The sequence below is a fragment of the Mytilus trossulus genome, chromosome 9 (genome assembly GCF_036588685.1).
Source record: "Mytilus trossulus isolate FHL-02 chromosome 9, PNRI_Mtr1.1.1.hap1, whole genome shotgun sequence".
In the NCBI taxonomy this organism is placed as follows: Eukaryota; Metazoa; Mollusca; class Bivalvia; order Mytilida; family Mytilidae; genus Mytilus; species Mytilus trossulus.
Genome location: NC_086381.1, coordinates 63,596,001 through 63,668,089, shown reverse-complemented (window position 1 = coordinate 63,668,089; position 72,089 = coordinate 63,596,001). Strand labels below are relative to the sequence as shown.

The following is a 72,089-nucleotide window of genomic DNA, read 5'->3' as shown; positions in this document are numbered from 1 at the left end:
GCTATTGAAAATCTTGACAAATTTGTAACGTATAAGTTATTCCGTGACGTACTTGTAACAAAAAAGTTTTTCCGTGACATACTTTTAACTCAGGAGTAGTTCCGTAACATTTATGCAACGTAGAATTTTTTCCGTGACATACTTGTCACGAAGAGGTTCTTCCGTGACATATTTTAAGGTTGATGTACCCTTCTGTAGCCATTTTTGTACGAACTTTTCAAACTTCAACTGTATCAAAACTACAGATATTATAAATAACAGAGATAGGCCATTTTGTACATATTCCAAGGGGAAACTTGATGCAAAGCATTATTTTTTACTGTTTCATTGCGTGTAATAGAAAAAGAGGACTTTGTGGCAAATAAATCAAAAATTTTATAGACAATCCACAGCCTTTATCCTTGTACTGTCATATTTGGCAATTTGATGACTAATAGAAATAGGATTATTGCATGCAGTGCTAGCATTGATTTCTTTAAAACAACTTTATAAATGTAGTTATTGGTTTAAACAAATATAAATATGGCCAAAATCAAGTACACCTTTTAGGGTGCACTCGAATTTAGTGACTCAGCACGAGGTGTTTTGGAATTTACAGGTTGCTTAGAAGTTTTTGTAAAATATAAACACTAGCACATCATGGAAAATCAAGTGAGTAACTTATGTTTCAAATTTTATAACAAAAATCTTTGTATTAAAGGCTGTGGATTTTCTATAAAAATCTTGATTTATTTACCACAAAGTCCTCTTTTCCTATCAAATGCAATGAAACAGTAAAAAAAATAATGCTTTGCATCAAGTTTCCCCTTGGAATATGTACTAAATGGCCTATCTCTATTATTTATTATATCTGTAGTTTTGTTACAATTGAGGTCTATAAAATTCGTACAAAAATGGCTACAGAAGGGTACATAAACCTTAACTAAGAAGTTGTTCAATTCTTATTTCTGTATTCTACAGTGATCTGATTTGTTGCGTCCTTTAATTTTCAGCTCTGTTTTTTTTTAGATTGGTCTCCCGAAAGTGTTCCATGTAGTGGGATAATTAGGCGCCGCTAACATTTTTAATCTCGCAACGTTATAAATGTGCTTGTCTCATGCCAATAGACGGTGATTCAATGAATGTCGTTTATTGCTTTTATTATAACTTTTTTTCGTAATTACTTTGTATATATGAATCTATCTATCTATCTATCTATCTATCTATCTATCTATCTATCTATCTATCTATCTATCTATCTATCTATCTATCTATCTATCTATCTATCTATCTATCTATCTATCTATCTATCTATCTATCTATCTATCTATCTATCTATCTATCTATCTATCTATCTATCTATCTATCTATCTATCTATCTATCTATCTATCTATCTATCTATCTATCTATCTATCTATCTATCTATCTATCTATCTATCTATCTATCTATCTATCTATCTATCTATCTATCTATCTATCTATCTATCTATCTATCTATCTATCTATCTATCTATCTATCTATCTATCTATCTATCTATCTATCTATCTATCTATCTATCTATCTATCTATCTATCTATCTATCTATCTATCTATCTATCTATCTATCTATCTATCTATCTATCTATCTATCTATCTATCTATCTATCTATCTATCTATCTATCTATCTATCTATCTATCTATCTATCTATCTATCTATCTATCTATCTATCTATCTATCTATCTATCTATCTATCTATCTATCTATCTATCTATCTATCTATCTATCTATCTATCTATCTATCTATCTATCTATCTATCTATCTATCTATCTATCTATCTATCTATCTATCTATCTATCTATCTATCTATCTATCTATCTATCTATCTATCTATCTAATCTATCTATCTATCTATCTATCTATCTATCTAATCTATCTATCTATCTATTTATCTATATATCTATCTATCTATCAATCAAGGCACACCTCCTGGAACCCGGAGTACGGTATATATGAAATGTTAGATATATACACTGAATATCTTCCACCAATATTTACAGTTAATCCGTAAAAATTATTTACACTGATAAAAGTTCGTTCACGACTGTACGGTAATCTGTTGTTTTTAGAAATCTACGTCAATTTGGTGTTTTATGATGAGTTAACACGCGAACAGAGGATTAAGTTTTATTTAGTGTGATAGCTCGGCTGATAAGATTAGCTTAAGATGTTTTAAGTTTATATTCACTTATCAGAGCTAGCGCTATTACCATAACTAATATTTGGTAGGATGTATCCAAAGATCCTAAAAGAACCCAATTGTAAAGAATATTAAAAGACATACTTTATTTATTTACAGACAACGTGTTCTGAATCATACATACGCTGGTCAAATTCATAATTGTATGAGAGTCTGGATTTCGGAGGGGGAGGGAGGGGTCGCTATTCATTTCTGTATTCTTTCATTTTTTATACCATTTTTCTTTAGTTTATTCCTGATACTTTTTGTTCATTATTTTCTATTCTGTATAATTAAGGACCCTGTTATTCTTTTTTCTTTTGTACGATTTTCTCTAATTTTCATATTTTTGCCCATTATTCGACATTTTATCCACACCCTCTTGTATTGCTGTATTCTTCTAAGTAACATAATGGATTTTCAACATTAACAATCTATATATCTTTCAATTGCTTTTTTTCTCGGTATGATGTTTCCCAGATGTCCAAGCCAGTATAGTGCTGACATTTTGCGACTGTTTAACATTTTCAAATATTTTTGATATAAAAGATTATGAAAATGGAAATTTTAAAATCAATCCCCAATGGGTTTTGTGTTTTTACAACCTTTTAAAAATAAAAGTCATTTGTTAAAAACGATATGTCATATTGTTATTTTGTTCAATTTCCATCAATCTTTTTCATCAACATTTATAAAACTTTAAAATATTGTAAACCAACCAATTTCAACGTGCGATTTACTTGCAAGACTCGCGATAGAAAAAAAATGCTTGTAAAATCGTTGCGAATATGTAGTACTTAGACATGTTAGATTTGTCCTTATGATTGAAGTAAGTTTATGAATCTCGAAATTAATTCGGTGCGACACTGACTGCTATGAGATAAACGCGAAAATAATCTCAATGGCAGATCCAGGGGGAAGGGGGGTCCGGGATCGGACCCCCCTTTTTTGACGATCAATGCATGGGATCTGTAGTTGGAAACCCCCTTTTTGTCCTAGATTAGGAACCCCCTTTAGAAATGGCTGGATCCGCCCCTGAAGCTGGTTTACAGTATGTAAATTTCAACATATCAAATAATGGGTTTGACTTTGAAACCGTACACGTGCATATCGGACAAATGACAAAAATGAGACAGAACATTTATTTCATGTGTACCATTTTTAGAATTTGTATTGGATACTTGCAATGCTTAGCTTCAGTTCACGCCGTTATTACAGAAACTAAGTATTGCCGATTCAGTAATACCATAATAAAATACATGACATGAAAAAATAACGAAAATAAGTATAATGCTATGGAAGAGATTACCTTCGTACTGTTGTTTTTTCCCTTTCTATCTAGTTATCTATTTATATATTTCAATTTCACATAAGACTTATCTTATTTTAGGGCTTTTTTTCGCTAAAACCGTACTATTTAGTCAAGCAGACCTTTCATGTGTACCACGTGATTAACCAAATGTGAGTTTCAAATGAGTAGATATATGGTTATTATGTAAGCAATCGTTTGTACCGAGTTAATAGTTGGCAGTTAGTTATTACAATACTCAGGTCAGGATATAGATATTCCTATGCTTTTTGGTGTTCATTTCGCTGTCGAGATGATATTTTTTACTCGTGGTCCTGATTGTCTAAATAATTGTTTATCCTATATTTATTATGCTAGAGTTTTATGCCCGGTTTTGGTGTGCGTATATCACGTAGTACATGTATATACCGTCGACTGGTCGGTAATAAATGGTGATGGAAATTGGTGATATATACTAGTCAACAAAAGAAACGATACCCGACTTTGAAATACAATTTATCAAAAAGTATTAAAAATATAAAACAAAATGAGATAAATTATTTTTAAAAGCTTTCATTTGCAATGTATGCACATGTGAAAATCAAAATCAAAATCACTCGGAAAGTTTCTTAATTCCGTGTCAACGATCATAGGGTGCAAATTAGTTTTGCGGAAATTTGAATAAAACGACACATAATTTTCAAAGTACTAAATAAAATTTCAAATTTGTTTAAAAATATTCAATATGCTAATCAAGTTATGTTCATGTTGTATATAATGGGTTGACATTTTTTTTTCTTCAAATTTTTGGAAAAAAAAAGTAATTTTTTGAATCTCAAAAAACGCAATTTTTTTTTTGTTATTTTCGTCTCAAATTAATGCTTAAGGTATAAAAATAACACACAGTAAACTTGGAACATTTCGGATTAGTTTAAAAATTGTTACCGCTTTTTGAATATCACTTTACACATACTGTCAATGGTAAATCAGTTGATAATGTATACATTTTAACGATGTCTCGTGGGGCCGAACTTTGCTTAACAAATAAACGAAGAAACTGTATGATTTTTAAAAACAAATTGATGGCAAACATTGTTTTTACCTTTAAATGAGAGGTTGGCATCATTAGTTGGAACTTCTTTTCTTAAAATTGTCTTTTTATATAACTTTTGTAAAAAAAAAATCGCGAAAAAACGTCACGAAAGCAAAAATGAAATATTTTTTTAAAACGGATCTATATTTCCATAATGATTAAGTATTACTACCTTCAATATTGGTCCAATGAACGGAGAAGTTTACTTAAGAAATAATTCTTTCATGCCATGCTCTATGCTCATTTTAACATGGGTAGGCATTATATTTGTTAATATCTTAATACCGAGCGTTAGCGAGGTATTAAATGTTTACAAATATAATGCCTACCCATGTTAAAATGAGCATAGAGCATGGCATGATAGAATTATTTCGATTCTAATAGGAATATTTTTAACTTTTGTACTTCGAAGCAGATCTATAGTAGACGCTCGAAATGTCGCCATTTTGATTTGACGAACAAAAACGTTATAGAAAAATCAACAGTTTATCAATAAAAAAAGAATAGAAACATTTAACTTACTTTTAGAATGTTTTTAATTTAATTTCCTAGCGAGCAACACGAACAAAAATGTCCATTTTGATCTCTGGCGTTGTTCAAAATTTCTTTGACGTTGCAATTTCGATTGTGACGTCAATCACGTGCAGCCCATGTTCTATTCGAATTAGAACATGGCTTTGTACCCAAAGCTAAAGAAGAACGTTACATTAGAACTTTAATTTGAAAAAAATGTCTTGTTTCGTTTCTTTTGTTGACTAGTATACAATTAACTCGATGGTTGCTGATAAAAATTGCAATGTTTGAGACCGGTGACCTTATCCGTTATATATATACAAACATTCCGTTAAAATGTATGTCACAGGAATCGAGCAGTCCGTGTACACGTAGTTATCAATTAAGATTCAACCACAAATGTGTGCAAATAGTTATATTCCGTATATTCAATATTACAAGAAATTCAAAGGGGACATCCCAAATGTATACGACAGTAAGTGCCACGTTCAACATTACCGGGAAGTATGCAGAGTTGATTGAGGTGTGCAGACTTAAACCATTTAGTTTCATTTTGTTTATTTTGTAAACTTATATTTAATTTCGTTCATGCGTGTTTATTTAGTTATTTCATTTCATTAATAAATTTATGTTGAATTTACTTTACTGGAGTTTTGTTTATACACTTCATATTTAAATTTTGATTTGTACTACATTGGCCAAATGTCAGTTCAAAGAACTTCTTCGTTACAGTACACTTCTGATGAAATTACCCATAATGCATTATATTCTGAAACTGATAGTTGTCCTTCCCGTGTCATGTAAATGCCACACAATGTTTTGACAGCTTATCATAAATAGACGATAATAGTGCATTGAATTGACATATCAACGATATAAGGATGAGGCTTAGAAACGGGAAATTACTCAGTAAACCAAATTTTACTCCTTTATATTCTAAATTGATCATTGATCTGAAATAATTCTGTAAAACCTTTTAATTTGTTTATAATTTATTCTACAGAATTTCATATTTTCTAGCAAAACATATTTGCCTCATATAATTGGACACTGTATTTACAATGTTACAATCTTTTATCGAAAGCCAAATGATTCGAATTCTAGAGCATCAACACGAATAAATTATTTCTATATTATTACATTCCTGCTCCTTTGTTCTACCAGGGGTGATCAGATCCGGATAACCCATACCCGATAACCCTTGATTTGGAAAGATTTTCAATATTTATGTCGAAAAAAATCTGGCTCAGATCACTCTAGTTTGAATTTCTTTGTCTTGCATGCTTTTATTGTTTTGTGACATTTGGGCGGAATAACCTAATCCACATTAAAACTAAGGACTTATTTATACAGGAAAGACTTCAGCTTTCAAAATTTATGTAGAAATATCCAGTGTCTATTCTGGGATTCGAACTCAAGACATTTAGCATATAAACCGACGACTAAAACCACTACACCAGGTTGACTGGATAGGAGGTCCCTCTTGATTTAACATACTTAAATAGTCTCCGGGGCTTAACAAAATACTGAGCTCCGAGGGAAATTCAAAAACGAAAGTCCCTTATCAAATGGCAAAATCAAAAGCTCGAACACATAAAACAAATAGATAACAACTGTTATATTCCTGACTTGGTACTAGCATTTTCCTTCGTTTACATCCCAGCTTCTTTGTTCTACCAGAGGTGATCTGAGCCAGTTTATCCCTACCAGATCACTCCAGCTTAAATTTCTTTAGTTTGCATGCTTTCCTTTGTTTTGAAACATCTTACGGGAATGCCTGATCCACAATTAAACTTCGAGAAATATTTATTGAGAAAAGACACTTTTATGTTTATGTTGAAAAAATTGTTGTCTATGTTGGGATTCGAACTCAAGACATTTAGTATAACAACCCACGAAACATACCCCTACAACAGAACCACTGGTTTCCAATTTTTAAGAAATTCAACATATTCAAAGAAAACAAAATATTTTCATAAGTGGGGCGAGTTCGCCTTTATTCAGTGGGATTTCAACACTTTTCGTAAATAAGGCGAGATGTCAGACTGATTGTTTAATGCGATTTTATCCTTTTTCATAAGTAAGGCGAGTTGGTAAATAAGAGTGGGGCATTTTTACAGAAACTGGCGTTTTAGTGTGGGGCGAGTTGACATGGTTTCATATTATGTTCAGGTGTCATAAAAGGTATATATTATATAGTAATATATAAAGTTAATAAAAATGGTTGTGTGGCGTTCTAAACTAGATTTTATGAATTGTAAATGGTTGTTCGTCTAATCTTAAACAGCTATCCCATTCGGACTTGGTGTGTCAGTGTAAGATCACCCTCTGGCCTCCGGTCATCGGGGTGATCTTACAATGACACACTGCGTCCTCATGTGATAAATATTACAGAAAGCTAAATTATTCGAATTCAAAATCTTTTTTGATTAAACAAGAAATGCTAGAAGAGCTTGGATGTAAAAAAGTTATACATTCCGAATTGGTGTGTAAGTGTAAGGTCACCCTCTGACCTCCGACCATCGAGATAATCTTACACTGACACACCGCGTCCTCATTGGATAACTATTACAGGATTCATCAATAGTCAATGACCGTGTTTGATCTACTTTGTACTATATCTAGTATTTTAAACTTTTTTTTATTCGAGTGTCACTGATTAATCTTTTGTGGACGAATCGTGATTCAAATTTTAATCCTTGTATTTGTGATGAGTTTAAGTTCGGTGTTCTCTGCTTTTGTCACATTTCAATTCATGTACGTGATGGTAGTTTTGTGATTAATTGAGTTATTTGCCGATTCAGAATCTAATGCATCCTGGGTAATATTTCCAAAGATGTACACCAAAACGTCCTTTTTGGTTAAAAATTTCATAAACAATAGAAATTCAACCAATGACGTAACGTTATTTTCATTTTGGGATACGAACAATTAAATAACCCATCATTATTTAGATTCTGAAACGGCCAATTCCACTAGCTTTTCTGATTCCGTGAACTTTGTCTCGTGTTGTCCTACGAGATATTCTCAAAAATAGGACGACATCACCAGTATTTTTTCAAGATTTATTTGTTTATGCATTCCATTCGCTTTAAACTTGTATATGCCATGTTCACGAGAAGGAACATGATAAACATTTCAATATACCAACACTGTAAACTAGTAACTTTGATAACCACTTGGTCGATGCCACTGCTGGTGGACGTGTCGTCCCGATGGTATCACCATTCCAGTAGTCAGCACTTCAGTATTTTACATGAATGTCAATTATATGGTAATTGTTATAAATTTCCTGTAACAAAAACTTTGAATTTTATGAAAAAACTATCACAGGAATAGAAAACCGTAGCCGTATTTGGCACAACCTTTTGGAAGTTTGGGTCCTAAATGCTCTTTAACTTTGTTCTTGTTTGGCTTTATAACTATTTTGATCAGAGCTCTCTGATGATTATTGTGTAGACGAAACGCGCGCCTGTCGTACTAAATTATTATCCTGGTAACTTCGGTAACTATTCAAGACAACAAAGACATTGAAATTGAATACTAGTTTAAATTTAATTGATATAAAAAGATATATAATGGCTAAAGGTTTTGTAAATACATTTAAATATGTACAATCAAAATGTGTAAAATAATATCCTATCTGTATGAAAAATTTAGATGGATTCATTTTGAGCTGTGAAAATCATTTAAAAGTTTACGAAAATGTTTCTTCTCTCTTTTCCAAACTACACTGCCATTGTGTTTCAAATTCCGTGCTTGTATCATAAGGTTGAGCACAAATGTTTTAAAACTTCACTAACAGAAGTTATTGATTAAGAAGATTTTTAATCTGATATTCCTTCTTAGAGTTCTGAAGAATTTCTGTTCTGATGATTTCATGTTCTTCTCTGCATCTCCATTACATCTGCTCGAACATTCTGATTACCTCCGCATCTGAATGTCTTTTTTAAAGCCTCTCTCAGTGTTTTGCTCATAATTATATAGATCAGAAAGTTTGAACCACAGCCAATGATCATAGAAAGTTTCAAAATTTCAGTGAAAAGTTTGAGATGTTCCAACGTTATATTAATGTTTCCCGAGGTAATAGTCAGTATGTAGTTCATTGGTTCACTGAACGGAGAAGATCCAAGTATAATTGAAGAATCTAGTAAGCTGTCCATTTTACAGTCCCAGGCCTTATTATATTTAGAAAAGTATGACAATAGGTTATTCCGTATTTTCTTGTACCATTGATACTTAGGTATTCGTTCTAAATGCAAATCGGCAGCAAGATCATAACCAACTTCATGGATACGGTTGACGACCTGTGAATCTAGATTTGAATCGATTATGTGGTCTCTATATAGCTGTTTCCGAAATTTATCTTTACATAGGCTTGTGACATACCAAGAGCGTCTTCTTTTGAATTTTCGTGTAATTTTTCTTTTATAACCTAGTAGATATCTATTCGTTACTGCTTCCACAATTGTCTTAACTTCTGATGGGATCCAGTTACGATTAGTACGCTTCCTAGTTTCATCGGAAACACAGTTTGAAATTGTTTGGTAATGCCTGGTGCTTGACAGAATCGTTACAACATTCGTGCTGTCCAAATTTGATCCATAGGTGCTGAATAGAGTTACGCTTACAAAAACTCTTGGGACTTCTGAGAGAAAAAAAACTGTCATCACCAACACAATTAGTATGCACGATTTCTTTTCAGCCCTGGAAGCAGCGGCATGTCCGCGAACACGTTTTCGTCGGCAAAGTGTAAATATGATAAAACATGTTGAAATTAGCATTGTTACTACTGCACCAACCAGTATAATTGCATAAAAAATTGGGTGGTATGCTAAAACATATTTTTGCAAGGTCTGGTGTGGTTCGGAGACTAAACATGTATCTTCCTGCCCACGGCTTAGGCTAACAACAAATAATCGGGGCATCGTTACGGTCAGAGTTAACAAAAAACACGTCACGCAAACAATTACAGATCTGTTTTCAGTGATCTGAGTTTTGCTCCATATCGGGCATGCCACAGCTAGGAATTTTTGTAATCCAAGGCATGTTGTTAACAGTATAGACACAAGGTGAAATATGTCTACTAGGTTTGCAAGATAGTAATGCATCACGCAGTACGGAAACTTAAGAGCAACAAGCCTTTTCATCTCTTCTGTTTTAGCTGTTGTTGAAAAATGAGGATATCGAATGTTATCTTGTTTAGAAGTAGGTTTTCCAATCTCCTCGTAATGCAAATTGAAGAAAGGTTCAAATCCATATGTACACAACGCAGTGAGTCCGTCAGCCAAAGCTAATCCTTGCATTACTATTGATGTAGGTGACCGTATCTTTTTATGAAATAAAGCAACAAAGATGATGATATTCACTGCAATGGAAAAATACGAAATTGTTGGTCCTGCCACAATATTCATCCAAAATGGAGTCCGTGTATACAGTATGAACAGCATGTTGACAACTGCTACAAACTGATTTTTCACTGAATAATATATGCATATAAAATCATATAATTGATAATGTAGATATCGATTGAATCCTTAAAAATTTGACAACTTTTTCTGGTATTAGTTTTGATTGGTTCATTCAGTCAGTTGATAATTCATGGTTGAAATGAAATGACGTTAACATGTAAACATTAATGTAAGAAAATGTCACACCATGTTCATTTAGATATAAAAGCTGTATATAATCAATCCAATCACTTGATATCGATAAATTATATGTATTATAAAGATAAATATCGTTAGTTTTGTGCTTTCCTTGAAAATATTGTCCTCGCTTTTGGGGTACATAAAGTGGGAATAGGGGGTATAAGGGGGTAAAATACAGAAGAATCTGGGGAAAAGAAGCGGAATTTGGGAAATGAACCCCTCATGAATGTTAGAGTATGCTGATGGTGTCATGTTGGTCGTGTCAAACAAAACATTAAAAATCATTTAGCATTTAACTCTGTAAGCACCTGATAACCGGTCCGGTATAAGTTCAATATTTTCCAGAAAGACAAAAATTAAAGATGACAAATCGAAGTCAGTTTTTCATATGTCCAACTGGGGTGACAGGTCTTCTTCCCGATGTTATTTTGTGAGCTAGCAGTATAATATACATTTACCAATTAATTAAGAAAAAGAATAGAGATTAAAGACTTCCGGCTACAAGTAAATATTTAAAACACGGTATTTATCATAGTGTAAAACATGCCAAAAGAAGAAAATATTGCATATAAAAGTCAACACTCAGAGACAATTAAATTCTAGGAAAAAAGAAAATTACAGTTGTTAAATTCTGTCAATGATACTTAAAGTTAACTTTCAGACAACATACATATCAATTATAAATAATTTTCGTACTAGTCAGATCTTTTCTAAAATTGTAAATTCGTCTACCACAAATATGAAATGATATACCATTTATGCTACGACGACTTATCGATTTACGATGGATCGGAATTTAATCAGATACGCCAGTTCCAAGATACGGTGTTAGTTAAATTTGTTATTTAACTTCCATTACCACGTGCAGGGTTACAGATGTGACTTCGGTCTGGTAAATAACGTCATAAGGATGTACGTAGTTGACGATCTGTTCCGTCGAAAGACATGATTGGAAAAATGGCCTATTGGATGATTAAGTTATGTAGTGACACACTCATCCGAATTTTTTATGTTAAACAAACTCAAAACAGTGGTCAAGTATGAATTCCGGAAAAGCAGTGTACATGTAGCATTCGTATATTCAATACAAGTTCAGACATATATGAATTCGCATATTTTCGGTAATTTTGGCTCAATTGTATTTATTCATCCCACCATTGTGTTATTGTACTATGGTATTTTTTGTATTCTTGTCTTTCATTTTTGCTTATGTGCTTTGTCTATATGCCATTGTGTTTTTCTTTGTTGACCTAGTTGTTTGTTTCTATAGTGATTAAGATTATAACACAGTATTGATTACTGCACCCCAACTTTTGACATTTTTATACGCCCGTCAAAATTTTGACGGGACGTATTATGGTATACAAATGTCCGGGGTCCGTCTGTCTGTCCGGCGTAAACATGTCGCACCGTTACTTGAGAACGACTTATCCAAATTTCATGAAACTTACGATAGTTGTTCCTTATGATGGTCAAATGATCTGTGTAATTTTTTATGAAAATAAGATTAAAACTTTTTGAGTAACGGCACTTTGTAACTAAAACAGGGGTGTGTTTTTTCACATGTCGCACCGTATCTCAAAAACGATTCTTGATTATGGCTTAAAACTTTAAACACTTTTTAGTTATATTAATCTTAAGATCTGTATACTTTTTGGTGATGATTCAAAATTTCATTTCTGAGTTATTGAGTATTTTGTAAAAATGGGGGAGGTTTTTTTTACATGTCGCGCCGTATATCAAAAATTATTTATGATTACTGCTTAAAACTTTACACACTTCTTTGTTATTTTAATCTAAAGATCTGTATACTTTTTGGTTTTGATTCAAAATTTTAATTTAGGGATATTTAGTTTTTTGTAAAAAAAAAAACAGGGTTGGGGGTTTCACGTGTCCCGCCGTGTCCCACCGTGTCTTAAAAACAATATATGGTTATTGCTTAAAACTTTCTCAGAAACTATTTATGATTATTGCATAAAACTTCCACACAAGACGTCGGGCGTATCATGCGCTCATGGCGCAGCTGTTTATTACATATAATGTTGTTCGTTTTGTTCACACATTGTTGTCAATATAATGGAACTTTATGCAACGACTGTCATGCAAGAGGTTAAGCTAGCTATAACACCAGGATTAATCCACCACTTCCTACATCAGGAAATGTCTGTTCCAAGTTTGGAATATGACAGTTGTTTTTCATTCGTTTGAAGTGTTTGATCTTTTGATTTTGCCATTTTATAAGAGACTTCCCGTTTATAATTTTCCTTTGAGTTGGTATTTTTTTCTCATATTTTACTCTATTGATATATATTACACCACAGACTCATCGTTCAGGCGTGTCTGCCCTTTCGAGAACAAAGTTCACGTTATTCTTCTAGACAAGAAAACACAAAACACTAATATTAGATTTAAGAGGGAAATTATCGCCCCCATGAAAATTTCGAGCTGAAAAAAAGAGTAATTTATCCATTTAGAATGTGTTTGTGTAGTTAAAAATATGAAATTAATAGTATGATAATAAAATAACTTTCAAAATGAGAATGATTTAAGCACAGAATATTATGGTAACAAATAAATATTGAACGGTTAAATATCGAAAAACAGAAGATTTATTGGATGAAAACTTTGTAGTGAGAGATGACCATGGCGACAAAAGAAGATTTCGCTTACCTTAAACATATAATGATGGGTATAAATACTTAGGTAACACATTTCTCATCTAGGCTTGACTTTGTGGAGAAAAACTTGACTGAACTAATTAGTGATGTGAAATCTGAGGTAGGGCAAGTAAAATCTGACATCAGTATCACAAAAACTGAGGTACACAACTTAGGCAAGACCACAATGAGCTTGAGAGAGGTGTAGGCCACTTGGAATTTCAGTTAAATTGTTTAGAAACAGAAAAATTGGAAGCGCTCAAAAAAGACATAGACAAAAAAAATCACTTCACTCAAAGAATGTCAAGTACTACTTCAGAAACATGAAAGGAAATACAACATCTACGAAATCGAACAAAAACAAAATGAGATAATTTGGGTAGTGATTGATAATTTATTTGTTAAAGATCTTGTCATAGAAAAATTCACAGCCGACTGTTTTCCAATTGCAAGGGAATCTGTTAGGAATTGATATTGAAACTGAAGGAAAAGGAATAACTTTGATAAGCTTGTATGGTCCAAAAAAAGATTCACCTGAATTTTATTATAGTGTGAGGGACGCAATAGAAAACTTGAACAACCAGTCCAAAACCAAAAACTTGATACTTGTTATTACCAAAATGTAAATAACCGGAAAGCCAAGGAGAAAGTTTCAGATATGAAAGAAAATTATGATTTTACAGATCCCTATAGTGAATTGTATCCTGAACTAAAAAAATTGATATGGAGAAAAAATAATTTCATTAAACAAGCAAGATTGGATTTCTTTTTAATATCATAGGGTGTACATGATGTACACATTCTTATCGATCTGATCACTCCCAAATAATGTTACATTTTAAGATGAATAACCTTATTAAAAGTAAAGGTCTGTGGAAATTTAACAATACACTTTTACATGGCATTGAATATTCAACTACTGTTAAAGAGTTTTTATGTATAAATAAAATAAAAGAACAATATAATGTGCATCCCTAGTATACAACAGAAAACTTTAGCAAAGATAAATGACTTAGAAATTCAATTTACTATAAACGATCAACTCTTTTTAGAAATTTGGTAATAGAAATTAGAGGAAAATCAATTTCATATGCTTCTTTAAGGGAGAAACAAAAAGATAAAAAAAGAAAGAAGATATTAAAAAACTAGAAGAACAAATCTTGACAAAAAAATCTTTGCTAAGATTGAAACAAGAGGCTCTCAAGAGCCTGAATCTCTCACCTTAATTTTGTGGTTAAATCTCTCATCAATGATTATTTTGGCTTTTCAATTCATTTAAATGTTCTTTGAATCGTCCTATTTTCTTCAAAAGCAAAAAAAATCATTTTCTCCTATGTTCCATTTTAGCCATAGGAGCTATGTTTCTTGACATACAAGGAAATAAAATATAAAATTTATACTAGACACTCTGAAACTCATTTAGCCTAAGTTTGGCTGAAATTGATACAGCAGTTTCAAAGGAGAAGATTTTTTAAAGTAAGTCAACATGTTGAACAAATTGTGAAAAAAGTCTTTAAAGGGCAACAACTCCTTAAGGGGTCAATTGACAATTTTGGTCAAATTGACTTATTTGTAGATCTTACTTTGCTTAACATTTTTGCTATAACAGTTTCTCTGTATCTATAATAATATTCAAGATAATAACCAAAAACTGCAAAATGTCTATATAATCATCAATTCAGGGGCATCATACCTGAAAAACCTCTAAATGCTGGAGTTTTTGAGATATAAGCCAAAAACTGCATTTTACCCTGTGTTTTATTTTTAGCCATGACGGCCATGTTTTTTTACGAAATAGAAAATAAAACACAAACTTTATTTTATATACCCTCCTGATCATTCAATTGAAGTTTGGTTGAATTTGGTTGAGTAGTTTTAGAGGAGAAGATTTTTTAAAGTTAGCAAATATGATGAAATTGTGAAAACTTGTCATTAGGGGACAATAACCCCTTAAGGGGTCAATTGACAATTTTGGTCAAATTAACTTATTTGTAGATCTTACTGTGCTGATCATTTTTGCTAATTACAGTTTATCTTTAACTATAATAATATTCAAGATAAAAACCAAAAACTGCAAAATTTCCTTAAAATTACCAATTAAGTGGCAGCAACCCAACAATGGGTTGTTTGATTCATCTGAAAATTTCAGGGCTGATAGATATTGACCTAATGAACATTATTACCCCATTTCAGATCTGCTCTAAATGCTTTCGTTTTTGAGATATAAGCCAAAAACTGCATTTGACCCCTATGTTCTATTTTAAGTAACTGCGGCCATGTTTTTTGACGGATCAAAAATCGAAGCACAAACTTTGTGCAGGATAATCTAAGGAACAATCACGTAAGTTTCATCCAAATCCATTCAGTAGTTTCAGAGGAGAAGATTTTTTAAAGTTGGCAAATATGATGAACAAACCGTATGCGTATGGTCGGACCATGTGAGTATAATACTCGTTTGGTCATTAACGGGCCGGACCATATGAGTATTTTGACCATATAGGTATATATTTTTTTAAATTACATTATAAAAGTTTCATTAATACAAAAACTTTATCTAAAAAAAAATGATGGTAACATGACAATGTATTATTTTTTATAATACAAATACTACGTGTAAAAATTAAATGTTGATGCCATAGTTAGTTTTCATCGTTAATTACATTCTTACATGTAGGCTTGGATGACATTTATTTGCCATGCGGTATCATAGGGTTTTTTTTTGCATTTGCAAGTCTTGGTTGTGCACGATCCTTTTCATTTACACCTTTTGTTTGCGAGTGAAAAGGTAGCCTTTTTGTTGCTCTGCGTACAGTGAAACCGAGGTCTTGGGTCATTCCGATATGTCTACGGTGTTTTTTTTTTTTAAAACGCTCTAGATCACAAATATCGTAACATGACTGCAATACATCATATTCACAAACCACTTAAATAAACTATGTTTAATGTTGTTCAGTTCCTAAAGAAATTGTTGGAATTTATTTTTTAAAGTCGAAATATTGCCATTCACTTGTAATAACAAATCGGTATTGACCATCGGTAAAGACCATAATTATAAAATGTGTTTATTATAGTTTTGATAAGTAAGTAAAATTAACTAGGTGAAACTTCTACTTTTTTTTTACTTATCTTTTTTATAATATAATAATACAATTACTTATGATATCGTCTTTTTGATGATCGGTCATACCATATGAAGAGTTTAGAAGTATTAAAAGTAAAATATACCATAGTGTTAATTACACCGACCATACGCGTACGGTCGGACAATACGCGTATGGTCGGACCATATGAGTATATACCCATATTGTCATGACCATACGAGTATGGTCCAAATACTCATATGGTCCGGAACACGTATATCACGTTGTATATACCGTCGACTGGTCGGTAATAAATGGTGATGGAAATTGGTTATACAAAATTAACTCGATGGTTGCTGAAAAAATTGCAATGTTTGTGACCGGTGACCTTATCCGTTAGATATATACAAACATTCCGTTAAAATGTATTTGAAAAGAATCGAGCAGGCCGTGTAAATGTTGTTATCAACTAAGATTCAACCAAAACTGTGGGCAAATAGTTATATTCCGTCCATTCAATCTTAAAAGAAATTCAAAGGGGACATCCTAAATTATACAACAGTACATGTCAAGTCCAACATTGCCGGGAAGTATGCATAGTTGATGGAGTTGTGCAGACTGACTTCATTTAGTTTCATATTGTTTATTTCGTAAACTTATATTTAGTTTTGTTTCATGTGTATTTATTTAGTTATTTCATTTCATTATTTAATTTATGTTGAATTTACATTACTGGAGTTTTGTGTATACACTTCATATCTAAATTTTGATTTGTATTACATTGGCCAAATGACAGTTCAAAGAACTTCTTCGTTACTGTACACTTCTGATGAAATTACCCATATTAATGCATTATATTCTGAAACTGATCGATGTCCTTCTCGTGTCATGTAAATGACACACAATTTTTTAACAGCTAATTATGTATAGATACTGCCTTGACTTGACATATCTATGACATAAGGATGAGGTTAAGAAACGGGAAATTACTCAGTTAACCCAATTTTACTCCTTATTCTAAATTGGTCAATGATCTGAAATAATTCTGACAAATTTTTGTAATTTGTTTAAAATTTATTCTACCCTTTTTTCCATAATGAACATATTGTCAGAATTTCATATTTTCCAGCAAAACATGTTTGTCTCATATACTTAAACACTTAATTTACAATGTTACAATCTTTTATCGAAAGCCAAATGATTCGAATTCTAGAGCATCAACACGAATATCTAATTTCTAGATTATTACATTCCTGTTCCTTTGTTCAACCTGTGATGATCAGGTCCGGAAAACCCATAGCCAATTACCTTAGCTTGAGTTTCTTAGTCTTACATGCTTTCCTTTGTTTTTCTTGACATTTTTTCGGGAATGTTTAATCCACATTAAACTTAGAATGCTTTAAAAGCGAGAGATTTGAAAAGTTTATTTAGAACAAAAATCAGGCTCAGATCACCCTAGTTTGATTTTCTTTGTCTTGCATGCTTTTATTGTTTTGTAACATTTTGGCGGTATTACCTAATCCTTAATTAAACTAAGAATTATTTATACAGGAAAAACTTTCAAAATTGATGTAGAAAAATACAGTGTCTATGCTGGGATTCGAACTCAAGACATTTAGCATATAAACCGACGACACTGAAACCCCTACACCAGGATGACTGGATAGGAGGTGACTCTTGATTTAATATACTTAAACCTTGTTTCGGGTCTCATTAAGGGTATAAAATAGATATTGGTATAAATGGTACATTAGAAGAATTGTGTGGCGTTCATGGTCAGAGCTAAATGTTATGAAGCAAAAAAATAATAATTCATAAAAATACTGAACTCCGAGGAAAATTGAAAAAGGAAAGTCCCTAATCAAATTGTAAAATCAAAAGCTCAAACACATAAAACATATAGATAACAACTATTATATTCCTTAATTACTTGGTACATTTTGTTTATATCCCAACTCTTTTGTTCTACCAGGGGTGATATGAGCCGGTTCATCCCTACCAGATCAACCCAGCTTGAACTTCTATGGTTTGCATGCTTTCCTTTGATTTGAATCATATTGGCTGGAATGCCTAATCCACAATAACAATTTTATTTATAAAGAATAGACACGTTTAAAGTGTATGTAGAAAAAACTTGTTGTCTATGCTGGGATTCGTACTCAAGTTCTTTAGCATAACAGTCCACGAAACATTCCCCTACACCAGGACGACTGGATTCCAATTTTTAAGTAATTCAAAATATTTGAAGGAAGCAAGATATTTTCATAGGTGGGGAGAGTTGCCTTTATTTAGTGAGATTTTAACACTTTTCGTATATAAGGCGAGTTTTCAAACTGATTGTTCAATGCGATTTTACGCTTTTTCATAATAGTCCAGCAGATAGGTGCAAGATATGAAGGAATTGTGCACTTTGTGTTAAAAGCACCAAATTTGACTGAAATATACTTTAATATATACTCTTCAATTTTAGATATGGAGGCAAGCTGGAAAAATTATCCACTTCCGGTAAATCCAATATGGCGGATGCATGTTCTAGATTTCATTTTTTTCATTTTCTTTCAGAAAATTTAGTTTAACCTACTAGAACCCGTTGTTAAATTCAATTAGAATCAAATCAGATGTTTTTCATTGTTATTGTATAATGTTGAATGCAGTATGTGGTCAAGTTTGGACCACTTCCGGTCCAAATTTTGTGTTAAAAAAAAGGAAAAAGCAGACTTTTAATTTAAATATTAAATCTTCAATAAGCGCTCTGTTACCACTTTTTGAAAAAGAAGCGGAATCAGTAGCTATGATGAAACACTCCTTTGATGTTGTCAATACAAGTGTTCAAGTATTGAATCCAGGACTTGCTAAACAAATCCAATGGAATTGGACAGAACAGTATGGTGAAGATCGATTTTTAATCATGTTTGGTGGACTTCATATAGAGATGGCCTTATATTTAAAACAAGCGATTGGCTTGAGTGTTCTGGACGGACAAGTGTATTTACGCAAGTCCAGGTTGCTTCTTCTGGTAAAGCAGATGCGTTTCTGAAAGCAAACCATGTTACCACAACACAACGTGCACATCAAGTGACGTCTTGTAGTTTGTTTATTCTCCAGAAGGCTGCTTACAATGAATAAGGAAAACCTAGATGAACCAAGCGGTTTTGAGGAATGGTGTATTCAAATGTCGTTTTATAAACCACATTTTCATTACTGGTATTTAACCATGAAACTTGAACTGGACGCATTAATTTTCATAAGAGCAATCAGAGGGAAATTTCAAGCTGTGCATAGATACTTTGAGTAAAATAATTCCTTGTTTTTTTTGCGCTTGGCCATATTCATTATTCTAGATGGTTACCAGTTCATGTGCGTGACATGGCTTCTCTTGTGCACACTATTCCGGACATTTACAAAGCATTTTCTGAAGGAAAGTTTGTAGTTCATAAATTAAAAAAAATGTTTCAGCAATAGCTATTGATCATACGCATGAACAAAACTATGCTGTTGTTAAACATCTTTCCGCTCAAAAACGCAGGTTCATTGAAAGTATTCCACCAACGAAATCAGCTCTTTTTCAGCACACAAAACGCTCCATCTACCAAGGTATATGTGGGGTGAATGTCTCAAATTAGAACCACAATTGCCTAGCCCAAATGCATTTGGTTGGATAAAAGACAAAAATGAAAAATGGCAACCATTTCGGAGCGATATGTCAGAGGCATCTTCGTCATGTCAAGAGTTAATTCACTGTGGATGCAAACGGGGATGTCGTGATCGATGAAAATGTAGACAGTCTACTCTCCCATGCACTGCCTTGTGTGCATGTGGTGGCGAATGTGAATTAAAAGTCTCTCAATGTGTACATTTTACAAAAAACATAGTGTTATAAGATCTTCAAATATGTTTTATTGAACAACATAGCTTTTTTTCAAAACAACATATGTATTTTGCTCAAGTATTTTTGTGATATTTTGTACCGGAAGTGAAAATTTCTGAGTGTTATATCCCTATATCGTCACAAATATGTTACTCTATGTTAATCCATGAATACACAGTAATATTACCGTTTACCAAGCAACTTTTTATTACGAATTGTGAGAAAATAAATAACCATATCAAGTTATTAAATGACTTGGTGTGTAATTGTTAGATCACCCTCTGGCATCCGGCCATCGGGGTGATCTACCAATGACACACTGCGTCCTCATGTGATAATTATTACAGAAAGCTAAACTATTCGAATTCAAAAACTTTTTTTTAATTAAACTAGAACAGCTGGGATGTAAAAGAGTTATCCAATTAGGAATTGGTGTATATGTGTAAGTGTAAGGTCACCCTAGGGCCTCCGACCATCGGGATAATCTTACACTGACACACTGCGTCCTCATTGGATAACTATTACAGGATTCATCAGTAGTCAATGACCGTGTTGGATCTACTTTGTACTATATCTAGTATTCTAATCTTTTTTTATTCGAGTGTCACTTATTAATCTTTTGTGGACGAATCGTGATCCCTATCGTACACATTTTAATCCTTGTATTTGTGATGAGTTTATGTTCGGTGTTCTCTGCTTTTGTCACATTTTCAATTCATGTACGTGATGGTAGTTTTGTGATTAATTGAGTAATTCGCCGATTCAGAATCTAATGCATCCTTGGTAATATTTCCAAAATTGTACACCAAAACGTCGTTATTGGTTAAAAATATCTTAAACAATGGAAATTCAACCAATGACGTAACGTTATTTTCATTTTGGGATATGAACAATTAAATAACCCATCATTATTTAGATTCTGAAACGGCCAATTCCACTAGCTTTTCTGATTCCGTGAACTTAACTTTGTCTCGTGTTGTTCTACGCGATATTCTCAAAAATAGGACGACATCACCAGTATTTTTTCAACATTTATTTGTTTATGCATTCCATTCGCTTTAAACTTGTATATGCCATGTTTACGAGAAAGAATATGATAAACATTTCAATATACCAACACTGTAAACTAGTAACTTCGATAACCACTTGGTCGATGCCACTGCTGGTGGACGTGTCTTCCCGATGGTATCACCATCCCAGTAGTCAGCACTTTAGTATTTTACATGAATATCAATTATATGGTAATTTTTATAAACAAAAACTTTGAATTTTATTAAAAAACTATCACAGGAATAGAAAACCGTAGCCGTATTTGGCACAACCTTTTGGAAGTTTGGGTCCTAAATGCTCTTTAACTTTGTTCTTGTTTGGCTTTTTAACTATTTTGATCAGAGTTCACTGATGATTATTGTGTAGACGAAACGCGCGCCTGTCGTACTAAATTATAATCCTGGTAACTTTGGTAACTATTCAAGACAACAAAGACATTGAAATTGAATACTAGTTTAAATTTAATTGATATAAAAAGATATATAATGGCTAAAGGTTTTGTAAATACATTTAATATGTACAATCAAGATGTGTAAAATAATATCCTATCTGTATGGCAAATTTAGATGGATTCATTTTGAGCCGTGAAAATCATTTAAAAGTTCACGAAAATGTTTCTTCTCTCTTTTCCACACTACACCGCCATTGTGTTTCAAATTCCGTGCTTGTATCATAAGGTTGAGCACAAATGTTTTAAAACTTCACTAACAGAAGTTATTGATTAAGAAGATTTTTAATCTGATATTCCTTCTTAGAGTTCTGAAGAATTTCTGTTCTGATGATTTCATGTTCTTCTCTGCATCTCCATTACATCTGCTCGAACATTCTGATTACCTCCGCATCTGAATGTCTTTTTTAAAGCCTCTCTCAGTTTTTTGCTCATAATTATATAGATCAGAAAGTTTGAACCACAGCCAATGATCATAGAAAATTTCAAAATTTCAGTGAAAAGTTTGAGATGTTCCAACGTTATATTAATGTATCCCGAGGTAATGTTCAGTATGTAGTTCATTTGTTCACTGTACGGGGAAGATCCTAGAAAAAATGAAGAAACTAGTAATTTATCTATTTTACAGTATTGTGCCTCGTCAGATTCAAAAAAGTATGTCATTAGTCCATACCTTATTCTCTTGCTCCATTGTTTCTGATGTTCATTTGCGCAATACAACTCGACAGCAAGATCATGAGCAACTTCATGGATACGGTTGACAATTTTCCTTGCACCCAGTGAACCTAAATCTACTGGGTACCAATGTGGAATTATATGGAATTTGTCTTTAAATATGTTACCGCCAAACCAAGAGGAAATTGACCATAAATTATATGCAAAACTAGAAGGAAACTCTTCCACATATCTATTCGTTCCTCTTTCCACAATTGCTTTATATTTTGATGGGATCTCTTTATAATTAGAAATACACGAACGATTTCTAGTATCACTTAATCTAAATATATTTAATCCGAAAATATCATCGGAAAGACATTCTGAATATGTTTGGTACTGCCTGGTGTTTGACATCTGCGAGGCAACATTCCAACTGTCCAAATTTGATCCATAGGTACTGAATACAGTTACCCTTACAAAAATTCTTGGGACTTCTGAGAGAAAAAAGACTGTCATCACCAACACAATTAGTATGCATGATTTCTTTTCAGCCCTTGAAGCAGCGACATGTCCGCGAACACGTTTTCGTCGGCAAAGTGTAAATATGATAAAACATGTTGAAATTAGCATTGTTACTACTGCACCAACCAGTACAATGGCATAAAAAATTGGGTGGTATGCTAAAACATATTTTTGCAAGGTCTGGTGTGGTTCGGAGACTAAACATGTATCTTCCTGCCCACGGCTTAGGCTAACAACAAATAATCGGGGCATCGTTACGGTCAGAGTTAACAAAAAACACGTCACGCAAACAATTACAGATCTGTTTTCAGTGATCTGAGTTTTGCTCCATATCGGGCATGCCACAGCTAGGAATTTTTGTAATCCAAGGCATGTTGTTAACAGTATAGACACAAGGTGAAATATGTCTACTAGGTTTGCAAGATAGTAATGCATCAAGCAGTACGGAAACTTAAGAGTAAAAAGCCATTTCATCTCTTCTATTTTAGCTGTGGGAATATGACGACTTATACGTATTGAATTACCATACTCATCGAATCTATAAAAATGACCTACTGTTGTAAAATTAGAAGTAGATCTTATGATTTCCTCGTAATGCAAATTAAAGAAAGGTTCAAATCCATATGTACACAACGCAGTGAGTCCGTCAGCCAAAGCTAATCCTTGCATAACTATTGTTGTAGGTGACCGTATATTTTTAGGGAATAAAGCAACAATGATGATGATATTCATCGCAATGGTAAAATATGAAATTGTTGGTCCTGCCACAATATTCATCCAAAATGGAGTCCGTGCGGACAGCATGAACAGCATGTTGACAACTGCTACAAACTGATTTTTCACTAAATAATATATTCATATAATTGATAATGTAGATAACAATTGAATCCTTAAAAATCAACGGCTTTTTTTCTGGTATTAGATTTGATTGGTTCATTCATTCAGTTGATAATTTATGGTTGGAATGAAATGACGTTAACATGTACATATTAATGTCAGAAAATGTCACACCATGTTCATTTATATATAAAAGCTGTATATAATCAATTCAATCACTTGATATCGATAAATTATACGTATTATAAAGATAAATATCGTTAATTTTGTGCTTTCCTTGAAAATGTTGTCCTCGCTTTTTGGATGTGAGCTATATGGGGTACACAAAGTGTGAATGGGGGATATAAGGGGGTAAAATACAGAAGAATCTGGGGAAAAGAAGCGGAATTTGGGAAATGAACCCCTCATGAATGTTAGGGTATGCTGTGGTGTCATGCCGGTCGTGTCAAACAAATCATTAAAAATCATTTATCATTTAACTCTGTAAGCACCTGATTACCGGTATAAGTTCAATATTTCACATTAAGACGAAAAAGTAAAGATGACAAATCGAAGTCAGTTTTATATGTCCAACTGGGGTGACAGGTCTTCTTCCCGATGTTATTTTGTGAGATAGCATTATGTACATTTACCAATTAATTAATAAAAAGAATAGAGCTTAAAGACTTCCGGCTACAAGTAAACCTTTAAAACACGGTATAATGGTATTTATCATAGTGTAAAACATGCCAAAAGAAGAAAATATTGCATATCAAAGTCAACACTCAGAGACAATTAAATTCTAGGAAAAAAGAAAATTACAGTTGGTAGTTGGTAAATTCTGTCAATGATACTTAAAGTTAACTTTCGGAAAACATACTTATCAATTATAAATGATTTTCGTAGTAGTCAGATCTTTTCTAAAATTGTAAAATTCGTCTACCACAAATATGAAATGATACACCATTTATGCTACGACGACTTATCAATTTACGATGGATCGGAATTTAATCAGATACGCCAGTTCCAAGGTGTTACTTAAATTTGTTATTTGACTTCCATTACCACGTGCAGGGTTACAGATGTGCCTTCTGTCTTGTAAATGACGTCATAATGGTATATGTAGTTGACGATCTGTTCCGTTGGAAGACATGATTTGAAAAATGGCCTATTGAATGATTAAATGATTAAGTAATTTAGCGACACACTCATCCGAATTTTTTATTTTAAACAAACTCAAAACAGTGGTCAAGTAGGAATTCAGAAAAAGCAGTGCACATTTGGCATTCGTGTATTCAATAAAATTTTAGACATACATTTTGTACAGGAATTCGCATATTATCGTTTATTTTTGGCTCAATTGTATTTTTCACCCTCCCCTCCCCCTAAATTGTGTTACTGTACTATGGTATATTTTGTATCCTTGTCTTTCATTTTTGATTATGTGCTTTGTCTTTATGCCATTGTGTTTTTCTTAGTTGATCTAGTGTTTTTTTATTGTGATTAAAACTATAACACAATGTCGACTACTGCACCTCAATTTTTGAAATTTTACATACCAGTATATTGTTTTTCGTTTTGTTCACACATTATTGTCAATATAATGGAACTTTATGCATGCAACGACTGTCATGCAAGAGGTTAAGCTAGCTATATAACCAGGATTAGTCCACTACTTCCCAAGTTAGGAATATGACAGTTGTTTTCCATTCGTTTGAAGTGATTCATCTTTTGTTTTTTTCCATTTGTTGAGGGACTTCCCGATTATAATTTTTCCTATGAGTTCGGTATTTGTGATATTTTACTCTTTTGATATATATATATTACACCACAGACTCTTAACTTGACCGATCCGAAGAGTAGCGGAATCACCCGAGAATTGCCGGTTAATATTGCACATGATTGTCGGATGTTCCATTCACAAGAAAGAGTGTTCAGGCGTGTCTGCCCTTTCGAGAACAAAGTTCACTTTATTCTTCTACACACAAAAACACAAAATCCTTACATTAGATTTAAGAGGGAGATTATCGCCCCTGTCATGGCGGCGACAATGAAAAATTCGAGCTGACAAAAATTGTAATTTATCCATTTAGAATGTGTTTGTGTAGTTAAAAATATGAAATTAATAGATAAGTATAATAATAAAATAACTTTCAAAATGAGAATGATTTAAGCGAGGAATATTGTGGTAGCACATGAATACTGTACGGTTAAATATCGAAAAACAGAAGATTCATTGAATGAAAACTTTGTAGTGAGAGATGACTATGGCAACAAAAGAAGATTTTGCTGACCTTAAAAATATAATGCTGGGTATAGATACTTAGGTAAAACATTTCTCATCTAGCCTTGACTTTGTGGAGAAAAACTTGATTGAACTAATTAGTGGTAGGGCAAGTAAAATCTGTCATCAAAAACTGAGGTACACAACCTAGACAAGACCACAATGAGCTTGAGAGAGGTGTAGGCCACTTGGAATTTAAGTTCAATTGTTTAGAAACAGAGAAATTGGAAGTGCTCAAAAAAGACATAGATAAAAAAAATCACTTCATTCAAAGAATGTCAAGTAGTACTTCAGAAACATGATAGGAAATACAACATCCTCATCCACGAAATCGAACAAAAACAAAATGAGATCATTTGGGTAGTGATTGATAATTTATTTGCTGAAGATCTTTGTATAGAAAAATTCAAACCCGTCAGTTTCTATACTGCAAGGGCATCTGTTAGGAATTGATACTGAAACTAAAGGAAAATAATAACTTTGTTTAGCTTAATTTTATCCTAGACGAAATAGAAAACTTCAACAACCAATCATTTATAATAACTGGAGATTATAGTTAAGTCAAAAACCAAAATCTTGATATTCATAATTCCCAAAATGTAAATAACCCGAAAGCCATAGAGAAAGTTTTAGATATAATGAAAAATTATAATTTAACAGTTCCCTATAGGAAATTGTATACTAAAACTAAAAATATTTACATGGAGAAAAAAAAATCTCAAAAAAAAAATTTAATAGCACAAGGCCTTAATCAACATGATGTACACATTCTTAACAGTTAAAGATCTAATCACTTCCATATAATGTAACATTAAAAGATGAATGACTTTATAATTGGAACAGGTCTATGGAAATTGAACAATTCACTTTTACATGGCATTGATTATTCAGTTACTGTTGAAGAGACTACATGTATGAATAAAGTAAAAGAATAATATAATGTGCATCACTATATACAACAGAGAAACATTAGAAAAGATAAATGACTTAGAAATTCAATTTACTATAAACAATCAACTCTTTTTAGAAACTTTATTAACAGATATTAAAGAACAATCAATTTCATAAGCTTCTTTAAGGGAGAAAAAAAAGATAAAAAGGAAGAATATTATTGGAAGATATTTAAAAACTAGAAGAAAAATCTTGTCAAAAAAATCTTTGCTGCAATTGAAAAAAATAAAACTGATCTAAAAGTAATCAGGAAAGAAAAAATGAGGAGGTTCTACATCAGATCCAAAATGAAATGGATAGAAAAAGGTAAAATAAAGGCAAAATAAAATATTAAAGAAGGTACGACAATTATTACAAAAGGCTATAAACCAAAACAGCTGCTTGAAATATGTTAACCTTAATTGAGAAACTCTTTATACTGTTATGATATTTAAAAAAACTAAATAATAACATTACAGAACCTTTGGAGGGTGAAATTACTTAAAGTGAATTAACAACAGCTTTGCGAAAAATGACAAATGACAAAAGCCCTGGGTCAGATGGTTTCACAAATGAATTTTTCAAGTTTTTTTGGATAGATATAGAATGTATAGGAAAATGTGTATTTAGCTTTATGATTAATGGTAACGAAAAGGGGGAATTATCTATTAATTAAAGACAAGGTATTGTAACCTGTATATCAAAGGGAGATAAACCAAGACAGTTCATGAAAAACTGGCCATCAATAAGCTTACTAAATACCACATATAAATTAGCATCAAGCTGCACAGCTGTCTGAATTTTAGTTCTACTTCAAACTATAAACAGTGATCAGACCGGTTTCATTCCTGGTAGATTGATAGGGGAAATACTCGTCTAATTTATCATATTTTATTTCATACAAAACTTAATGATTTACCAGGACTGCTCCTTTTCATAGATTTTGAAAAAGCTTTTGATTCTGTATTATTGAATTTCATTGAACACGTTTTAGATCTTTTCAAATTTGGCCCCTCTATAAAACACCGGGTAATAACCTTTTACCAAAAAATAAGTTCTGCAGTTTTTCAAAATTGTTTTTATCTGAAATCTTTTAAATTCAAAGAAGTTGTCGACAAGGGGATCCTTTATCACCTTATATATTTCTTTTTTGTGCAGAAATACTTGGAATATTAATTAGAAAAATAAAGAAATAAAGGAAATTGAAATAAATGATACCGAATATTTTATCTCTCAATATGCTGATAACATGTCAATTATTCTTGACAGTGCACCGGCATCTCTTGATGTCTCTCTCCGCCTTTTACATAAATATGCTGAAATGACTGGTCTCCATATGAACTTGGACAAGATTAAGGTTGTGTGGATAGGAAGAAAGTATATAGTCTAGACACCATGTTTGTAAAGTAGGGATTGGCATGGGGTTCTAGTAGATTTACAGTACTAGAAATAAACTTTTTGGTCAATATGCCAGAAATGGAATCTTTGAACTATTATCCTAAAATAAAAGATATTTAAAATATAATCAATATCTGGTCTAAACAAACACTTCCTCCAGTGTGAAAGATAACAATAATCAAGACACTAATTATTTCAAAATTTAATCATCTGTTTTTTTAAATTATAAGCACCATGCGATCCCACTCTTAAACAGCTTATTCTTACAATATATTCATTAATTTGGGAAAGCAAGTCTGATAAGATTTAAAGAGAAATATTATGTCTGGAATATAAATTTTGGAGGCTGGAAATGCTAGATATTAAAGAATATATTAAAGGGTTAAAACTAACAAGGGTCCGACGATTGCTAAAAAACAATACAAAACTCGAAAAGCTAATAGAAAGCACAGAAAATATTAATTTTGAAAACCTAGTATTTCTGGGTCCACCAACCAGATGTAAAAATAAACCTTTTGGAAAGAGGTTTTTAAAGCATGTACAGAAATGCAAAATAAATTTAACCCAAAAAATGAAGAAGAACTTTTTGACAGACTCACTTTGAAATAATGGAAATATTAAAATAGGTAACGCATCTGTTTCTGACTTGGCTGATAACGGTATTTTGTTGATTAATGATCTGGTAGATAATGATGGTAAATTATGTATGTTGAGCAATGCAAAAATATTTATGAAATTAAATTTAACTTTCTATTTTATAATGGGCTTATATCAGCAAAAAAAATAAATATAAAAATTCTCTTAAACATAATACCTCTATAGACAGTCTTTTTAAAATTCACGGACCAATTCTTCTAAATAATATAAGAACATTTTTTATTCAATAAAGGGTCAAAAGATATGTGTAATGTTCTATTAGAAAAAAATATTACAAAGCCTAGCTGTGAAGATAAATGGTCTCTATGATTAAACAAAAAAAATTGGAAAAAAGAGAAAAATATGTCTAATGTATTCTTTTATTCTTCTAATCAATCCAAATATGTGAATTATTCTTTATTAATAATGTATTAGCTGGATATATTATAATTTATAAAGTTATATATTACAGAAACATAATCAAGCAAGTACTAACCAAATTGATTATATACTACTAACTGTTAACGAGGCCGGGATAAGGTACCGGTATTTGATGTATCCTCTAATAAATATCAAAACTATATGATTAACTAAAAAAAAAAAAAAAGAACTTTAGGTTTGGTATCGATTAAACCAGGACATGACAGATCAAACTGCTCGGGATATTGCAAAAAAAGTAATAATTTCGTATGCCAAAATCTTTTTCAACGGAGCCAAAAACAATATACCGAGCTCTGTGAATTTAAAAAGAAAACATGGTATTATTTCCTCGCATGGACTCGGCAATGTGTTAAAAAAACATGACAATATGATTATAACGGTCAATCCCATTCTAAGGGTTGGAGATGCTTCTTTTTTACTGTTCTGCCCAGGTATACGAATACGCATCTAACTCCGACCGGACAGATATTTATGTAGATATAGTTCCACTTTAGGGACAAAATATGTGCGCCTATATATCATATCTTACAAGAATATGCAGTCAGGATGTAAATAGAACGGACAATTTCAAATTAGTCACTACTTTTTAAGCTTTTAATTTAAAAAATAATATATCGTAATGAAAGGTTTATCCTTATGGTTATTCTTAATTAAATGATTTATTGTTTCAGATCTCCATTTTTTTCTTATGTCAATTAAAGATGTGAGAACACAGTGTTATATAGATATAGGAAGATGTGGTGTGAGTGCCAATGAGACAACTCTCCATCCAAATAACAATTTAAAAATTAAACCATTATAGGTTAAAGTACGGCCTTCAACACGGAGCCTTGGCTCACACCGAACAACAAGCTATAAAGGGCCCCAAAATTACTAGTGTAAAACCATTCAAACGGGAAAACCAACGGTCTAATCTATATAAACAAAATTATACTCATTTTATATAAATGTCCTGTACCAAGTGAGGAATATGATTATTGTTATATTATAGTTCGTTTCTATGTGTGTTACATTTTAACGTTGTGTTTCTTTTGTGTCGTTTGTTTCCTCTTATATTTGAGTGTGAATTCACATTATCATAGACGTGTATTTAATGAGTTTCTCTCAGTTTTAATTTGTTACCCCGATTTAGTTTTTTGTCCATGGATTTATGAGTTTTGAACAGCGGTATACTAGCGTTGCCTTTATTCTTGTTTTTAGTTTTTATGTTATATTTGTTATTCTCATCGGATTTTGTCTAATGCTTTGTGTGTTACATGTTGTGTTTTCATTCTCTTATATTTAATGCGTTTCCCTCAGTTTTTGGTTTATGACCCGGATTTGTTTGTTTTTTTCTATCAATTATGAGTTTTGAACATCGGTATACTACTGTTGCCTTTATTTGTGATGGAGATGTCTCAACACATTTGAGAACTATTGATGTAACGTTAAAAGATGGGCATAATTTGTGAACAGAACTGGATTGTGAGTATCAGACAATTGATCTTGACACTGATGTGATTGAATAATTACTTACAGTTCACGCAACATTCTAATTGGTATTCGCTGAAAGAGCTGTATTCGATTCCTTCTGTGCGGAAACTGTGTACCCTCAAGGTCAAAGAGCCTTCGAACCTGATCATCTTCTTAACTAGAATGGCTTAAACGACCATCACAACTGCAGCCGTTCATCAACATAGTGATTAAAGTTAAACGAGTAGCTTGGATATCAAAATTCGTTAGTGTGTCATCAGAGAAATACAGTCATCCTTGCAATATTTAACAGTGGTTGTCAAAGAAGAGATCTAGATAATCAGTCAATTGATTGATTGGTGTTTAACACCTCTTTCCACACTATTCAAGGCGGTATGTTTTAATTGTTTGGGGAAGCCCGGAGAGAACCACTGATCTTCGGTAGGTTAGTGATACAATTGATAGACTACTTGGACCACTCGGCCACCGCGGCCCCTAGATGGAATCAAAGGGCGTTGAAAAACCAGGATAACAAAACGTGACGTCATAGAACTGGTATATTTATTTATGATACAGAATCCCTTAACAAATTTGACACAGCCAAAAGAAAAATGTTTGCATTTCCATTGGTGCTAATCATTTCCAATTTATAATTAGGCCTTTATACACATGTAATTGCATGTTCAACATGGCATCTAGAACCTGTTTAAGCAACATTCTTTGCTTTATGTTCATACCAGTAATCTGTGCATTGAAACACACAGATGAAAGGTAATATCAATTTATTGAATACTAAGTGTGGGGCTGCATAAGGTTTTGTATTCTTAAAACTTTATGGCTATTTTTCTCTATTTTTAAATTTTTATTTCCATTATTCTTTCGTTTTAATATACAAGTACCCAAGTTTTCTCTATTCTTCAATTTGTACCAATATTTTTCTATTTTTTGTTTTATTTATTCCCTTTATTCTCTATTCTGCAATTCCCATCATGAGCCTCATAAGGAACAAAGATATCAAGCAAATACTTTTACAAATTGATGAACAATATAAATGTAAAATACATAACTATATAGCATGTGACTTTATATGAAAACATAATTCAAAATCTGACTCTTCTTTCCAGGTAAGCAGCCAAATAATCTACATACATGAATATCCAAGGATGTGCCAGTTTTGCCAGCTATCTTGTTTTGCTGATCATAAACATGATATATTAATGGGGTAGAGCCATATCTCTTGCACGTAAAACACACCCTTGTAGATTTCGAAAAAAGAGTAGGCTAATGCCTCTACAAGGCAGCACTCGCAACGCCAAAGTGGAAAGGGATTTATATAAGTTGCAAAACTTGTTTCCCAATCCACTATAAATAAATATGCTTAAAGCAATGGGGTAGGCCTTGGTTCAGGGAGTTAACTCTATTAATCAGTAATGCATGCGTAAAAGGCAAGTTTCATTCACTGTTTTGAGCATTTACCTGAAACAGATTTGAAATAATCTATGTAACCTAGAAGCTTAGAAAATATTAATGAAAATGGCTGACACAAACATACTGATGATTTTGAGAGTTATTTCCCTTAATCTAGGTCTCTCTCCTAAAACAGTTTTCTTTGATGTTAAAAAAAACATACAGTTTTCTGCCATATTTTACTTTTATTAACCATTGTATACATATAAAAATATATAATTCTAAACTTATAATAAAAAAAATCTAATTTCAATATAAGGACAGGCTAGCATTTTTTTTTATTATTCGATCCTTTTAAATCAGTAAAAACAAGATGGCTCAAAATATTAACTGAAAATAATATGATATTACAGCAAATAATTCGAGTTTTCACAAATTACATTTAAGTTTGTCTGTATGTATGTATAGTTCCATAATTGAAAACCTTTAAATATCATTGTACAATAGCAGATAGTTGTTTTATGAATTACAAAGGCAGGACATTATCCTAATTGAATCATTTCCACTCACAGTAAAATATCATTTTGGGATTGACTTGGGATGTATGAAAAATCAATTACTATATAACAATATATTGCAAAAAAGAAGAAAATACTTTATATCAGATGTAGTTTTTAGCTGGTAAAAAAAAATCATAAACGAAAAAAACATACTAGTATCCAGATATGAAAATATTATTCAACAAGAATGTGTTCATAGTACAAGGATGCCCTACTTGCACTATCATTTTCTATGTTCAGTGGACCTTGAAATTGGGGTCATAAATCTTATTTGTCATTTAAATTAGAGAGATTATATCATAACCAACATGTGTACTAAATTTTAAGTTGATTGGACCTTGTCAAAAACTACCTAGACCAAAAACTTTAACCTGAAGCAGGACAGACTGACGAAAGGACAAACAAACACAAAGACCAGAAAACATAATGCCCTTCTACTATCGTAGATGGCATAAAGACTTTAATGGGACCTCTTATAATATAAGAATGAAATTTCTTCCTGGAGTATAAATATTTATCACAGTGTATTTCAATACCTGCCATTTTTCTCATAAAAACATAGAGCCTATTTAACAGTTAAAATAAAGTCTTTGAAGATCATGCATAATATGAAGATCTCTCCTGACAAGGCAGTAAAATATCTTCCTTTTTCAATAAATCATAGTGCTTGTGAGCACTGATTGAAAAGGTTGCTTTCATTTTCCAAATAAAACATAGAATTGTATTTCGCTGGGCAGGTTAAAAATTCGAGTTCCATTAATATACATAAGTTCATAATAGTACATTCACTATCATACTATGATAAGTATTTTGTTTGTTTTATGCAGAATTACAATTTATTAACAAATGATTTTCCTACTGGATACAAAAAGCTAATTCTAACTGACATATTGTTTTATGAAATAATAAATTAAAAAAACAATTAGATTACAGAGATTGTAATATTAATCATTAATTTTTTGGAGTTTCAGGGAAAAGACAGCTATAACTTCATATATACACAAATATTGTGATTGTCATAATCTTATCTACTATAACAAGTAAGTTTCCAAATAAAAAATGAATGAAATACTATTAAAGCAGTATTCAACCTAACACAAAGGATGGTATTAAATTTGTCTTTGATTATCTATGCATTTAGACAAAAACTAAGCAATATCCCAACATAAGGTTTGAATAAACAATAGTATTACTAAACCAACAATATATTTTATTACTTAATCAACAACTGCTAGTACTACTTTCATACTGCTCCTCATTATATCACAACTTAATACACTTTTGTTTTTATAATTCATAAAATAGAAAAACCAATAACCAACAATAAATCAAAGCTAAACAGCTTATGACATAATAATGAGAATGGAAATGGGGAGGGGGTCAAAGACAACCATCAGACCATAGAGCAGAAAACAGCCAATGGGTCTTCAATGCAGCGAGAAACTCCAGCATCGGGTGGCATCCTTCAGCCTGCCCCTAAACAAATATGCTCTTAATCTTTCTTTCCAGCCCTTTAAAATATTGTAGAAGATAATATAAATTTGACAATGGGTTTATAACATATATGTATGATCCCAAAACATGTATATGGTAAGCTGATACTGGACCTTACGAGTATACTCATACAGTCTGACCATACATTTAACAGTCCAGATTGCAAGTGTACAGTCAAAATACTCATATAGTCTGGAACATATACATCCAACTATTATAAAGGATGTGGATTAAAAAAATGATAAACTATATACATAAACAATTTTGTAAACTACTCTGATCTTTTTAACACTTTTTTTAAACTACTCTTTAAACATTTTTGTGAACTACTCTTATAACATTTTTTTTGTAAACTGCTTTTAAACATATTGTATCAAATAAATAATTCTTTTGTAAAATAAAGAACAAAGATTAAAATTCCATTTTCCTTTAACTTTCTGAAACAACAGTTACTTTGTGCGAGTGTATCTCTTACAAACAAAAATAAGAGTTAACAAACTTTCTATATTTAAATTATAAAAAGCCTACAACATTGATAAAAATCAAAATAAAATTTTTCTAAGCTCTATACTGATAAAGTAAAAAAATTGTTAAAGACTGAGTTAAATTAAGCAGAAAGCCCTATATTTAAAAAAAAAAAGGCACAAATGATTCTAACATACAATCTACATTCATGGTTCACAAATATCTATGCTAATAAAACAAAGTATAAAAATAAATCAAAGCTTTTCCCTATGAAAAAAATAACCTATAAGATAATATCAATTTTTCTTGAAAGTGGAAAATTTGATCTCTATCTTTTATATTGTCATTGTCATTTTTGTTTTTAATTTTTTTCTAATTTATAAGAGACTAGCAGGAAAATTGATGTCAACACTCAGTTCATGTAATAATAAATGCAAACTTCAAAATCATGTTTAACCCTTCTTTAACAATTCTAATCTAGTAAAGTAAACTACAACAATTGTGAATCAATATAGAAAAGACATATCACAAGTTCACAACCAATATTTTCATTTCAACAGTCTCAAGTTTTAACAAAAATTATCAAAATGTTGACATAAATTTTTATGATATGAAGGAATCCCATACATACCCTCAAATATGTCATAGTCAGAAGAAGTTTGATGTATTATATATTGCAGATATGAACTGTAACTACAGCAAAAATGTTGCAGAAATATATTAGGGACCATTGTGTTATTTTGGCACACCAATAAATAGACATAAATACATTTTTTTTATTTTTTCAAATTAAATAAAACATGAATGGAATTAAGAAAAATATTCAACAATACAACAGCCCACACCAAGCACCAAAATCCTAGGGAAAAAATGCAAAAAAATTAACTCACAAAAAAAACCAGACATGGTTCAGATAGATAACATGCTACTCTCATATAAGACTGTGGCATGTTCTTCCCAAACTCCACTTAAAAATATCACTATTACAGTAATGGGGAAAATGCGATTCAATTGATAAACTGAGGAATAGTATAAAAGTATAAAAAGTGGAACTGTTGTTATTTTACTCAATGAATAATACTCAAAAATTTAAACAGTGTGTTAATTTTTCTTTGTTGATTACAATGTATTATGAATTGTGTGGGTAAATGTGAACCAAAAAATACATAATTAGCAAACATCATAATAGCTCTGCTCTAATTTTCCCTTTAGTACAATAAATGATTCCACAAAGACACATTTTTTTCCTTTCAGGATGTTCGTTCATCTGTTTCAAAATATTGTCATAATAAATAGCATATAAATAACGGAATTTGAAAACCAAACAAAAATGGCAAGTCTGTGTCCTCTTTTTGAGATATAATCAAATGAAAATTTGGCAAGGAATAAATCTCTCTAGATTTTTCATATATTTATCATTGGCACCTTTTTTTTCAAAAAACTATGAAAAAAAATCAAGGATATTTAACATTTTCAAATATGGCTTTTTAACCTATATGTAATAAAATTATGAAAAGAAAAAAAGGTTTTGGCAGGCAAAATTTTTATTGATACACATGGATAAATCTATAGGATTCCAAGTATCTGACATTATGTCAAAAGCATTAGTAGCAAATATCCTCAATCACTGAGGGGGATAGGACCTCCGGGATCGGGTGTTTTTAAGCTTGGGATTTCATGATTGACCCTTTCCGGATCCAGAATTCTTTATTTGAATTTTCGAGACCTCGAGATATCAGGATCAGGACCTGTCCTATTCCCCCTCATCACTGAAAAATGTAATCAACAAACACAAATGAATCTATAGCTTTTAAGACATATATAAATAAACCAAAAAAATTCAGCTGCCATTTATTTTCCCTGCGGTCCCAATAGGAACCTCTTATAACAAAATTTGACCACAAACATTTGGAATGAAGAAGAAGCTCCCTTATCTAAGTTACCAATTTGTCTTCATTGTACAAATTATTGTCAAAACAGTTTAGACTAAAGTGACAAAAATAATGCAAAGTGATGTTTTGTGATTCTGTCAATTTTGAAAATCCACAGGTTACTGTTGATTCATGAATTTTTAAGGGTACAGATTTTCATGGATTGTGGAAAACTTGCATTTTCATTGAAATTCGTTAAATATTTGGTAGAGTCTGCATAAATTCCTTTAGACACTTTGTAATTCATTGATTATTTAAATTAGAGAATCCCCGGTACCCACAAAGTCCATCTAAATTGGTATCCAAAGAATATTAATGAATCCACAGTACATTGATAAAAAAATAAAGAAATTCATTATGATTGCCAATGAGACAGCTATCCACCTCAGATCAAATGAAGTGGATGTGGACCTCATTACTATAAAACAATTGGTCTGTATACATGGTATATATGTTACAGTAAATAGGTGAAATTAGGAATTACATGTAATTACTAAAATTTAGGAATTACATGTAATCCCCAATGCACTTAGTAAATACAAGTAATTCCTGAAACGGCCCAGTTATTACCAGTAATTACTAATTTTAAAATGAATTTTTACACCTATTTACTAACTGTTAAAACAATGTTGTAATATTACATGCTGATCAAAAGTTATGGTTATTTTAGCTATAGAAGATCAGTGAGTACTCTTAAAAAATGGTCAGCCTAAAATGTACCTTTTTTGTTATAAGAGCATTAGCTACGAAATATAAAATAAATTAAATATGATTGTTTTTGTTTGTTAAATCATTAATGAAAATTATATAGTGAAATTATTATTCACTTTTAGCAGTCAATCTGGTTCTATTTTACTAAAATAAGCAGAGAAACATGGTTGATGATTTTTTCCTTTGCAAGTGAATAATTGGACCTCATTGAATATGTATTCATGTGACCTTCAATTCAACCCCTAGCTGGAGATAGGTTACCAATGTATTCAGATTTAGAATTGTAAGGGTTTCGCAGAACCCAGTTTCTCGTCGTCTATAGCTGTAAGTCGCAGGCTCAACCAAAATGGGGGAAAATATCAAATCTTTTGACTAGTGCTGTAAGAACCTTCTGTCCAGATTTGGTTAAAATCGAGGATGGTTTATGAAATGTAATAAATGTTAAAAAAAACTTTAACCGCAGAGATGTAATGTTAACTGGGGGGAAACGAAGTCCATTTAGAAGGATTATACGAAAAGGGAATTAATTGTTTTACAAACTTTACTTCATAAGCTTCTGTCCACGTTTGGTAGAAATTAAGGATATTCGGAGTTAGTTATCAAAATTTGAAAAACTTTAACCAAAATGCGAATGTAATCAGTTAACTGGCATACAAGTCCATTATAAGTAAAATACGGAAAACCTTGATTTTATTTTCACAAAATGTACTTCTTGAAAATTATCTCATAGTTATAGTCAAGCTTCTGTTCACGTTTGATAGAAATCCAGGACAATGTAAGAAAGTTATCAAAATTTAAAGACCTTTATAAACCACATAGTGAATACTTGTGAATGAAGCTGACGACAGAATGGTTTGCTGTTTTTCCCTTTTGCGACAAAGGTCGCAGGCTCGACAAAAAGAAACATAAAACACGCCCTCCGGGTGCGGGAATTTCTCGCTACATTGAAGACCTGTTGGTGACCTTCTGCTGTTGTTTTTTATTTGGTCGGGTTGTTGTCTCTTTGACACATTCCCCATTTCCATTCTCAATTTTATAATGACAATATTGACAGAAAATCAAAAGGAATGGCTTATTCAATCCACAAAAGATCATTCTTATACAGATAAAAAACATAATACAATTGTGTTGCGGTTATATAAGCTGGAGTTTGGAGGTCTTGAAAAACTCATAAAAAAGAGAAACACAAAAATATGAAATGTGACTCTTAAAACCCTCAAGCTGTATACATTTGTTTGTGAAGAATGTTAGCTTTATCACAACAGTCTGACAAAAGAAGTTGTAAATATAACTATTTTGTAAAAGAAATTTGACTTATGTCATTGGGCAAGTTTATATGCAACAACAACAAACAACAACTATGTTATTTGCCAATCATGGTGTCCAAAATAAGCAGAACAATTACAATGTAATTTTTAAACATAGCGTATAATAAATTAAAAATAAGTTAAAAAGGTCATAATATGATTGATTTTGATTTAATTGATTAATATAAAATATTAAAGCAAATGAAGTAAGCAGAGTATGCCTGATGGAGATTGTTCTATAAAAAAATTTGAAATTTTTCAGTTTCAATTCACAACCACTAAAGGTGGGCCTTATATTCATTAATCCTTAATTAAGTCAGCCCTAAAATACCTACCCTTTTACTTTCTTATTTGGTATCTTGGATTATATCTTAAATTTCAAAACAAAAATATCAAGTCAGTAAATAGCTGTAAAAATGACAAAAATAATCAGTAAATACCAGTAATCACTGAACCAACTAGTAAATACATGTAATTACTAAATTGGCTAGTAATTACAGGTATTTACTGAAATGTTTAGTAATTACGTGTAATTCCTAATTTCACCTATTTACTGTAACATATACACTACAATCAAGGTGGATTTTGTTATTCTCAACCTACCCCTGCAAAATAAATGGAATGGCACGTTTGGATAATACACTATAATATAATAGCTCAACAGATTTCTTTCTTCCATCACTAACACCTCTGTGCACTTTATATAAACTAATGGCCACATCTGTCCACAATGGCACATTACAATACTGTAAATTCGGAAATTTTTCTGTGCATATATCATTGAGATTTTGTCACTGTTAACTCCAATGCGATTTAATTTTTTGCAATATTGAGAAAAATCCTGTTCAATTCATAATAAAATTTTAAAATGCGAGTTTAAATTATTGCGATTATAGCCCTGTTGCATTTTTGTAAAAATAAAACATTGCAATAATTTCTGAATTTACAGTAATAGGGAATGTTATATTAGCTCCCAAAAAAAATCTACCATCACAGACTCCTCTAGTATGTGTTATGCATAAGCTAATGGTCCATCTGTCCACAAGGAATGGCACATTACAATAATAGGACATTTTATATTAGCTCAACAAGTTTTTCTCTAACAACACAAACTCCTCTATGTGTTTTGTATAAGCTAATGGTCCAATTTGTCCACACGGTGTATTTGATGTTTTTGATAAAAGTTTCTTCAAATTTTTCAGTAAATCCTCATCTATGCTTGATGAAAAGTTGTGCTGAAACAAAAAAAACTTTTTCATTCATTGAGTCGCTATTAAACGAACTAAAGGCTAGAAGGAGCCTTTGTTCTTCATCTAAGTCTATGCCCATTCACAATAATAGAAAATCTCCAACATTGTAGACTTGAATATAATTCCTATCGAAACACTATTATAATTTTTTTTACAATATTTGACAACAATCATGAAAAAACAGGTAGAAATTGTCATCAAAGGGCATTTATTTATAAGGGCATACATAGACTTTTTCCCCAATAATGACTTAATTGTAGATTTTGTTTTGCTGATCAATTTTGTAATATAATGTTTCTATTTACCTATTGTACTTTTTACCAAAACAGACAACAATGAAAAAACTGGTAAAATTCTTCATAAAAGGGCAACAAGTTCAATAAAGTGTACACTCGCTATTTCAGGAGGATCAATTGATATATTTTTTTAAACTAGATACCCAAGTGATGATTTTGGCTGATTTATGTTTGTTCCAGGGGTTTGACTCCCCCCCCCCCCCCCCCATTTTAGTTTGACAACAAATGCTTTGTTTAGGACAAACGGTTTGACCACCTCACCCCTATACAACATGATTTGCATGTGTTCGATGGAACCCCCCTCTTCAAACTGACTGGATCTGCGTATTTATCTCTATATAAAATGTTTAAATGTTGTGATCATATCAAGGTTGCATGAGAAATCGAGTGTCAGGGGCAGATCCAGCCATTTTATAAAGGGGGGGGTTCCCAACCCAGGAAAAAGGGGGGGGTTCCAAATATATGTCCCCATTCAAATGCATTGATCGTCCCAAAAAAAAGGGGGGTTCCAACGCCCGGAACCCCCCCCCCTGGATCCGCTACGGAGTGTACATATAATGCTAAAACATAAAAGCTAAGGAAAATACCTCTTTAAATGCTGTGTAAACTGCTTTGAAAGCTGGTTGTTTGTCGTTCTGCATGACACGTCTATTGCCGTGTAAAACTGACACACCATTTAAATCTATATCTTTACATACACTCATATACATACAATGATCTGGACGGTAATTCCATTCGCATCGATAAAGATATAACTTATCTGTGAAAGAAAATAAACAAAGAGTAATCATTGATCTATTGTGAAATTCAGTAATTGATGTGTGGATTATTTTTGCATTTGCTGAGCAATACAAATTTAAGATTAGATAAATATTAATCATAGAATCATGTTAATTATTGCAATTTCAGTAAATGCTGCATACAAATAATGTGATATTGTTATAAATAATTATAACAATATCTGAAAAAAATTCTGAATGTACAGTAATTAGGATAAAAATAAATATTTCGATGAAATCAATTTCAGAGAATTTTATTTTTAGCGATATTTGATTTGATGGTTATGCCAAAGTCTACAGTACTCGGATATAGAAAGATATGTACTTTGTTGATCATTCAAATTGGTGGTATAACTTTAAATTTTATAAAAATTGTAACCAATGGAGGATAATCAATCCTCAGTATTCTCTACAGAAAAGTATTAATATTTGGTGCCATCTTGAGGTTATCATCAAATCAGTAGCCAGTGCTACAAAATTGGAATTTTTTGCCTGTTGTCATTTTTGGGGGGTTATTTGGCACCTAAGATGCAATTTTATAAAAATTAATAACCAATGAAAGGATAATCAATCCACAGTATTCTCTACAGAAAAGCATTATATTTGGTGCCATCTTGAGGTTATCATCAAACCAGTAGCCAGTGCTACAAAATTGGAATATTTTGCATGTTGTCATTTTTGAGGGGTTTATTTGGCACCTAAGATACAATGTCAATATCATATGCAACAAAAAGAAGAATGTGTCCCTAGTACACGGATAACCCACCCTTACTATCATATTCTATGTTCAGTGGACTGTGAAAATGGAATAAAAACTATACTTTGGCATTAAAGTTAGAAAGATCATATCATAGACAGCATGTGTGCTCAGTTTCAAGTTGATTGAATCTCAACTTCATCAAAAACTACCTCGACCAAAAACTTTAACCTAAAGGGGGACAGACAGACACACCAAAGGATGGACAGACAAACTAAATGACGGATGAACAGACATGCAGACCAGAAAACATAATGTCCATAAATGGGGCATAAATATTTAAGATTAACCATTATACTTATTTTTTTTATTCAAAAGGGTCAACTACTGTAACGGGCATCATTTTTGACATTTACAGAATTTCATTTCAATAAACTAAATAAATACTTGAGCAAAATTTTAACTTTTAGTAACTACACCTCCTAATAAGGTAATTGATGTTCTATTTTGAATGGAATGGAATGGAAACTTCAAATGTGTCAAAAAGACAATAACTGACCCAAATGTTTTATGAGGTGAAATCAATGTAAACTTTATTTGATTTTTATTAGTGATGATTTCATCACTTCCTGATTTTTAGGCAGATTATTTCAATTACTTTCAATTACTTTCAAATTTATAGAAGAGGGGCTCAACTGAAGAAGAGTATTCTTAAAAGCATGTTTTCACTTTTATTTTATCTTTTGTGTGCACAAAAATATTTTCATTTAGTTGTTATTGTAACAAATAACTGATCTTTGAAAAAGATAAGCAAATGACAGATGTATAGAAACAATAAACATATAATGTGTCCAAATTGATTTTAATATAGAAATGTCACAAAATTCATTAGTAAGCATATATATTATCATGATTATCAATGACAGGGATGATATTTCAAAACACACTGATGATCATTATCTTAGGAACTATAAAAAAAAAATTAAAATGCTACCAGTACACATTGGATGTCAATCAAGCTCTGCCAATTAACCAAATCTGGGAGGGCACCTCCGCCCTTTTTGGGACAGGAGTATACAGCTTAGAGATTGAGAATACACCCTTTTATATTTTTTTAATAATACAAATACATATCCTATCATATTTATTTGGACAATAAAACATACCTTAAGCTATCATGCTTACCCTATTTCATGGAGAGATTAATAAATTTGATAAATATCTCATGCATATAAGACTGTAGTTTTATCAATATTCAAAATAATATTGACATTTTATACCTTCAGATACTTAACCTAGTTATATATTTCCTCTTAACTTCTTGTAACAAATTAGAACCTAACGATATGCAATTTTAATATTTACATAAAAAGCTTCTATGCCCCCTCCCCTCCCAAATACAAATCTAAAGGAAAAGGCAATCCCTATAGCAGTGAAATTCACAGCCAATGACATTATTTAAAGACCTATAACATAAATATAAATGTCCGAGGCATTATTTTCTAAAAGAAGGAATTTCAGTCATTTGACATTTTTGAAGGTCTTGTTATAACAAGGAATCAATAAACAACATTCAATTTTAATAAAATTAATTATATTAATTGGTTTAACACTACAATAAAATAAATATAAATGTTGGAGGCATTATCTCCAATAAGTATCGGTAGTCACTAAGGAATTTCAGTCATTTTGACATTTTTTTATGTCAATCAAGCTTTGCCGAGTTACCAAAGCTTAGAGATTGAGAACTGACCATTTAATATTTTTTTAATAATACAAATACAAGGAATCAATAATCACTGAATTTTTTTTTGAAAAATAGAAAAAATCAGTATAGTTACTGATCTATAAACTGGCCTTACTAAAATAGGTTAATTAGCCTTGAATTTGTTATGATTAAAGTAACTTTAAAAGTACTAACCTTTTAGCCAGGCATAATTCTTTCATCATGTTTATGTTCCGGACCATATGAGTATTTGGACCATACGCGTAATGTCATGATGATATGGGTATATACTCATATGGTCCGACCATACGCGTATGGTCCGACCGTACGCTTATGGTCGGGGTAGTTAACACTCTGTTACAGAAATACTTTTAATACTTCTAAACTCTTCATATGGTATGACCGTTCATTAAAAGACGCTATCATATATGTAATTTTATTTTTATATTATAATAAAAAGATAAGCTAAATAAAAATAATACCATGATAGTTAATTTTACTTAATTGTCAAATCTATAGTAAACACATTTTATACCAATGGCAATATGTCGACTAAAAAAAAAATCAAAAATTTCTTTATGAACTGTTACACAAGAAGTCACTGAAAGTAACACAGTTTATTTAAGTTGTCTTGTGAATATAGTGTATTGCAGTCATTTTACGATATTTGAAATTTAAAGCTACTTTAAAAAATCAAAGCGCGAAAGCGCTGTAAAGGCAGTTAATTACAGGTTGTGTGTATTTCTAGTCCAGTTATATCATTATCTTCCATAGAACAGAGGTGGTTTGTAGAATTTAAGATTGAGAGTTCTTTTGTACCTTAGTTCACCTATACATGTATCTATAGTCTACTGTTTACAGTATATTTTCTGTGCCTCGCCATGAAATGCATTTTTAGCCATGGCCTTGTCAGTTTGCTTTAAATTTATGAGTTTGACTGTCCCTTTAGTGTCTTTCGTCCCTCTTCTTTAGACATATAAGAACTTTTCCTTTCCAATATAAATAGACTATTTTTAATTATTGATTGTATACGCATATTCTATGACTCCCATAAAAAAAATAGTTCACAAAGATTGACTAGTCTCTGTACTGTGTGTATAGCAAGAACATCAAGTAACATAATGGTAAATGTACATAGTAACATGTCAACTTTTTTGATGACCATACCTGCCAACTGTCAGTATTTGCAGAGTATTTCCCCCATCGAGCTCGAGGCTCCCAAATGGAAATTTTGTAAGAGCAATTTTGTCGACTATTTAAAGAAAACAATTAATTCAACAATGGCTATAAGCTTGTTAATGCAAGAAGAAGCCAAAAATCACATTAGAATATATTTGAAGGGAATCCATGACAATTGCCCCATTAGCAAATAGCCCCACTTTTTCACTAACTCGCCCCACTTTAAAAATCAAAGTGATGGATATCACTCATGGAAAGATTAGAACAGTAGTTTTAATTATTTCATATTAAGGTATGGTGGGGAAAATGAACATTTATAAAGACTATTGCTGAAAATTGCTTTTAGGTCTTTAGAAGGAAACTTGCTTTTTCAGCATGAGGATAAATGAGCTCAAATCAAATTATATGGTTCTCTAAATTTGCACAATTTTATTTAAACTTCAGTTTATATCTAATTGAAATTATGTTGCTGGTTCTGAACATGTTTCCAAAAAACAAAAAAATGCAAAAAATCTACTTGTAAATGTTACCAAACATCCTTGTAAGACATAAATTTAGACCAACAGCTAAAAGCTTTAAAGTGCCAACAAAAATAATCTATAAATGTTGTTTTAGGGCATTTTGTTAGTTGAAACAGAGGTTATAAAGCATTGAAAATTAAAAGTTTTAGAATGCCTTTTGATCAAATTTGCATGTATTTTTCAACACAGGGCATTTTCAATTTTATTTTTCAACATAAACTAATCAAAAAAACTAATTTTATTAAAATGTGGAATCTTTCTTGATTGCAAAAATATATATTTACTTCTAATAAAAATTCAAATGACTTAAATAGACATAATGATTGATGGAAAATAAACTAATAAACAAAGGTTTGTTATAATTAAAAGTTTATGAATTTTAAAACTGTTTCAAGCCAAATTTCTGATAAAAAAAAAGTGAACTAATCTAAATTGTTGATTAATTACAGATGATTATTGGAAATTTATCAAGTAAATTATAGGCCATACTTGAATACCTTTTATATATTCATATTTATATTCACATTTATATTCATATTTCATTTTTTAAGATCATGTTTAAATCCATTAATCATTTATCTTTCAGATATAATTTACAGAATTACTTTATGTAATGTAGATCAAAAGTAACTGGCAATTAATAAATCTATCATCCTTATAAATATCAAACAAATAATACACACATTTGTGTAATCAATTATGAGGTCAAATACTTGTGTATTAAGAATTAGATGCATATTGGAATGATCTGTATAATTATGTAAGACTGAGGTTGATAGATAATGTGGTCAATTTGATTGGCATCTTAGGAGGTGGGGCATTGTAATTAAAGGTCCACCTTGTCTCTGATTGTTTAGTGAAAATGACAGTTGTCAATCATTCAGTTGAATCAATACCCACTTACCTAATCAAAATGTTTTTAAAAAAGCTTGCACATCAACACACCTTAATGACAGACATTCTTAAATGAACTGCTCCAATAATATACCCAGTTTTTTTCAGTTTATTTGTGTATTATGTGCACATACATGAGAACTATAGGGAACTATATTTTAGTGTGAATACATTTAGTAACAGTAGCTAACCTGTCCTGTTGTTAGGGAGGGTGGTGCCTAAGTAAAGATTTAGAACAAGTTCTAATCTTTCCAAAAAACCTGCCCCAACCTGGATTACCAAATCGCCCCACTTGTGAACTGTGTTAAATCCTGTTAATATTACTCCTGCCAACTCGCCCCACCTAATAGAAAACGATAATATCTAGATAAATATATTATTAACCAGGAAGAATTTAGTAATGCCAGCTCGCCCCACTTATGTAAAAAGATGTTATCTCATTGTATATAAGTTAAATTCTGTTAATATAACTCTTGCCAACTGGTCCCACCTATTGGAAATCGGTGAAATCTAGATAAATATATTATTAACCAGGATGAATTTAGTAATGCCAACTCGCCCCGCGTATGGAAAAAGATGTTATCCCATTGAATATAAGTTCAATTCCTTATATTGCATTATGATACAATTAACAGGTTTCTTTTCAATTGTTATGCAAATAACTAAGCTTCAAAACTTACATTTATTCTTCAGTATATATCAATAATAGTAATTAAATTAATTTTCGGTTTGTTTGTATTCTGTGTAGATTAGTTTTCATTAAAGTGGTGCGAGTTTTTATTTTTAATTATATATATATTAATCTAAAAAAATACCGTTTTTTTATAAGTAGGGCGAGTTGGCAGGAGTAATATTAAACAGGGTTCTCGCTAAGGCGAGTTCATGAGTCCTGGACTCAACAAAATCTGTCTGGACTCACCATTTTCAAAACTGGTGAGTCCACAAATACATCAATATTGAAATATTTTGTATAAACTGAACACAGTTACCATGACTCACCGTGGCCAAAAATGACGAGTCCCTGGACTCGCCTTCAAAAATCCTTAGTGAGAACCCTGATTTAAAATGATTTAACCAATTTCACATGTGGGGCGAGTTGGCAGGAGTAATATTAAACATGATTTAACCAATTTCACATGTGAGGTGATTTGATAAATCAGTTTGTGGTGTTTTTTTTAAAAAGTGGGCCGATTAGCCAGTGGGGCGACTTGTCCTGCTTCCATTTGAAGGCCCCCTTGAAGGTTTTGTATGACTATATGAACCATCTTTCACGTAAAACCCCCATGTGCATTTTGAAAAGTTGGCAGACATGTTTCTTACTCCAGGCAAAATCTACCGGTATGAATGAAAAAGAAGTTTTCAATTAAGGCTCTGTGGCCATAACAGCTGTCTCATTAGCATTTTAACCACTTCCCATATTTGCAATTAAAACAATAGAAGAAAATTATTCAACGCAAAAACAAAACTTACTTGTAAATATGAAATTCTCTTTACGGTATGAGTTTTTCTCCTTGTTTGAGATTGTACAGTAGTACCTGTAACTGCTTATACCTATTTCTTATTCACTTTTGCTTGATAAACTCACTAAATATCATATACATTGTACCACATCTCCTTATTTTTATATGCATTCCAATAACATGAACAATTGTAATTCAATTCTATATACCAAAGCAAAATGAACTGCACCACTTTTATTTACTAGTATGCATCTTTTGGCAAAATACAAGACTTTGTTCTTAGATGACACAATTAATATAATATATATTTATTGATAAAAAAATAAAATTTGGTATACAACTCTTTAACGGTATAAAAAAAAGCACAGCTGTGTCATAAATTGTGAAATTTGTGCTGAAAACATAGACATTGATGGTATTTGAGTAATTCCATATGTGAAGCTCAACATTAGCTCGTCAGTTGGTGGTGGACAGTTATAGTTCCTTTCTGCAGGCTAGGATGAATGACTTTTCAGGAAAACCAATTTCACAAATCAAAACTTTCCTCTAGCATGTCTAGATTTCTCCTACAATATTCATCCAGTTTAGTTCTTTTGTTTTAATTGGACACCGTCCTGATTTTTAATTTTGCAAACCATTCAGTCTCTTGCTTGCAAATGGTGCATGAAAATAGGATGGGTATGGCAGTAGACAAGTCTCTTTAAAGTGGGTTTGTGCCCTGAAAAAAAGTTTTATAACTTAAGTTTAATTGAAACTTGTGCAACACATATACCTAAATAACTATATAACATAGAAGAGAGCATCATTCGTGTCAATGTTTTGTTCCTGTTTACATTGTCATTGATATTTTTTCAGAAAGCCTGAGGCATACAATGTAGCTCATGAATTCCTGTCATTAGACATTACATCCTAAATTAACATAATTACTGCACACTATCATTGTACAGACCAAGTCTTCAGTATATATAATTGTTGCATTCATTCACTCCTGTGTTCAGTCGTTCAAAAATTTCTAAACATCAACAAATGAACTTTAATAACAACAAGAAAACACTAGAAAAGATACGTACATACAACCCGTGTTTAAGTGTATTTGAAAGAGAAATAAATCTGGTTAAACGATGTAAAAAGGAGAAATATATCTGGTTAAACGATGTATAAAGGAGGAAAAATTGTAGATATTGCATTACGATGCGTTCTACCTAATAGCACGTGGATATGTGTTTATGTAAAGCAAAATTATATCCGGGTGAAATTTGATCCGGAGGAAAATATGTCACAGTAATTGTTGTTATTTTTTTATCCGGAGGAAAATATTTCCCTGGGAAATTTCTTCCTTTGCTGTGAAATTCTATCTGGTGGTTAACTTATTGAATAGTCATTAGAAAAAACTTATCCTTTACAAACACTATGAAATAATAAAAGTGTATTTGAATTAAACCTATTTTGTAAAAAAAAAAGAAGTATTTTAATGGGAATTATTTCACAAATAATCATTGAAAACATTTCCTGAAAAAAATCAAGTAAATATCATTCTTTTAAAAAGAAAATTATCATTAAACATAAGAAAGAAAACCAGAAATAATTTCAAAGATCGTAATTGTGAAATAATATCATGATTAAATAAGGTAAGTAAAATACATGTAAAAGTGAGTTGTTTTCAGATCTCAGTACAAATATACATTAAAACGTAAAGGTAGAAATATAGTTGCATTACTACTGTTAACAGTAATGGAAGAATTTGATTATGATAATATTTTTAACTATATAAATAGTCTGGGATAAAGATGTTGTTGTTGATTATATGGAATTCAGATAAATTATAGCATAACAATATATTGGCAGAAAAGCAATTTTAACAGCTGGATAGTATTTACCTGTGAAATAATATCTGTCTTATTAAAAACTTATGTTGTAAGTCATCTTGTTATATAAATGAATATATAAAAAATAAGATTCAAAGAAAAATTTCACTATGAAATAGATTCAGGAATATATTATATTGAATATCTTTAAAAATATAAATTGCTCATAATTACCTCCCTTTGATAAATTATGCAAATTTGTTCTACCTTTGTGAAACATTTTATAATTAAAGTCAGGTATATATTGATTGCGAGTAACTTGCATACTAGTTATTGGGAGTATATTTCACAAGGTTCTGTGAAATATGATACGGCAAATATATACCGGTACATACTATCCGCATAACACAGATAGATTTTCACTCCTCCGGAAAAATTCTACCTGTGAAATACCATGCCTGGAAAAAAATTACCGTGATAAATTATCCTCAGGATAAAATATCACAGAGGAAGAAATAAACCGTTACATTTACATATTTAGACTTGACCCAGTATGACCCGTACCTTGTAGGTCACCGCCGTCGTTTAAACACTTGACTACAGTCCTGTATAAGCTAGACAATAAAAAGCTTAAGCCTGTACTATTTGTGTGAAGTAAATGTGTTTGTTCTGTACATTTAAATTGTTTTACCTGATAGCAAGAACGTATATCTATCCGTTTCCTTCTCAATTCACTTTGTCAAATTCTTCGAGCTTCTTCAAAACATACGTATTACTGCGCCGGAAGTGAAAAAAATATGAGAAATCCTCGTAAGATAATGCTATTTTCAATTTTGTGGAATCCATTTTGTTATATTAATTATACAAAGATAAAAAAAGTTACGATTAATTATGAATTTGCATATCATTATACGGAACGTTTATGGACTATTTTTTAAGTCGGTCATTTTGGCGGTAAATCATGTACACATACACACGTAGATTGGCTGGTACCCGATTGTAATGTTACACATCAAATATATCAAATAGCTAATACCCGGAACGTAGTACCGGGAACCAGGATAATACGTAGATAACATACATAACTAATACCGAAATTGAAAACGCTTTACGGTTTCTCGTTCATAAACCGAATTCCGCTGTGAATTATAGAAGATGCAATATTAATCATGTTCAGTCGACTTTTCATTGTTATATCAAAGTCTGAACTAATTAAAGAATCTTTAGATGTCAGATAACACTTGAAATTGACCCGACCTCTTTCCACACGGAATATACAACTATTGATAGTTTGTAGTCAGGTTGACTGCTTATATTGCAAAATACACACTTATAACAAGTTCTATAAAACGAACAATACACACTGATCGTTTCTTTAGTCCCCAATGTAAATGAAAGAAACAAAAACCATATCATACCATAAAAAGAAGAGGACAAATTCGAACATTTCCGGATCTATTTCTGGCCAAAAGACCCCCAGCATGGATTGCGTATGAAAAGATGAACCTCATGACTTAAAAGTCAGGCCTTAAAGCACTGCCTTTAAAAACGTAGACATCAGAATGGCAAAAGACCTTAATATCACTGTACGCAGCTGCAAAAAGGGTAGCGTTTCACTCGCAAACAAAAGGTGTAACTGAAAAGGATCGTGCACAAATTTCTTGCAAATGTAAACCAGATGCTCCGCAGGGCGTAGCTTTATACGACCGCAGAGGTTGAACCCTGAACGGTTGGGGCAAGTATGGACACAACATTCAAGCTGGATTCAGCTCTAAATTTGGATTGTGATTTAATAGTTGACACAGCATAGGTTTCTGACACAGAATAAATGTGTTCTAATGAACTTAAAATTTTTGTTTTCTCTTAAGAGCAATTCACTATGCTGTTGAATATTAAACCTCTCAAAAAAATGTTTGAAGAAATTTTCTTTTTATTTATGAAATTTCAAATGAGAAAAATTGAACCCAATTTTTTAATCACATCCCCCTTTCCCTTATTCCAAAACTAATCTCAATTAAAATATTCTAATGGAGTTTGCAACAATAACTACTCATTTAAATACATCATAAAATATTAAGATGTAAAAAAAACTGCTTGTTATCACTGAATGGTAAAGATTATTCAAATTTATCAGATGGTAGTAAAAAGTGAATATAAATTGTATATTGTACAATACTGTGCAATTGAAAAGACTTGCTATTGCACAATACTTAATAATTTTAGATCCTGATTTGGACCAACTTGAAAACTGGGCCCATAATCAACCAGATGCTCCGCAGGGCGTAGCTTTATACGACCGCAGAGGTTGAACCCTGAACAGTTGGGGCAAGTATGGACACAACATTCAAGCTGGATTCCTCTCTAAATTTGGATTGTGATTAAATAGTTGACACAGCATAGGTTTCTGACACAGAATGAATGTATTCAAATGAACTTAAATTTTTTGTTTTCTCTTAGAGCAATTCACTATGCTGTTGAATATTAATCCTCTCAAAAAAATGTTTGAAGAAATTTTCTTTTTATTTATGAAATTTCAAATGAGAAAAATTTGAACCCAATTTTTTAATCACATCCCCCTCTCCCTTATTCCAAAACTAATTTCAATTAAAATATTCTAATGGAGTTTGCAACAATTACTACTCATTTAAATACATCATAAAATATTAAGATGTAAAAAAACTGCTTGTTATCACTGAATGGTAAAGATTATTTAAATTTATCAGTTGGTAGTAAAAAGTGAATATACATTGTATATTGTATATAAGAAAGATTTAAGTTGATTCTGGACAAAGAAAGATAACTCCAATTAAAAAAAAATCTTGCAGATATTTCTTGCTTACTTTACTGGACAAAGAAAGATAACTCTTAATTAAAAAAAAATTTGCTATTTCACAATATTGTGAAATTAGATATTTCTTGCCATTGCACAATACTGTGCAATTGAAAAGACTTGTTATTGCACAATACTTAATATAATAATTTTAGATCCTGATTTGGACCAACTTGAAAACTGGGCCCATAATCAAAAATCTAAGTACATGTTTAGATTCAGCATATCAAAGAGGCCCAAGAATTTGATTTTTGTTTAATTTTGGACCCTTTGCACTTTAATTTAGACCAATTTTAAAACTGGACCAAAAATTAAGAATCTACATACACAGTTAGATTTGGCATATCAAAGAACCCCAATTATTCAATTTTTGATGAAATCAAACAATGTTCAATTTTGGACCTCGATTTGGGCCAACTTGAAAACTGGGCCAATAATCAAAAATCTAAGTACATTTTTAGATTCAGCATATCAAAGAACCCCAAGGTTTCAATTTTTGTTAAAATCAAACTAAGTTTAATTTTGGACCCTTTGGACCTTAATGTAGACCAATTTGAAAACGGGACCAAAAATTAAAAATCTACATACACAGTTAGATTCGGCATATTAAAGAACCCCAATTATTCAATTTTCATGAAATCAAACAAAGTTTAATTTTGGACCCTTTGGGCCCCTTTTTCCTTAACTGTTGGGACCCAAACTCCCAAAATCAATACCAACCTTCCTTTTATAGTCATAAACCTTGTGTTTAAATTTCATAGATTTCTATTTACTTATACTAACGCTATGGTGCGAAAAACCAAGAAAAATGCTTATTTGGGTCCCTTTTTGGCCCCTAATTCCTAAACTGTTAGGACCGAAACTCCCAAAATCAATACCAACCTTCCTTTTGTGGTCATAAACATTGTGTTTAAATTTCATTGATTTCTATTTACTTTAACTAAAGTTATTGTACGAAAACCAAGAATAATGCTTATTTGGGCCCTTTTTTGGCCCCTAATTCCTAAACTGTTGAAACCAAAACTCCCAAAATCAATCCCAACCTTGCTTTTGTGGTCATAAACCTTGTGTCAAAATTTCATAGATTTCTATTAACTTAAACTAAAGTTATAGTGCGAAAACCAAGAAAATGCTTATTTGGGCCCTTTTTGGCCCCTAATTCCTAAAATGTTGGGACCAAAACTCCCAAAATCAATACCAGCCTTCCTTTTATGGTCATAAACCTTGTGTTAAAATTTCATAGATTTCTATTCACTTTTACTAAAGTTAGAGTGCGAAAACTAAAAGTATTCGGACGACGACGACGACGACGACGACGACGCCAACGTGATAGCAATATACGACGAAATTTTTTTCAAAATTTGCGGTCGTATAAAAATCTAAGTACATGTTTAGATTCAGCATATCAAAGAGGCCCAAGAATTTATTTTTTGTTAATATCAAACTTAGTTTAATTTTGGACCCTTTGGACCTTAATGTAGACCAATTTGAAAACATGACCAAAAGTTATGAATCTACATACACAGTTAGATTCGGCATATCAAAGAACCCCAAATATTCAATTTTGATGAAATCAAACAAAGTTTAATTTTGGACCCTTTGGGCCCCTTTTTCTTAACTGTTGGGACCAAAACTTCCAAAATCAATACCAACCTTTCTTTTGTGGTCATAAACATTGTGTTTAAATTTCATTGATTTCTATTTACTTAAACTAAAGTTATTGTGCAAAAACCAAGAATAATGCTTATTTGTGCCCTTTTTTGGCCCCTTATTCCTAAACTGTTGAAACCAAAACTCCCAAAATCAATCCCAACCTTTCTTTTGTGGTCATAAACATTGTGTTTAAATTTCATTGATTTCTATTTACTTAAACTAAAGTTATTGTGCAAAAACCAAGAATAATGCTTATTTGTGCCCTTTTTTGACCCCTAATTCCTAAACTGTTGAAACCAAAACTCCCAAAATCAATCCCAACCTTTCTTTTGTGGTCATAAACCTTGTGTCAAAATTTCATAGATTTCTATTAACTTAAACTAAAGTTATAGTGCGAAAACCAAGAAAATGCTTAATTGGGCCCTTTTTGGCCCCTAATTCCTAAAATGTTATGACCAAAACTCCCAAAATCAATACCAACCTTCCTTTTATGGTCATAAACCTTGTGTTAAAATTTCATAGATTTCTATTCACTTTTACTAAAGCTAGAGTGCGAAAAACTAAAAGTATTCGGACGACGACGATGACGACACAGACGACGACGCCAACGTGATAGCAATATACGACGAAAAATTTTTCAAAATTAGCGGTCGTATAAAAAGCTATGATGCCGTGTGGAAGTGAATGTCACCTAAGCCTACATGCAAGAATGTAGCTAGCGATGAATATTTAATTTTTACGTAGTTTTTCGATTATAAAATTAATATATTGTCATGTTATAATCATCACTGTTGTTTTTAGATAAAGTTTTTGTATTTATATTGAAACGTTTATAATGTAATTTGAAAAAAAATACCTATATGGTCCAAATACTTATATGGTCCGACCCGTTAATAACCAAACGAGTATTATACTCATATGGTCCGACCATACACATACAGTCGGACCATACGCGTATAGTCCGACCATATGAGTATACGCATATGGTCATGACCATACGCGTATGGTCCAAATACTCATATGGTCCAGAACATTTACACACTTGTTTGGTTTATAACAAATTCTAGATTTTCAAATTTATCTAGTCTCAAATAATTTCTAATTTACTGCTGTTTAAATTTTGTGTAGCAAATCAATTTAACAGGCAAAAATATTAATAGCCATATAAGGGGAAGGCTTGGATGACAAAATTATGATAAATCTTAGACAAACATGTATATTGCAGATTCATTTATTTTCGGGGGTGTAAAATTTCGCGATTTTCATTGAATAAGGTATACGAAAATTTTGGCTGTTATTATTTTGGCAGATTCAACATTTTTAACATTACCTTTGCATGTACACTTTTAAATTGGAGGAATTTATTTTGGCGATTTTGTTCTATCCGCGAAAATGAGCAAAAATTTATTCCCCGCGAAAATAAGCCGCTATACGGTATATTGTAGATTCATTTATTTTAATTGGTACTATCTTTTTTGGATTGAGAAAACTTGTAGTTCATAATATTTCATTCTGCACTTCAATTAGTACCTAATGGTTCTCACTAAGGCAGGTCAATGAATCCTGGACTCACAAAAGAACGTAAAAGAAATCAATTGATTGCTCTATTTACAATAAAATATCTTTTACAGTTAGACCATGGCCAAAACTGGTGAGTCCATTTTTAAAAAAGTCTTTAGTGAGATTTACCTCACAAACAATGATAGATCCTCAGAACGTTTTTCACACTTACCTGGATGAAAATGAAAATAAATATTGATGAGATCCTGATCTCCCCATGTTATTTTTAGTTTGTATTCTTTATAATACTTCATCAAGGAGTCTAACCATGTAGATTGCCTAATTCTAGTTAGATTCATAAGCATCACTCCAGAATTAACACCTAGAAAGAAAAAAATGCTACATAATGCATTGACAGCTGATTAAAGACCAGTGGCTAATATTACATTCATAAAAGATTATACAGTTACCAATATAACATTCATATTCAGGTTGTCCAGTGGCTAATATTACATATATAAAAGTTATCCATTTATATTGTCCAGTGGCTATCGTAACATTCATATTTAGATTGTTCAGTGGCTAAAATAAAATTCATATATATGTTAAAAAAATATTATGTTAACTACATTATAGGTATAAAGATACCATTTTTGCCTAAAAAACCGTACCCATTTTAATATAACATTCACTGAAATTCAATACCTATAGTTGTATAGAATTTAAGAAAGAATGACCTATTCTTATATACAATATTTAAAATATGGCCCATGCTTATATAAGCACTAACTCATCATCACTCATAGTTCATAAATATACCAGCTACCCATAAGTTTTATATATGAATTGACATGGATTGGTGCACATATATTTTATAATGTAAGATTCTCAATTTAGCATATTCATATATGATACTATGCAGGGCCGTAACTGCCTATGAGGCAAGGGAGGCAACTGCCTCCCCTGAATTTTCTACACCAAATTTTGTTGAAGTAATAAAATAAAATATTGACAATATTTACACGAATAAGTTGAATTTATATTATAAAAAACACAAGTTTACAATTTTAACACTGTTATCTTGATAGTTTTTTACGTGATATGTCTGTCATTTTTCGGATTTTTGGATCGAAAGTAAACCGTTTCAGCACTTGGTTTTTTTTGTGTGGCCGTCCGTCTGTTTTTCAGTATTGAGGCCCTCAGGGGGTCAGTATTCGTATGAGAACACATATGAAACTTTGCTTTCGATAATTTTGAATAAAAACTTAACTATTCACATTTGTGCTTGGGCTATTTATTTAAGCAGACTCCGGAAGTTCCTTTTGTATTGTGAATCTTTTAAGATATCAGAAATTCGTTACCGGCTGAATCAGCTGTTGGATCGTTTTTTAAGTCTCCCAATCGTACGAGAACAATATGGTCAATGCCTTAGTAGTTCGAACCCATGCTACTGTGATACTACTGTGATATCGTGACACCAAATTGCCTGCACTGCAGCCGTCCCGCTAGACCACACGACCACCTGGGCTCTCAAAAAAAGAGCTTTCGGTGGCCATATGTTACCTTTCCACGTCAGTTTTAATCTAGCGGCGTACTACAGTACATGATATATAAGGCATGAAGATGTTATTGTTACAGATCAGCTAAATTATCTATAGTAAAGGATCCTACAAATTAATGTAAGATACAGTCACAGAAAATAATTATATTCATAAGTACGTCTGAGTCAGTGACAACCCTACAACAGATGTATCCATCGGATCGCCATCAATGATGGTGATACATGGCTGTGTACATAATGTATATAGAACTCGTCTAAACATCAACCCAACAATGTTAGATCTGTAAATTTTTTATTGCAAATTTTTGGTTCTTCCCTCGCCGGGATTCGAACCCATGCTACTGTGATATCGTGACACCAAATCGCCTGCACTGCAGCCGTCCCGCTAGACCACACAACCACCTGGGCTCTCAAAAAAAGAGCTTTCGGTGGCCATATGTTACCTTTCCACGTCAGTTTTAATCTAGCGGCGTACTACAGTACATGATATATAAGGCATGAAGATGTTATTGTTACAGATCAGCTAAATTATCTATAGTAAAGGATCCTACAAATATATATAGAAAGTCCCTGGTTGTAGTCATATGATTATGTACATGTCTGTTCAGCTTTCAACAATATTGAAAGATCCTCGATAAAAAAAATATCTTGCGTTCTATAATCTTGCTTTATCCATATTAAATGTCTTTTGAACTTACCAGTTTCTAAAAAAAATATCTTTAAATACTGAAAATACAGATAATAATTGTTTGCATAAAAATTGCTCCAAGGATCAAGCAAAACTGACCTTTCTTAAAGTAAGGAAATCGAAAGAAAACGGGTAGTTTTAGCAATATCTTTTGAGAAAAAAATCCGCGATCACAATGTATTTAATGTTAAGAATTATAGGTCAAAGTACAGCATTCAAGACAGAGCCTTGGCTCACTCTGAACAGCAATCTCAGCTTGATTTTGCATAAAAGTTGCGGCCAGGTTCAACCAATACTGATGTTTCTTTTAAAAAGTAAGGAAATTGAAGGGAAACGGGTAATTTTTAGCCAATGACTGAGAGAAAAAAATCGGCGGGGGGCGCACCTAGGGGGCATCATTCGGCGGCCCCAAAACCCCTGCCTCCCCTGAATTCGAACCCTAGTTACGGCCCTGCAGTATGTAGATCATATCCCTAATCAATATACAGTTAACAAACGTAAATGCATTTTAATATAGGATGTCATAAAAAAGGAGGGTCATTCTTATATAAAATCTCGCAAAATTATGACCCATATTTTTGGCACATCCCCGTATACCCAATAATAGGAAGTTGACCCCCCGTGGGATTTGTTAATTTTCCAGGATTGAGGTCAAATTTGATTATCAGGGACAAATTGCCTTTTCATGGATGTTTGATTTTTTCATTTTGTCAAAGTCTGAAAGCAAGCCTATTAAATCATGTAAATATTTTATTTTGGCAAATTTTACTATTCATGGTTCACCTTTACCAAAATGGAATCCAACAAATACTTGTGAATCGTTAAAACTGTAAACTGTTAACTCAAAACAGTCTGAAGGAACATATCGTTATGTCAAACTAACCCAAACATAAAATCTAAAGACATTTATTTGATCCATTAAGATGGAAACATTGACCTAGATGTACTAGCATATCAATATCAGTAGATGATGAACAATTGTTGAAATCATCCATCCATTACCATTAGGGACAACATCAAAAGTTCAATATAGGATAAAAAAAACTTAATTCACATAGTTTTTTCACTGACCCCCCTCTCCCCTCTTAACCTAATTTAAGAAAAAAATTATTTACCAATAGGGATATATGTAAAAATCGATTTCAGATATACAATCTTGCAGAACTTTAACCCCCCCCCAAAAAAAAAAAAAAAACACTATTTGATTTAAGTTTTTATCCTACATCGATCTTTTGATGTCGTCCCTTAGTTAATAAAATTTACAAGCTCGTTCATGAGTTGGTTAAAACTATGGAATACCTGTTTTACAGATGATAGATATTTTCCGATTGTCATAAATACAATCATGTCCCCAGTTCCCCTAATATGACCTACTGTGGATTCATTTATTTTCGTGGGTACCAATTTTCGTGGTTTGAGGAAAGCTTACATATTTGTGGATATTTAATTTCGTGGTTTTGGCAAAGTCTACACTCATTCCTTTACAAAATTTGTATTTCGTTGAACATTTGAATTCGTTGTTCTCCTGTACCCACGAAATCCACGAAAATTGGTATCCAACGAATATTAATGAATCCACAGTATATGAAGACTTATTGAGTTTGTACTTTCATGAGTAACATGACAGGTGCCGCATATGGTGCAGGATCTGCTTACCCTTCCAGAACTTGAGGTCACACCTTATTTTTTTGAGGGATTTGTGTTGCTTAGTTTTTAGTTTTTATGTTCGTGTTGTATATACTGTTGTTTGTCTGTTTGTCTATTTCTTTTTAGCCACAGCATTGTCTGTTTATTTTCGACTTGTTGAGATAAAGAAATTTGGTTAACATAAAGTGAGCAACCTTTTTTTAATAGTTAAATTGCAATGTTTCCACTGAAAAAGGTTGTCCGCATGAAAAAATAATTACTGTTCATTCAGAAATTATTGTGTGCATTTATTAAAATTGCATTTGGAAAAATTTACAAAAATGTAAGTTTAACTGTTTTAAATTGGAAAAGCTACATTCCGGTATATGGATTTGATATCAGAATGCAAGTTCCTATATATTATAGCCATAATAAAAAAGTCACATATTTGCATTAATAAAAACTTTACCATTATTTCTGAATTTACAGTAATGATTAATGTGTTGTCATAAGAAAAAACTAAATCATCAAATTAATTACTTCTTTTCAGGGCGTTCAACATAACTTGAGGATGCCCAATATAACTTGTTTTTTATTTGTTTAAAGATCTTTGGAAAGAGACATTAATTGTGGCAATTTCCTTTAATTTTATAGGATAAATGAAATACAAACTTTATTTTGAAGTACTTACAGACGGACTAGGGGAAATAACCCATACAAATTTATTTTTGTTGGTTTATTGTTGTGCTCTATGATGAGTTAAGCCATTTCTAATTTAATTCTACAGATGTCATGCTGCTTATGCAGTTACACCACTGTCCCAAGATAAGACGAAAATAGCATTCAAAAATATGTGTAACCCAGCAATATCCTGAATGTGCCTCTCACAAGTGTAATTTAGTGGTTTTCATCAATTATGGCTGTCAGTTTCCTTGATTGAATAAATGTCCATTTAATCAGTGTTAGGATTTTATAGCTTACTACACATGCTACATGATTAAGGGTTTTGCTCATTGTTGAAGGTTGATCAGTGATTTATGGTAATTTACATCCATATCATTTTGTCTTTTTTCTTTAGTTGTTTGAATTGCAATCATGCCACTTCTCCTAATTATTTATTCAACACTAGTGAATAAGAAAAGTAAATCAAACTAGAAAAATTACTGTAGTCCAAGGAAAATTTTAACAGAAAGTCCTTTATATTATTGAATGGCAAAATCAAAAGCTTAAACTTTCCTGACTGAAAAAGGAAAAAAATTAACAAAAATACCAAACTCTATGGAAAATGATTATTAAATAGAAAATTCAAAGGCTACAAATTTTCCTGAGGAATTGAATTCTCTTGTGTGGACTTTTTAACTTCTATACCTAGTTTTCCATAGTAAGGATGTCTAGCAAATCTATTATACCAGCCAGCAGCTTTATCTTCATGTTCAGGAGCAAGGGCAGCTAACTGCGTACTGTTAAATTTACCAAAAAACATCCATATCTCCTCCAGAGGTCGTAAAAATAATATATCTGTATCAATGTATAACAAACTATCCACGTCTGTTAACAATGACTGAAAGTAAAATGATTTAAACTTATAAGTTCATGCTAGCTTGTAAACATTACTCATTTGTGTGAGGTCCAATAAAGATAAACTGATAAAACAAAAGATATAGGGTGTCCTGTGACTCTAGATAGTTTAGGTGTAATACCACCAAATCATGGCACGTCACATCTGGTTGTATACAAAAGTAGGTCGGAAAAAAAAATCCCTAAAATTTGACAGTTGTTGGTAATAAATCCTACATTTTATTGCAGTAAAATATTTCTGTGTCATAAACATATATGTCTTAGGTATTTCAAAACACCGTTATTTTTTATTTGAGATTTCTATAGAATATTTTGTAATCTTGAGATTACATGGTGACTAAACCTTGTACACAGATAAAATAAGGGGAGAAATTTGATTGGTTAACTTCCAATGATGGTTATTTTCTTATATGCAATGAAATGTTATGTGATTTTTTTCTATAGTACTGGACAGGATAAAACTTACTCATGCCAAGTATTTCTTTATTTGAAACAAAGATAAATTCTGCACATTTTTTGAAAAGTGCAAATTTAAAAAAGACTAATAGGGGAAAATCAATGGTGGTATTACACCTATAGACAGAGGGATTAAGCTAGATTTGTTGCCATCACTATGCTAGTTTTAACAATAATTTAACATAAATACCATGCAGAATTGAAACTTAGAAGGTTAAAATATATCTATGAAAATGGTTCCAATGATCTTAAAGAAATCTTCCTGAAAGTAAATTAACAGTATCCCACCATCTAGGATTGTAAAATATCAATCAGAAAATAAGTCTAGTTCTTTGATTAAATCTGCAAATTTGAGACAAATTGGCAGTTGTAGCTACATGTATAATGTGTCAAAGATCAAGTTATTCTGAAAATAAAGGTCAAATAAACATCTCATGTTTCAATGTTAACTACTTTACTCTTCTGCGATAAAATTAATTGTTGCATTATTTCTTACCTTTATTTTATACTTACAGGTATAAAAAGTCTTTGTGATGCACATGGTTTAAACAATTTCTTCCATTCTTGTGTGTTGTCAGTAGGGAATGTTATATTGTACAAATAATACAAAAATTTACGTTTGTATTCCGCTGGCCAGTAATCCAACTGAAAGAAAACAATAGCATATTTCAGTGTGTACAACTTGTTTTAGATCTGTTTTAAAATGTTTAGTCAAGGGTCTATATTAAATAAGTTATTAGAGAAAAAAACATACATGTACATGTTGTTGTTGTGGGCTAAATTATAAAAAAAAAATGTGATAACATATGTATGTTACATGTTTTAAAGGGAAAATATACAACCTTTATTTTGTTAAAGTTTTATTGGTATTATAATTTTTTTTATGTATACATACTAATCTTTGCAAAGTTATACCAGCTTATAGTTTACCAATCATGCATAGTACACCTATGTTATTACAGAAAATATATTCATGCAATAACCAATGGGTGTTATTACAGCTTCTCTATATATCTCTTTAGATGCTTTGCTCTGACATGCATAACAATGTATTTCAATTTGTTGTAAGAAATGATGATCAGAGCTTGTAATGAGGCACTGCGCAATATTCAAAGTTCCTCAGTTACTCTCATATAGTAAGTTACATGCTTGTAATAACTAAGCCTGGTTATTACAGCTTAGTTTGCCCTTAAAGGCCTTGTCTCATTGATTTACCATGGCTGATCAAAATTGTATTAATGGGATTAGAAAATTAGTTATCAAGGTAATATATTAAGCTACTGTGCAAAGTTTTAAGAATTCCCAAGTGCCCATTAAAGATAAAATATATTTAACTGATAACAAACATATGTTATTACAGATTAAGGAAAAAGAGTAGACAACTCATGAAAATTTTGCTGTTATAACACATGCATGTTATTTTTCTTTGATAACTTATTTAAGTTAGACCCTTGACTGGTTTTGGGAAAAGATTATGGCTTTCGACTTGCAGTTCAAGTTGCTTAGTATTTAGTTTTCTATTTTGTATTTTGTGTTCTGTTTTTTGTCTGCGGGTCTTTTTATTCTATTTAAGGTGGTACCTAACACTACAGGGAGATAACTGTAAAGTCAGCTAAACGTTTTAATTACATTGTGTTGTAAAGGGAATATTAAGCTTCTCAGTGATCAAAATTGGTGTTTGTCAAACTGCTATATAACCAGTGTAATTTTTCTGATAAAATAGTTGGTTCAATAGTTTTGAAATTTTTATATTTTTGTTAAAGGGTCAAAGAAAATACTTTGTAAACATTTTATGAAAATTAAACCAGCCAAATTAATTTAAGTGAAAGTGTTGGGTACCACCTTATTAGTCATAGGGATGAGTTTAAACGTCTCTTTGGTATCTTTTTCCTCTCTTTTAATAAGAATCCCTATAACTAATAATATATTCCTAAGCATGAGTTTGATTGACCTCAGTTTTGTGGGATTTGTGCTATAATGATTGGAAAATAATCAATTTATCTGTAATAAATAAAAAAATATTTTCTGTTAATGACAGTAAAAATTATGAACAAAGTGTTATTTACCTTTCAATCCCATACAAACTCAGTTTACTTTGTACTTGAAACAAAAAATCTTTGCTTAAAACAGCAAATCTTGTATTACGATGTCTGAATTTTGCACACAATTATTATAATATACAATAGAAAGTTTTATAACTTTGGCCTCAAATATTTCATTTCCTTCAGTGGTACTCTTTAACATGATATATTAGAAATTGTACATCAAATACTGTAACTTCAGAAATAATTGTGTGCATTTATTATTGGGATTTTGTCATTTTCGACTTAAACATGTTAAATGCGATTTTAATTTTTACAATTTTGAGAAAATCCTGTTTAATTCATATAAAATACTTCAAAATGTGAGTTTAAATTATTGTGTTTTCAACTCTGCCAGTTTTTCCCAATAATAAAAACCTCGCAATAATTTCTGAATTTACAAAACTCTATCTTACCTTTTGATTGAACATAGGATGAAGTTCATGTTCAGCATATATATGAAAGACAAGTGGTTCTGAGGTGAACAACACGGCTGATTTCAACAAAACAATAGTTTCGTCTCCTCGATCCCCACATGCCACCACAGACAAGTGTATACCATTCTTCCAATGACTGGAATGTCTGAAAAAGAGTAAAGAATAAGGATATTAACTTTTATATGTAAACAGTCATTACAGTATGCCATGGTTAAATCAATTAATTTATCATCAAGTTTTTTTTAGCATTTACTAGAGGGTAGTAATGGGGGATACCTTCAATGATGACAAATAACAGTGAAAAAATCATGTCTAATGACAAAGTTACGTTTTGTGCATTATTTCAATATGACAATAATTTTGTTAATGATTTTGGTGAATCACATTAAATTCTTTCCAAAATAAAATTAACAAATAAGCATTTGAGACCTCTGATGAATCACATTAAGGGTATTTTGACGATTCCCAATAAAATTCTAACCAATTTGATGCTAACAGTAGCTTAAAATTACCGTTTGACACTGGGAGGAAAAGGGCATTCATGCACTTTTGTAATGTGATTTATCATGTTTGAGGCAATATTTTTAATTGATTCATACTTCAAAATATTGCAAATTTTGAAATTAATGTGTGCGTTTATCATTGTGCATATTGCCCTATAGACACAAAAGCTAGATACATTATTCATGTTATCATGTTTTCACAAAATGCTATCAAATAATGTTAACGAAATTTAAAATTCAATTTCTTTATTTGTGAAACTAATCACACAGTTTTCACACTTATAAAAGCATAGCAAAGGAGAGGTGAAAGATACCACAGGGACATTCAAACTTATAAATTGAAAATAAAAGCCATGGCTGAGAAAGAAAAAGACCAAACGACAAACAATGATACACAAAACACAACATAGAAAACTAAAGACTAAGCAACATGAACCCCACTCAAAAACTGGGGGGTGTTCTCATGTGCTCCGGAAGGGTAAGCAGATCCTTCTCCACACTCATAGTTTATGAATCAGACTTTATAACATGAACTGATAATAATGGTACATTTTTGTACATTGCATTTTACTTTCCTACAGAGTACAAAATAAGATTGATCAGTAATATAAATATAAGGTCTCTTAGGATATTACAGTACATTTTTGTAAGTAAGAAAAAGTTTCATAAAATTGTTGAACTTGCAAGATTTTCTTCTCCAGGTAAAGTATCTTGTAACTTTTTTTGAAGAAGACTTATTTTTAAAGGCAATAGAAAAAAAAAAAGAAAAAAAAAAGAAAAAAAAAAAAAAAGGACGGCTGTTACAACATGTTCAACAGAAAAGAAGAATTAAAATATTTTCCCGAATATAAGAAATTTCTAAAAATGGTACACAAGTTTTCAACATGATAAACACTAATATATTTTGGCTTTACATTGGTCTATCAGTATCTTTTTCATCTGGTTCCCCAAGTTGATCATCTTGGCCATCCAGTTTTTCAGGTTCATGATTTAGGTCAATATCTTCTTCCTCCTTCTGCAAACTGATATTTCCATCTTGAGTGACATCATGGACATAGTATAGATACACAGCAATCAGAATAACCACTGTCACCCCAAACTTAAATATCATTTTCTTTCTCATTTGTTCATTATCTGGAAAATAAAGAGGTAGCCATGAACATACATGTAGTCATGATAGTATAGCACTTTAATGTGATTGTCAGGTTAAATTATGACGGCACAGACTTAAACTTTTTCCAGATTTATTTCATTGAGTTTGTTAATCTGATTTTGTGAGGCCAGTTATGTCAAAGGCCAAGTTTGTATTAGTCTGATTTTGTTACATTTGTACATGCAGAGATATCATGGATTCTCACTGATGAGTCTTGTGTAGCGTCTGGTGTATCAAATTATAAGCCTGGTACCCAGGTACCTTTGATAACTAATTATATATATAAATTTAACAAACAAACAAAAATCAAATTCACAATCTTCTAAACTGGTTATTTTTTTTACTCTCTAAGTTAATCATATATAAAATGCCAAATCGAGACTTTAGTCTGCGTGATACACGTGATACATTAGTAAATTCATTCTTATATGGGGACGAAGTAGAAAAATCAATAAAAAAAAAATTAAAAAAATCAGGAAATTTTACCCAAAATTTTCATTGTACTAATGAACTCAAAATCGTTAAAAAAAAATTTATGTCATGTTTTGAAATTCCGCCTTTGCGCAGAAATCTACAATGAACTTCCTTTTTCCGGTCTCATTCGTATGAAACTTTGAGTAGAATATATATTTATCAGTCTAGTATAAAATAAGAAGGAACGCAATACCAATTTCATTTTTAATAATTCCTTGTTACCTGATGACAGCGTTTCTTTGTTAACATTGGATATGACGTCATAACTAATTTAACGCCACAATTAAAATCCCTAACAACAGAACCAAAATCTGAAACATTACGGTATTTCCATTTTTGTTTTTTTAAACAAATATTTTAAGTTGCAAAAAAATAATTAATAAAGACTTCTTCACCATTTACAGGTAATGCCTGCCTCATATTACATGTATTAGGTATATTGTATGTGTAAATGCTCTTTTGTTCCTACATGTACGTTGGAAAGTTCCGGCATAAAGAACTAACTAACCCGAAAAGTTCCGGAGGAACTTATCAACTAGTTACTTTGTTCCTGCCTCTGGTTTAAAAATTCCACCAGAACAAACTGACTAGTTGAAAAGTTCCAAAGGAACATATATATATATATATTATTAACCAGTTAGAAAGTACCTTTTTGTCAAATTCGTCAAAACCGGAACAAACAAACTAGCCCAAAAGTTCCAACGGAACTGATCAACCCGTCACAAAGTTCCATTTGCCTAACGGAACTTATCAAATAGCTACAAAGTTCATTCTTCATCGGCGAATTAGCCCAAATTGGAGAGTAAACTTACCTTTTAGTTTTTATTTGATATACACAACTATGAAGTACATATTGTCCAACTAATTGTATGTTATGGTGGAACTTTCCAACTAGTTGGTTTATGCCGAGTGTAATGAATAGTTAATATGATATGCTGGAATAAATTGACCAGCTGATTTGTTCTGGAACGATGTAACTAGTTGTTTTGTTCCAGCCAGAATTTTTCAACTAGCTAAAATGTACATTGTTCCAGGACTTTTCAACTAGCTACTATTTCCAGAACTTTTCGACTGCACTAGGAATAAAACAACTAGTTAGAAAGTTCCATCGAAACATAATAACTAGTTAAAATGTTCCGCTGGAACAAAGTAACTGGCGGAACATAGTGGCTGTAATACATATGCACCCATATTGTCCAAAACGGGATTTTATGGGAAAATGGAGTTATGATTACAAATGTATGTATGTACTTCGAGATTCTTCCAGTATAGACGCACCCCTTGATTGACTGCAAGGGTACAGCGGATCCATGTATTGATAATACCATGACTTTTTCTATATGTGCCGATTTGACTTGTACATGTTGTAGTTGTACCCTTTCAATGCCTTTGCAGTTTTGGAATAGCCAACGATTTGTATAGTAAGTCTTACTATTCAAATCCTTGGAATAGCTTACTGTAAATACTGAAAGTATATTGGGCGAGAACGGACCTGATACCAGAAATCCTCTGGCCAGTTCCACCTACAATGTAGATATGTCATGGTCATCCTATGACTGCTGGTCAACCACAATGACCCCATATCAAACTGCAAGGCACCTATATACAATTGTTTGTACAAGTAGTAATTGCTCCCAGCGCCAATGATGTGAAAATCCATGGATGGTACCAGCAGGATTTGAACCCTCAATCTCCGGATCTAAAGGCAGCGCTCTAACCAATTGAGCCAAAGAAGTTCTCCCCTAACTCAACTAGTTAGACTACCTTTATATCCCCAGGTCTACAACACTCTTCCCCTTTTTCTTTTTTCAGGCTCGTACCATCCATCCGAGCAACTCATAGGTCCACTACCCGTACAACCCCGAGACATCTACTAGGAAATCCTGAATCTGAGTCTGTTCGCGCCCATATATTCGCACCCACTCATGTTCGCCCCCTTTCACTTTCGCACCCCACATGTTCGCACACAAATTCCGTTCGAACCCTACATGTTCGCGCCCAATTTTAATTGGTTTTTTGTTTAATAACCTTGTAATCAAGTTTTGGCAAGTAGTATTCTGAATAGTATAATTGATTTCATTGTCTCAAAATAAATCGAGACAGCATTTTATATGTGTTGAATAAATCTTAATCATGTTTTTGAAAGTGTATTGTTAAAAAAAATAATATTCCTTTTTAATTAAAGTGGGATTCTGTCAACTTTTTATTTTGTGTTGAATAACACTTAATCATGTTTTGCTTAGTGTATTGCCTTTAACTTTGTTTCATTGACTTGTTTCAAAATGAAGTGAGATTCTGACTACGTTTTTTTTGTGCGTTGAATAAATTTTATCATGTTTTGGTTTATATAATAGTGTATTGCTATACTTTATTATTTCATTGTTTCAGATCAAAGGGACCAAGCTGTTAATAACAATTATCTTTTGTGTTTTTCATTTAAAATATTTAATCTTTTACTCATACCCAGCTATAAATACATTCAGTATTTACATCAAAGCAATTAAAAACAGCAATAATGATTTTCTAATAATTAAACTGGAATTTGAATTAAAATTGGGCGGAAACGTGTAGAATGCGAACGGACCTTGGGTACCAACCTGCAAGGTGCGAACGTGTAGGGTGCGAAAGTATATTGGGCGAGAACGGACCTGATACCAGAAATCCTCTGGCCAGTTACACCACAGGCACTAGACGTTCTGTCAATAGCATGAAAATATTGGCAATGGGAAGAAAATAGTGTCCATATATATAATATATATATGGACACTATTTTCTTCCCATTGCCAATATTTAAATATATATGGACACTATTTTCTTCCCATTGCCAATATTTTCATGCTATTGACAGAACGTCTAGTGCCTGTGGTTCCACCTACAATGTAGATATGTCATGGTCATCCTATGACTGCTGGTCAACCACAATGACCCCATATCAAACTGCAAGGCACCTATATACAATTGTTTGTACAGGTAGTAATTGCTCCCAGCGCCAATGATGTGAAAATCCATGGATTGTACCAGCAGGATTTGAACCCTCAATCTCGGGATCTAAAGGCAGTGCTCTAACCAATTGAGCCAAAGAAGATCTCCCCTAACTCAACTTGTTAGACTACCTTTATATCCCCAGGTCTACAACAGTATCAATCGCCCACAGGCACTTGTTTCTGTCAATGTGGGGTTTACTATTTCTACCAGTACAAAAATCAATTTTGACAGAAACAAGTGCCTGTGCAATCGCCGGTAAGCATGGTAAGTGGGACTGTCAAATAATTTACGAGGTAAAATATTAGCTGATGAATAAAAAACTACATAAAAAGTTTATGCATAGCTTGTCTGAAGTTACACCGGGAAGCTGTTGTCGAAATAAATTACCTTAAAATTCAGAAGTAAAAAAATTCAGACGAAAACGTAGACCGGAAGTTGTCGCAATTACACCTCTAATGATAGAGAACTGCAAAAAAAAATCTATGGTGCGCAAGCTTAATAGTACTATTTTCTTTCCTAACCACCAGCACAAATATGATTTATTTTTGTTTTACAATTATAAAAGCGGAGTATTGCAATTATATTTTGCTGTCATATTGGTTCAATTTGACAAATTGCTTGGTATTCCAAGATCTTCCAAGTGCTCCACTTTGTACTTTGCCGTAAAGAATCCTGCACTCTGATTCAAACAAAGAAAATCCCTCAGTGAAACTGACATTATCAAGATACATGATTTCTTGATTGACAGCTTTATTGTTACGTTGGTGGACGTGTTTTTAACAGACTGTCGGTATTCCAATGGGAACCAGTTACGCCCTTCTTCTTGCCGACTTGTTTCTTGCTTATCAAAAGGCCATAGACTTCTTAGTAAGAAAGGGGGATAGGAGGGGTCCTGATCCCGAAATCCCGGGCTTAAAAACACGAAATCCCGAGGTCCCGAATTTAAATAAAGTAAATCCCGACGTCCCGAAATTCGAAAACAAGAATTCCCGGATCCCGAAAGGATCAATCCCGAACTTCCCGAGCTTAAAAATACCCGATCCTGGAGTCCCGAGAAAGGTCCTACACCCCCCCCCCCCCCCACCCACAAGAAAGATAGAGGGAAGCTTGATCCTTTTTCTTACTTTCCGACTTATGATATTCTTTCACTAAATAATTCAAAATTTATTCACATGTCACGCTTACAAAAAATCGGCCAATCCCGCGTCACACTTAAGGGCATACGGCGATACAGTTTTGATCCTGTATTTACAAGTTCATGAAAATTTGCATATAGGCTATTTTTTACCTGATTAAATCAAATAGGTAATAAAAAATATACCTCCATATGTGCTACTTTTTGAGTAAAATAAGGTCGAAATTTTGTATATTTGCTCAAAATTCAGATTTGTGGCCGTAATTTCTTTTTTGAAAGAAAAACATATCTTTTTTGTTTTAAAAGATAAACACAATTTTTTTTGGGGTTAAATTATCGGTAATTTCTGTATTTTATAAATATCCTAAAAGAATATGCAATTTTTTATTCAGAAAGAACTCATATTTATCAAATGTTCATGAATTGAGGAAAAAATGTCATTTTTTACTGCATGTTTATCAAAATTAAAAAACTCCTCTATTTACAGTTTTATAAAATTTGGGTCACATAATCTCCCTGCAAAATGAAACAAAATGCCGCTTTGAAAAATAGGGGTCCATGAACTCGTTTTCAAATTAAACCAGTTTGAATGATAAAAATCAGTCGAAAAAAACCATCTTTTCCCGATATGTCACACTTTGACGTCGCGAAAATAACAAATTACGTTAGCAACGTCATTACCTTCCACCTTCCCTGTAACTGTATCGTATGCCCTTAAGTGCCAATCTGCCTTAGAATCAGGCAGTGGTGAAAACATGACCAAAAAACCCACCCAATTTGACATTGATTTCAGTTCATAATATGTTGTTATGCACAAAAATAACATACATTTCCATTTTCTGTTCTGGTAATAGGAGATACAATTCAGTTGAAATGCACTAGAAATTACCAAATAAGGGGAGATAACTCTGTAATTTGCTATCATTCTAACCAATTTTCTAACCAAGTTATTTGATATTACCAGACACACACAAACAAAAGACTAATACTTTTTAACTCAGGATGATGGTTAGTATTAAATAGCATGATTAGCTCGGTGGGTTTTTTCTCATCATGTTTTAATATTTACCTAAATTGCCTGATTTCTTACAAAGACTGGCACTTAATTAGAACCCTCCCCCAATGAGACCCTGAACAAATATCGTTGTAACATGCATATTTTATTTTTTTTAATTTTCTTAACTTAGTCTTATTTCTAGCTTTAGGTCTGGTTTTAATACCATTATTACTGAGTTCATTGTACCAATTCCACGAACCAAATCATCACTGTACTTAGGAATTCATAACCCAAAGTTTTTAGTGTAATTCAATCCCTTACTTACTATTATATTTAGTGCAAAAAATGATTCAGAAAAGTAACAAAAGATGACAAGTTAAACACTGTCCACGCAAGGGACTTCCATTAGATAACTAGATTGGAAACAAACAGAGTTACTTTTCTTTGAATCTTTGAATGAAAGAGGGTTGCACACGCCGTTCTTTAACGGGATATACCAGACGGTACCCCACAAGAAAGATATGAGGGAAGCTTGATCCTTTTTCTTACTTTCCGATATATAGATGATGTTCTTTCACTAAATAATTCAAAATTTGGTGACTATGTTGAACACATCTATCTTATCGGACTAGAGATAAACATGATAAAGAATACAACAGATTCAGTTAAGTCGACCTCATATATATATATATATATATATATCTGGACTTTCATCTAAAAATTGACAATGGTGGTTGGTTGAAAACAAAACTTTACGACAAAAAAGATGATTTCAGCTTCCGAATTGTGAACTTTCTATTTCTACATGTATACATGTAGCAACAATCATGAGCGCCTGCATATGGAGTATATATGATATTCGGCGGGGCTTGTATGTCCTCAGTATCATGATTTCCTAAAGGTGACGTTGAAATAATATTTTTACAGACGCAATCACGAGTTGGTTGACAGTTATAGAATAATCGTT

The 72,089-nt window shown here is 31.9% G+C and overlaps 1 protein-coding gene across 1 annotated transcript; it reads right to left on the bottom strand.

The window, feature by feature from the left end:
* Positions 1-39,871: 39,871 nt before the first annotated feature.
* On the bottom strand, positions 39,872-69,467 carry LOC134684119 (glucoside xylosyltransferase 2-like). Its single transcript, XM_063543398.1, has 8 exons — positions 69,378-69,467; positions 65,293-65,512; positions 63,855-64,020; positions 61,871-62,002; positions 60,692-60,884; positions 55,681-55,830; positions 40,992-41,164; positions 39,872-40,093 (listed from the first exon to the last, which is right to left on the bottom strand). The coding sequence occupies exons 2-8, from the start codon at positions 65,499-65,501 to the stop codon at positions 39,938-39,940; spliced, it is 1,179 nt and encodes a 392-aa protein (XP_063399468.1). The 5' UTR covers positions 65,502-65,512; positions 69,378-69,467; the 3' UTR covers positions 39,872-39,937.
* Between the last annotated feature and the right edge of the window lie 2,622 nt (positions 69,468-72,089).

What these genes read in the sequence shown, in the direction of transcription:
- LOC134684119 (XM_063543398.1), bottom strand. Translation starts at nt 65,501, where the DNA reads ATGAGAAAGAAAATGATATTTAAGTTTGGGGTGACAGTGGTTATTCTG. An exon ending in CACAAAGACTTTTTATACCT is followed by an intron (nt 60,885 to 61,870) that starts GTAAGTATAAAA and finishes TTTTACTTTCAG; the next exon opens with TCATTGTTAACAGACGTGGA. An exon ending in TTATTTTCATTTTCATCCAG is followed by an intron (nt 41,165 to 55,680) that starts GTAAGTGTGAAA and finishes TTTCTTTCACAG; the next exon opens with ATAAGTTATATCTTTATCGA.